At 38.3% G+C, this 71,661-nt stretch overlaps 2 protein-coding genes across 16 annotated transcripts in view; both read left to right on the top strand.

Annotated features, from left to right (window-relative positions):
* Positions 1-21,694, top strand: part of ZBTB38 (zinc finger and BTB domain containing 38) — a 22,045-nt gene extending 351 nt beyond the window's left edge. The window contains exons 1-5 of one of the 14 annotated variants that reach the window (XM_048954953.1): positions 1-146; positions 5,461-5,566; positions 10,913-12,523; positions 14,898-15,080; positions 16,091-21,694. The exon at positions 1-146 is cut by the window's left edge and continues 351 nt beyond it. In XM_048954953.1, coding sequence (XP_048810910.1) covers positions 16,091-19,672 — 3,582 coding nt within the window. In that variant the 5' untranslated portion in view covers positions 1-146; positions 5,461-5,566; positions 10,913-12,523; positions 14,898-15,080 and the 3' untranslated portion in view covers positions 19,673-21,694. Of the gene's footprint in view, positions 147-525; positions 1,063-5,460; positions 5,567-9,719; positions 12,524-13,490; positions 13,645-14,897; positions 15,081-16,090 lie in introns of those variants that run through there. The other 13 variants (XM_048954952.1, XM_048954960.1, XM_048954961.1 and 10 more) reach the window with 13 other exon arrangements.
* A 1,177-nt stretch (positions 21,695-22,871) lies between these two features.
* RASA2 (RAS p21 protein activator 2) lies at positions 22,872-68,861 on the top strand. Of its 2 annotated transcripts, none has more exons than XM_048954967.1 (24): positions 22,872-22,994; positions 28,887-28,992; positions 33,736-33,839; positions 34,784-34,878; positions 39,441-39,517; positions 46,833-46,916; positions 48,719-48,791; positions 50,020-50,096; positions 51,459-51,557; positions 53,069-53,225; positions 54,363-54,511; positions 55,354-55,468; positions 55,904-55,978; positions 56,584-56,707; positions 57,966-58,072; positions 59,287-59,373; positions 59,455-59,532; positions 59,967-60,040; positions 60,975-61,081; positions 61,844-61,926; positions 62,776-62,984; positions 64,243-64,346; positions 65,393-65,582; positions 66,539-68,861. In XM_048954967.1, the coding sequence occupies exons 2-24, from the start codon at positions 28,916-28,918 to the stop codon at positions 66,564-66,566; spliced, it is 2,373 nt and encodes a 790-aa protein (XP_048810924.1). In that variant the 5' UTR covers positions 22,872-22,994; positions 28,887-28,915; the 3' UTR covers positions 66,567-68,861. The 2 variants fall into 2 exon arrangements, with proteins under 2 accessions (XP_048810924.1, XP_048810923.1); XM_048954966.1 differs by lacking the exon at positions 22,872-22,994 and adding an exon at positions 24,351-24,462.
* The last annotated feature ends 2,800 nt before the right edge of the window (positions 68,862-71,661 follow it).

Here is a 71,661-nt window from a genome sequence, read left to right as displayed (position 1 = left end):
AGTTTGCTAACAGTGTTAGTGACTGGAGCTCATCTTGCATCACCAGTTGATGACAATTTTCTTTGTTCCCTCCCACCCAGTTGAACCAAGACTCTGTAGCTGATACGCAATGTCACTTACAACATTAATCAGATACTGCATTTAAGGTGAGCTGTCCCTTGCCTCCTCCCTTACCAGAGCTGTGCTGCAGTATGTATCTTACTCCTGCGAGCCTAAAATGGCAGGCAGGATTAACGTTGCTTGTGCTGTGTGCATGCTGTGTATTGAATTCATTATACCGTGCCTAGTATCTCAAATGTGAGTATGTTAAATGGTCTGTGTGCCATATCATGCAGTAGTGAAAACTGGCTTGTGCTTCATTACAGGCTTAGATATTTGAGCATCACCTTAAGAATTCTTTTTCTTTTGCAATGTGGTGAGCTGTTAGCTTGTCATCACATTCAAACTACGTTATTAGCCCTTGGAAAGGGGGAAAAAAAAAAGCAAGAAAAAAAAAAGCAAACCGTGCTTCCAGATGGTGTCACCCTTTTTCTTCTTGCGTTTACTGTAGTTTAAATAATGTATATTGTATTGTTAATTAATGTGAATATCGAATTAAAGCACTTGAAACTTACATATTTATTATGCAGGTAGGAGGCACGTCGAATCTATTTTTAACTCTTACGCAGTCCACGTTGTGCAATGGGCTTTGGTTGTCGAGTTTATATTTTCAGCTGTGATATCAATAGGCTGATTTTCAGTAAATGTGACAAGTGGCCTTTGCAGTGGTCAGCTTCAAGCTCTGAACACTCTGAGGAGGAGAAAAAAAAACAACAACCTTGCGTTGCAGTTTTGGAAAACCTTGGATGAGGACATTTTTTTTTTTCCCCACTCCTGCTTTCCCTATTGATAAACTCAGTTCTCCTGATCACGGTCTATTCAAGCTGCTTCCCATCTGGTTTTTGACAACTGCTTCTAAAAAAAATTATCAAGAAGACCAAGAATAGAATTTCTCTCCATCGCTTTTCATAAAAATGGCTGGGTGCACTGCCCTGCTGGCACTGCACTAAGTGATACACGCAGGTAGGTTGAGATTTGCATGTTTTACTGATTTCTTCGTCAGTGTTGCAAGAACATGAAATTGGCTTTGGAATGCAGCTTTCAGATTAAAAAAAAAAAATTGTTAATGAAAACAACTGTGTCAAACTGTTGGTTTCAAATACTGGCATGGCAATTGTTTTTATCTGCTTTGGAAAAATTCTATTGTGAAAGTGGAGCAATCATGCCTGTTAAAATAATCATATGTACTAAGGGCGTGGCAACGCTTCTGCAACAAAAGAATTTTTGAAAACCCTATTGATTCAATCCCATTGTAGAGCTGACTGTAACCATTACTGAGCAAAATGCAAAAGTAAAAATGGAGGGAGATAAGAAAAATGAAAAACATTCCAATTGCTGTGAGCGGTTTTCTGCGCTTTGTGCGAAATATTAAATAAAGATTAATATGCTGCATGCTCATTTTTTCAGTGTTGGCTACAAACATGAACCTTCAGTATTCCTTTTTATTTTAAGGTAGAAGGACTTCATATAGAGAGATTGATATAGATGGCCCTGTCAGCTCACACTGTGTATCAGTTCACTGAAGTGTGTTTTACTTCACAGAAAGAAAGGTTACGAAAGAAAAGCTGAACAACCTTAGGTGCAAAACCTGATGTTGAGCATTAAGGATAAAAAGAATTCTGAGTATTGTACTACTTACACCAACTTTTGTAATATGTTTGTTTCAGATTAATACTGGGCCAGAACCAGTTTCCTTGGCAACCAAATCCTTCTAAAAGATGTGATAGTGGAGATGTAAAATGAAGTTATAGTCTTTAATAACAATACCACAATGCAAATGGAAATTTCACAGTTAGGTTTGTTTGCAGTCCAAAGAGGGAATCTGATCTTGTTTTGTGTTTCCACGCGGCCATCATTTATTAAACGATGCCGTGTTTATGAAGCTGTGCACAAGAAAAAGCTATTTTATTCCTGTTTTGCACTGGTTGTTTCCAGAAACGTACCCTAGTTTCCTTTTTTAATGTCTTGCATGTAGGTCAAAGTTTGCACTGTGTGTAAATGAAGTGATAGTTTCATTATTACAAATATAAAAGTATCACCGAAACATTTATTAGCAGAGAAATGTAGGGAATCAGAAGTATGTTTAAACCTCCTTCCCCCTTTGCTGAATTCAGCCATGGGAATGCTAATAAATCTGACTTTAAATAGTGGACACATTCTGATGGTGCACTGAAGATCTGTTTATCCATACTGGAAAAGAACTTGTGTAGGATTGTAAGCAAGATTTTATAAAATAAGCTCACTTGTAGTCTATGGTGATTTGCAGACCTCACAGATTTTGCAAAAATTAAGTATTATAATTCCTTATTCTATTTTTAGCCGATATTTTAACAGTATCAGTGAAGTCAATTCTTACGTGTACCACAATAACAGATGCTACTAAGTGTCTCTACTGTACTTATAATGTAGTGCATCTCCTTGTGAATCCCCTTTGTATGTGACTTGAGAAATTCTCACTGCTGCAACGAGACTTTTGCAGCAGGGTAGCCATTTTCCTTTCATGTCCTTGACTTTAAAATGACTAAGAGTATTTTGCTTCAGATGAGGACCCAGCACTGCAAATTAATACAAAGGAGGTATTTAGAAGCACAGCCAGTTATATTAATAATAGCCTTGACAGTTTCAGTACTATCAAACAAATCCTCATTTATTTCCAAATATACCACTTCAGTACATTATAAAGATGCAGAGTAAAACTGTTCAGGAATATGATTGTTGCCATCTATCTTGGCAGTGCTTAATAATGATAATAAAACCCATTTGATTAATAATTATGAGACAAGTTTGATGCAGTGCAATATTTTCCAGTTCCACCCAAAAAAACGGAACTGAAAACGTAATAAACAGCATTTCCCCAGTGATGTATTAAAGTTGGCTTTAATTTCTTACTTATTTATTTATTTACCTCCAGTAGTTTGCTTCCATTGATTTTTTTTTAGTCTGAAACATGACACGGAGTGCGCCATTACACGTAGGTCCCAAAACTGCATTTCCTTGTTTATATTTTGTGTGGTTATTTTTAAAGGAAGTTGCTGAGCTAATGCTATGCAGAAGCAATCTATTTATTGCCATTGATATTTATCTTTAGGGAAGACAGGGTGCTTTGAGTTAAACTGTTTTTATTCTGTCTTTGTGTTCAAATATATCCAGTCCAAGCGTTTAAAGAACGCATAGCTCTGTACATGAGCACGCTTCACCACGCTTGTTCCAAATCTATTTGCAAATTTACTCTTTCGTTAGGGGGTGCAAGTCCTCTCGTAATTAATATGACTGGACTCAAGTGTTTTCATGATTCTGGAAAAACTCACTGGCAGCCTATGAGCAGTAATCTCTAGCTAAAGAAACTGAATTATTTATTAAGGAGGATTCTAGTAATTAGCAAGCTGTTTTCATTTTGACTCTTTTACATGGTTTGCTTGGTAGTTAAATCCATCTAATGCAGTGTCAGAACATTGCAGCCAGAGCCACAATACAAAACGTTGTGTAAATGCCATCCATTTTATTCGCTTTGGCTAAAGGGGCAACCAGGGCAGATAGAAACAGGTGCGGTTTTTCACACCTCTAGCACAGCTTCTCAGATGTTATTGTTGTGGGAGAGCATGGGGGTTTTGTACCGTTTTATCCCGGAAGCCTTTTAATAGTTATGCTTTATCCATGCAAAGTCCATTTCTGCCTAATGGAAAATCTACACAAAACTTGAGAGAAAATGAAATGAAAAATCATTCAATTAGACGTTATCTTGCTTGCTTTTTACTAGCCTTTCTGATTAAGGTTACTTCTGGCTCTAAACTTCATTTTGATTTGAAAATGCAGGTCTCACAGTGTGGAACTATGTGTTGAGATAATATTTGTCAGACTATTATGCAGGGCTGTGGTAGTAAAGAACAGGTAACAACCCTCTGGGGGCATCTAGTGCCTCTGTTGTATTCTATCAGGGGAATTGTTGCATTATGTTTTAAAAGGGCCTTTATTATGTAAACTATTTGTTATCAAATTTGGAAATACTTCAGCTTTGGTGAAGTCCCTTTACCGCTGGATTCCTCCAGTGCAGTGTTGAAGTTTCCCATTCAGCACAACATTTAACAGTCATCTGTGTATATAGATGTGCTGATGACTTTATTGGTGTTTCAGATAATAGGGACTTAACGTTAGTCTCCTTCATTCTGGCCTTTGTTACAGGCATCCATGAGCTTTAAAATATTTACTGAAATCAAAATACACTAAAAAACATACTAAAGTACGTAAATGCTAAAGTATAAAGCTCATATTTTTGCATTTTAAAGCCAAAGTAATGGATCTTGTAGTTCCTGTATGTTATTTACGAAAGCAGGATAACATGTTTGCAGATGAAGATGCATCTGTGTCTACTTCCTGCAATAAAAATGTCCGTCAGCTCAGTCATAGTGCCTTATCTGAAAGGTTTTTCAGTTGCTGTGTGGAACAATTTGATTTTGCTTAGTATATTTGGAACGCAGCCATGTTCTAAATAATTTTAAACTTCTACATGAAAACATTATTTGTGTTTGATGTACAGTAACATAAAATCTGGATGTTTCACAACGATTAGTCATTTAAGCAGGAAGTTATAGAAAGCATATTCCAGAGAGCAAGAGCTGTCCAGAAAAGTCTTGTGATAATAGCTGTGACAAGAGAGGAAAAAAAAAAAGTAAAAAAAAAGTGGCAGAAGGGAAAGAGGAGAAACAAAAGGCCTTCTGAAAGACTGCAAAAAATGCATGGAGGCTTTCAAGATAAAGAATAAATTGTAATTGGTTTTGGCAATTTCGGTGGAGTCAAGGGAGTTGACTGGTAATGACAGTTTTTTCTTCCCGCACCACAATTTGTTTTCTAAATTGGCAAGCTGTGATAGCTAATCCTAGAAACACTGCTTTTCCACTGACTTTACCTTGTGAAACTCGGGAATAGACTGACTTAGAAAGTTGTGTAGCCTTCATTATTTGATATGTTACCAGGTAGAACTGTTGGGAAAAATTTGTAAATAGTTGAGATGGGGGAAGGGCAGTAGAGCTAGGCTTGGCTTTAGTCTAATTTTTTCAGTGGTTCCAATAAAATAATTGGTTTTAAACTTGAAATGATTCTTAGATTTCTTTTTAGGGTATATTTTGAAATACAGTGTCCAGTTTACACTATGCAGGTTAAAGCATAATGAAATAATGCAGGCAGAAGCCTCATTCATAATCCTTTGGTTAACAGTACTGCTTTATTGCTGGTACGTTACAGTCCTCCCAGACGTAGGTTTATAGTCCCACAGCAAAGAAAAACGTAGATGAATTACACAATATATCTGGAAACCAGTACTTGTCTACTAATTTAGTCATTAAATTTGGATTTTCCACTTTGCAGGCTGACTGACAGCCACAGAGTTCACAAAATTACTGAGATGATCTTGCCGAACAAACCTGTCGATACCACTTCTAAAAGACTTTACTGAGGAACAGCCTGATTTTAGGTGGGTAAGTTTATGGGGTGAACATGGCAAGCTAAATCTCTTTAAAACACACAGAGAAATACAACTGAAATATGTAACTCTCTGAAACCACATAATTACATGACTTTGGTTATAGAGCTACCTTTCCAAGAATCACTTACAAGACTGCTCTCGCTATGGCACACTATGGTACATCACTCATGTAGCAGTTTTGTTGTATTTGTTCAGCTCCTGCTGGGCTTCTGTTGCTATAGAGGTTGGAGAATTAAATCAAACAGAATAAATGTTTGAAACAGGCTGTTACAGATTCTTAAAGCCTCCAAACGTACTGGCAGGCAAGCAAACCTCCTGAGCTTGCCATAACGTTAAATCTGGCAATGGATCCCAGTCACTACTGTTCATTATCGATCTGTGCCATATGGAAAAGGTAGAGGAACTCTCATTACACTGATACCAATTTCTAATACAGTTGTTGTGTATAATTCAACTAAAAACTGCTAATCTCTACCTTAATACATGACTGTAATCAGGGGTAGCAAAAAAGCTACTAATAGTGAGTTGTGAACAGCTCTTTACAAATTCAAGTGCAGTACTGTGATAAAAATATTTCAAAACAAGAGTTTTACATTTTACATGAGATCTACTGGAAATACTGGAAGTTTACTTTCTTTTTACTGTGAATGTACAATAATCATCACCTTGGTTAAGTTAAGTCTGGTAGTTACGCTTTAGATTTGAGGTATGTATGCATTAAGTGAAATAATCAGGGAAACTGATTAATTCATTAATTTTGAATGTGGTCTTTTGCATACAATCACAGAGTATCATTTACATTACGGCAATTTTTGTTGATTTCTGTGGCACTTTTCACTCAAAATTCACTGGGAAACAGTTTGTTGGATAACAGGTTGGCTTGGTTGGAAGGGACCTCAAAGACCACCCTGTGATATTTCAAAATAGACGTAGTAATTAAGGCTACCAGGCAACATGCAGAATAAGGAACCAAATTTAAAAACCAACAACAACAGCAAAAATCTCTGGAATTCCTGTAACGTATCAAAATGTCTTCTGTAGATTACTTTTAATAGACAGTGTTGTAAGACATAGAAAATGGTAACAGACTTTTAGAGACTATAAGATGGCAGTGGTAGTTTAAATGAATCAACCAAACATTTAAATTAGATGACCTGGACTTAAAGAAGCAATACGCTTCAAAATCGAAGTTGGACCTATTTTAAGTAAACTGCTACAGACTACTTGCTCAGTATATTTTAGGTACAATACTGGGCCGTAACCTGTTTCCTTGGCAACCACATACGAATGAAAGGTACGTTAGCAAAGCTGCAGATGTGTGCCACTGAATGCTTACTAAGCAGCCCGGTGCATTTACATATCATGCGCTAATAATAATGCATGCATTTTCAAAATCACCATATAAAAAGATTTCCGTGCAGGGCCCAATGTGTATTCCTAATACTCAAAGGTTTTAACCCCCAGACCTTGTGTTTTCTGCGGAAATTTCTTTGTGATTTTGAGATTAAATTGCACTTGCAGTTGACACACTGAGCTTGGTCTGCAAGTTGAAACCTTTCTCCAAGACTGTGAATGCTTACAGACCTTCTTCATGGCAACAAAATATGGAAATTAAGATTTCCGTTATCTTTCATAAATGTGCAGCCATTGTAAATTTGAATCCTGCACCAGCACACAGATGCAAGTGTGGTCATTCTGTTCAACGCCGTGACAAACTAAAGCCGCTCAAAAAAAAAAATAGAGAGCCTGGTGTTGCTTGCGGCTCTCTCATTCTAACATACCCACGCAAAAGGTATCACCAAGTGTCGTCTTCCAACAGTCAGTGACAGAAAGGAGGAGGAAAAAGGGAAAAATCTCTATCAGACAGAATGCCAGTTGTTCATGGACTTCCAGGATAAGACTAAGATGTAGCATTTAGGCAGTACTTTCTGTGCAATTGTTTACAATGTGCTATTTTGTTTTATGTTGCTTTATATATTTGCATTTTTAAGATTCATGTACTTAAGATCAGTTTACTCTCTTCAGCAAGTTTATACACATTATTTTTGGCCTTTATTCTCAAGGTATTAATTTGTATTTAAAATGAAAAGCGTGTACAGTCCTTTGGGTTAACTATGCTACCACAACATGATGCATCTTGCAGAAGTCAGTCTAAAATGCCAAGCATAGATAGTAAAAATGGGAGTCTGCAAGTTCTGAGCTTAAATTCAGTCACTCTGGTCAACGGAGAAGTTGTTTGTATGACCAGTAGTTTAATTAAAGCCCTCTTCAAATCCATTAAAAGATTTCCCTTTGACTTTTTTTTTTTTTTTTTTTTTTGAGTATGAAATAAGAAAGGTGGTTTCACACTTAACATAGCAATGTTCAGGAGTCATGAGACTGCTCGGGAGATGCAAGTTGACAGGTTTTTGTGGTTGTTTTTTTGTTGTTTTTCTTATTGTGCCCCATCTGATCTAAGCTTACTGTCAGGCAATGAGTGTTACTTGGGGTAACTGATGTGAGAGGCTGAGCATGCAACACAGACCAGACCTATAGACATCAAGGTTTTCTTCCTGCTGCCAGCTGCTGCCCGCTTACTGCTACAGTTCTCCATTGCCTGCACAGAAGCCCTGCAACAGCTTTTAGGTTGGAAACATACAGCAGAACAGAAGAAGAGGAGGAGGGCTTGGGTTAGTACAGAATGGAGTCTAGGAACATTTAAGAGCACACAGACAAAGTTATTGTATGTGCCATAGAAACTGCCAAAATTAATTGCCACATTTAAGTGGTGATTCAGAGTAATAGCTATCACTTATGCATTGCTTTTGCTATGCTAAATTTTAGCAGTATAAAAGTAAAATAAATACATAAATAAAACATTTTTAAGGAATATTGGTAGCAAGCGGTGGCCATTTAACAGCTTGAAGACCAGTTCTAACTTTTAAAATTGGCTGTCCAGCCATCCAGCAGGCCACTAAATCAGGAATTAGCAGGGAAAAGGATTTTGCTTTCAGTCTAGCAAGATTTGCTATGTCAGCTGTAGGAAAGAGCAAAAAGTGCTGTATCTGCCTGGTCCCCAGCACACCTGACTGAGAATAATAGTGGCTCCTGAGCATACAATTGGCCTGCTGCTCTTGTCAATTTAGGTACTTAGATTTAGATACTTAAAGGATGTTTCCTCTGAAAACTGGAAAAATGAAATAATAGTTGGATTACTTTCATCCTTCAGATAACCGAATGAGCAACAGAATACAACATAATAATTGTCCAAAATGAAATTACAGGTTTAATTTGATAATTTTGTTGACAACAGTAAACACAGAAAAATAGAAAATGCTATCTGTAAACAATAGTCTCAGGACTGCAGTCGATCTGTGCTAGCTGGGGACTCTGCTGTGTCCCAGGAGTGTGGGAGGGCAGAAAGTGGCTTGTCAGCAGCAGAGAAAAAAAATGAAGACTTAAATGGAAATAATGTTGAGAATGTTCAGAGACAGCAAGATGTAAGGTCAGCTGATTGTTAGTAGCCATATGACGTAAGCTTTTCTATTTTTTGCTAAAGAATAATTTGGATGTATTTGGTATTCCAGTTGCTTCATTTTCTTATTTATTCTGGTGGAGAGACAATCTTAAATTTATATGTTCAAAAATTGCTTGTATGTGTTTGTTTAGAGTTAATGAGACATAGAATAAGCCATGCCTAAGATGGATTGTCAAAAGCCAGTATACCTTAGAGATATATCTGAAACATGCACAGCTCACTATCTCGAGAATCAAATGATTTCTGCCCGGCTTTCCTGTTCCAGCCAGATTTGGAGAAGCTGGCAGCTGCCACTGGTCTCAGTAACTGTGCTCCTTCCCCTGCTTCTCCCTTCACTCACTGGTCTAGGAGAGAATGAACATTATGCAAAGCAATGCCTTTCCTTTCTTATCTGACAGAAAGGGGAGTGGAACCACTTTGGGCTGGTGAGCCCGAGGCGTGAAGAGCTTTGTTTTTGATCTCAGCAGCATGGCTGGTTGCTCTGACCTCAGCTGTGAGTGCAGAGAAGGCAGTCCATCCAAAGATCTTTCTCCTGGATAGTCTGGTCTGCTCAAGGCATTGAAAAGGACTTGTCACTTAAGAGTAATTCACTAGATCTGGTAATGCTACACATGTTGCTGTTGCTACCATTAATAAGGAAAGCTGAGCAATACTGACCAGAGAAGAATATTGGAACACTTCCTCTTTTCACTAGGCAGCCTAAGCTTTTTCCTTACTCCTAAGGAAAAAATACCATGTGCCATGATTTGCAGAAGTGAGATTGTCAGACTCGAGCAAAGCATACATAGATAACCACTTCAGAAACCTTGGGACTGTTTAATTCGTTTTAAAGAAGTTTGCTTACAATTTTCTTTACCCCTTGCAGTAATACCATGTAACAAGTAATCAATTTTCTTTGTGTACAAGTGGTTTTATAATGAAGCATTACAATGAGAAGGTAAAATCCGGGGTGTTGCCAAGTTGGCCTTGTAAAGAATTTCTTACTCTGAAAGAGCAGATCTGTAAGGAGCTGATGGGATTGCAAATTCAAGTAGCTCAAATCTACATAAGGAAATTAGCACCTTGGATTACAGTACTGGTCAGAGAAAAAGTGATTCTTTTTACAGTGGATTAGCTAGAGTTGCCCTAAGAAAACACACAAAGATAACAATTAAAAACCCAATTTTCTTCAACTGTTACATTATCCATAGATATTAAAATGCCAGGACATTGAACAGCCAAGTACAAATAAGTTAATGTCTTTAAATTGGGGGTATCTGCTGTATGAGTTACTTACGTCTTTGATTTTCAAAACAATAGAAAAAAAGCAATATTAATTAAGATGTAGTGGGAATTGAAAACCTAATCTTCCTTAAATTTGTTTCACATAATCTAAAGAGATAGTCGTGTTTATCACTGCTCAGTAATGCATAGTTCTTTATTTCTTTTATGGGTTTATAACAGGTTTAATTTAATCCACATTATTGTACTTGTACTGACTAAATATTCGTCACAAATACTTCTGTGGCGCTTCTTTCATACATCCTCATTAGTACATACTGACATTTACATACATGCCTAAAACAATACTGAGGAACACTGCATAAGCGATACATGAAGTCCAAGATCCCATTAAAAGTAACCTGGATGTGAGTATGACAGTCTGCTCCATCACGTTCCAGGCGTTCTGCTCCTGACTCAAGGCCCAGCTTTTCCCTCAGCTTTGTGATTCCAAGGACGTGGGGAAGGGGCAGAGACAGAACACCTGTGGGAAGGCTGTACCGAATCTATGGGAGTGCCTGGCTACATCAAGTCCAACTAATTCTCTCTTTATTTAGGCAAACATTGTTAGTGCTTCTGAAGCACTGACAGCACTGAGGTGATAAATAACGTAAGCAATACGCACAGAGGATCAGACAGCTGCTCGAAAGAAGTGTCTTCATGAAACCCTGTTTATTTCTGTTGTCAGGTAAGGAAGAGAAGGCAATTGCAAATTCACTTAAGGATCCAAAGAGAACTTATTGCAGGCATGATCATTTCAAGGAAGTATCTCCATTCTTCCTTCTTGCAGTTGCAGAAGTTCAGCGCTGAGCCGCTTCTCTCCTCACACCTTTCTTCACGCGAGAAAGGCTTTGAAGGAGAGTAAAGCAATCCTTCGTGAGGTATAAAGGAACAGGAAGCGATGTGGACAAAACCGCACTGATGGCAACGGAGCAAAGGGCCGGACATTAGGGAATCATCCTCAATTCACAGTAGTTGTACATAAATAGCCTGACACGTTAAATGTCACAGATAGAAGCGTTAACGAAACGCGGAGCATTTGCAGCAGAACAAACACGAGACGCAACGCGGCAGCCAGCAGCGCAGGGCAGCCGCCGCGCCGAAGCCATCCCGTATTTCACAAGCCGCGGGCAAATCCGATTACCGGGATTAGCGCAGCAAAATGGCGGCGGCGCCCTCCCGCCTCGCGCCGGCGGGTCCCGCGCTGCAGGCCGCGCGCCGCTAGAGCCGGCACCTGTCAGTCCGCAGCGGCGGGTCGCGCCGCCACCGCTCCGCGCCGCCGCCGCCCGCCCCCCGCCCTGGAAGACCCCGCAGGCGTGGTTCTAATCGCCATGTAGCTCAAAACAGTGAGTTGTTCTGCATTCCGCCGTGACGTTAGCGCTTAATCGTTTCTGTCGGTGCTATGAGAAACCATGCTCTGAGTTAACGCGCGTCGCTGCTTTAGCTCGAGATGCGATCTAGTCCGAGTGCGGCTATTGCCCGTAAACAGGAAGCGTCTTCGAGCTGTCTGCAGCTGACGGGCTGCCGAGCGTTTGATGTTTCAGGAGGCTGTTTCAAGACAGACAAGTGTACTGACGTGAAGCTGCCCCGTCGCGAGCTGGTATCGCGTGTACCTGGTAGGGACCGGCGGGCCGAGCCCTGAGCTGCAGCCGCCGCAGCCTTTTGCTCGCGGCCGCTTTAACCAGAAGAGGGCCCGGGGCTTCTCCTGCGCGCGGCCAGCTCCACCGTGTGGGCAGCGCGGAGCCCCGCGGGCAGAGCGGCGCCGGCTGCTCGTTCCGGGCCGGGCGCGGGCGGCCGTCCTGCCGCGGGGACGGGGTTCCCCCTCGGCTCTTACGGTGACGGCCATAACTGCAGGAGAAGCGCAAGGCTTCTCTGGGCGCTCGTGAAGCTTTAAGGCTGTTTTCGCTCCGAGGAGAAGCTGTCACAACACGTCTGGACTGGGAGTTGAGGGAATGCGTTAGGGATGTAATAACGACGAAGAGTTAGAAGGCCTTCGGAGCGGTTCCGGTGGCTGTGGAAACCTGCTCGTGCTCACGGTGCTGTACCCGAAGGTGCTCCCCTCCTGCTGTCCGAATAACGAGGCTGAGGGAAGAAGCAGGCAGAAAAACTCATCTGCAGTCTGGAGCACTTGCGAGGCTGCAACGTATAGAAGGAGGAAGTATGACAGGGTAGGCCAGGGTGCAAGAATCAGGAGACTGAAATAGGAGCGTTTTCGACGTGCTTATAGAAATCATGGGTCACCATTCAGATGCAGCACTAAGCTGCAAACCATTGCAAGCTATTAAGGATAATTAAGATAATCATTAAGATTTCAGTGCATGCTTGAGGCTGTTGGGAGAGCAAGGGGAGCCCGGAGTGGGTGGCTGTGTGCTGTCTGCCCAGAGGGCCCAGGGAAACAAAAACAGCCGTGAAAGCAATGGTTCGACATCAAGTACTGAATTAATATTGCTGTATAAGCGGGGATCAGGATCGTAGAACTGCAGGGCCACTTGTTTTTGTTTGCTTTTTGTTCTGTTTGCTCGGTCTTGATGCCTAACCCTGTTTCCGCTGTAGAGCAAAACTGTCTCTGTAATACAGTTGGATGCTGATGAATGGTCATCATTGCTTGGGAGAACAGGCTGGAAACAAAACCAAGGTTGCCCTCAAAGTATGTTAGTAGCATAGAATGGAGCTGAATGTAACACTAGTATGGTGTGTTTCCATAGGATGAATACCAGAAGGCAGTAACATCTTCAGAATCCCATGTTTGGGATTAAAAACCAGATAAATTCAAAAACTGATGATATAATGGATTGTAGGGCAGCTTTCTGTTTTTTATTTTCCCTAGGTACAGGCAACTGGCTCTGTTGTTCTGTTAATGCGGCCAGCTGGTCTGTCAAGTTTGGGGTCTGAAGGGGAGTAACAGAGTCTGTCTCCACGTGTCACAGAGTGCACTTTCCTGACAATAGATTTCAAAAGTTTATCAAGAATAGAAAAAAAATATTCCTGGATTGCAACTTTGGTACTAAAAATTTTCTAATTGTTATAGTTGGTGTTTATAGGCCTGAAAGATTTCTTGTGATCTCTTTGTTCACTTCAAAATAATATTGATATAAAAATCATCAGTAGCTTCTTCTCTCTGCAGTGCCCGTAAGGAGCTGGCTGATGTGGTCCTTGCAGTTTGCTGTATCGTCTATGAGGCATAGCTAGCCACATTTTTATTTGGGTGCACCCATCTCTGAACTGTCTGTTAACTTTTAGTCTCTTCATACAACTGTCCTGTGACAGTATTCTCTTGATGTCAGAAAAGGTAATGATATCTTTCAGTAAACCCAGTGACCAAGAGACACAGAGATCAGTCTTTCCCAATGAATTCTGTATTTCTTGATCACAGTAGCACTTCCTCAGAAATTGAAATGCTTTTCCTGTTTCTGCCATAGTAACTTCAAATGGAATGTAAAGTATTCCTAAAATATTCCATTTGTGTGTGTGCTGGGTAGGGCATTCTGATTTTACAGCGATTTTGACAAATGGAAGAAGCAAGACAGGTAAAAGGAAGTAGAGAATCATTACATGCATGAATAAATGGACTGTTTGGGAATTGCTTATTTGGAGATAGAATCAAAACCCACAGGCTCTAAAACTGTAATTGCTCCAGAGTTTCCTGTATAACTTTACAGTGACATAGGTACCAGATAGTTTAGCTCACAGCAAAAAAAATTACCTGTCCACAAAGCAAGTGATGGTTTCTGCTGTCTTTACAAAAGGAATCTGGTGTTTCACTGAGCATGCCTTTATATCCATGATTCAGAGACAACAAAAGCTGTCAATCTGTGAACATGCAAGTAGAAAATGAAAATACTTCTCTTTTTAGGAGGATACATTTTGGAATATCTAGTTGTATAGTAAAACTTGTACAATGTGTTACCCTAGTGTTTTTAGTAGGCCATGCAGAAACATGCCTTGTAGTAAAAAAAAAAAAAAAAAAAAAAAAAGTCTGATATATTTAGCAAACTGTATGAGATGATGTGTCTTTGAGCTAAAACCAGCTGCTTCCTATACACAAACGGCAAGATCCTACAGGATAATTCACCAGGAGGTAGAGCTGCATCGTTTATTTCGTACGCTCAGGAAATAACTCTATCAGTAGCTCCTGTTGTGAAATGTTTTTGATGTCTGACAGTTGGTTTCTAGTACTGTATCACATGAGCAAGTTAGATGTAATCTCTAACGTTGTCAATGAGAAAAAAGAATCAATTATGCAATAGTGGCTGCTGGCTTGAAAAGAAGTATTATTGTAGTATTCTTTCTGTCATAGACTTCATATGCTAGAAACTATCTACAATTACTTAGGGGGTTTCAGAAAGGAAATAGCTATACTCAGTTCCCACGAGCTTTCTGTGATCACGCCAGCTGAATAAATATTTCCTAGGTCAAATAAGTGTAAAGAACAAACATGATAAACCATGATTTAGTAATTAAAAGGAACAAAACAGTGCATTTGCATTTACAGCTAGGGTGAGTGGCCAGATAATCAAAATAATACCAGTCTACCTTTCTCAGTTACAGCGATGGAGTGATTTCTTGCTCTCTGTGGCATATATATAAGTGGTGTTTTTGAGAATTTGGAATTTGATTTTTCTGAAGTCTGTGCATTGAAAATTCTCAACTGTTGAACTGTCGTAGGAGTTTTGGCTGTTCACATGGGCAGTACCTCCCTGCTGGAAACACCGGCTATGTTGTAAGGTACAAATGTTACTTCAGAGCTCCATCTTAGATGTACAAAATTGTATCTTGTAGAACTACATTGTGTTGTACATGGTTTTTGTTTTTTTACACAATTTGATTTGCAGTGAAATACACGATGGATTTCTGATGAACTATCCAAAATGCAACTAGACCAGCTAGAGCGAGAATATATCACCCTCACATGAACCTTGTTTTCAACAAAGGATTACTTCTGAATATCTTGAGTGAGAGAGCCAGAGTATTCTCAGTCATTGTTAGTTGTTTATGAAAACTTACCCTGCAACTGGAACTTTATTTCATAGGATCTCAAATCCCTGTTTTAAATACCATCTTAATAAGATGATCAAATGCAGTTGTGTTTTAAAGTCATTCTATGACTAACAGCCTCAGAAAACAAAGCAGTTGTATCCACAGGATCACGGCAAGTCAACCTTCCCCATAAGCACTGCCAAATAGCTCAACCACGTGCTGGGGGAGTTTCCTCAAGGGTTCAGTGAGTCATTTAGAGCGAATCTGGGCAGATAGAGCCACTGGCACAAATGAAAGGTGGCAGAAAGCTGGCAGCTGTGGTTGCCAGTGAAAGGCACTGGGTGGGAGCTAGGCCATGCAGTGCAGGGAAGATCACCTGCCTCTTGCTGAGGAGCTACAGGTGTCCCTGCATCCTTGATCTGTGCATAGGTATCTGTTGAAGCAGTAGCACAGCTGGAATAAAATGGGGAATGTGCAGCTGGTGGATGTGATGATGCATCTAAGACTGTAGAGTCAGTCAGCTGGGAGAAAATGATTTCTACCTGGAGATCACCCTATGTAAATAATCATCCTGATGTTCTGAGAAGCCAGTTTACCTTCGATATCGCTGGCACTTGTGAATCTAAGTAACTTCAACATGAAATGCTATGACAAAAGTTGGTATGTTTAAAAGAAAAAAAAAAAACAACTGTAAGAGAAATACAGAACTATAAATTTGATATGTTATTTAAACAAATCCTTTTTCTTTTTCCTTGTAGATGACAGTCATGTCCCATTCAAAGGATCTCAAGGACGACTTCCATAGTGACACTGTACTTTCCATTTTAAATGAACAGCGCATTAGGGGTATTTTATGTGATGTCACCATAATTGTGGAAGACACCAAATTTAAAGCCCACAGTAATGTGCTAGCAGCTTCAAGTCTTTACTTTAAAAACATATTTTGGAGTCGTACTATCTGTATTTCAGGTCATGTACTGGAATTAGATGATCTCAAAGCTGAAGTCTTTACAGAAATACTGAACTACATCTACAGTTCCACAGTGGTTGTTAAGAGACAGGAGACTGTAACAGACCTTGCAGCTGCAGGGAAAAAACTGGGAATATCATTTCTTGAAGATCTTACAGATGTTAACTTTTCAAGCTCCCCCTGCCCTTATGCATACTGTGTAAGTGAGAAAGGGACTGTCAAAGAGGAAAAACATGAAAAGAGACACGAAGACTCCGCTGTGACAAATGGACCACGAATTACAAATGCATTCTCAATTTTTGAAACTGAAAATAGTTTGTTTTCTCCACTTGATTTGAGGGCAAACTTTAAAAAAGTATCTGAGACAATACAAACCCCCAACGTCAGCCTTGACAGAAGCAACACTTGCAAAGATGCAGAGCCAGCCAGTACGTTGGCAGAGCACTCCTACGCTGTTTCTTCAGGGGGGGATACTTTTCAAGGAACGCCTCACTTTGAACAGGAAAGCAGCTCTTCGTACAGTGCAGCTGAAGACCACTATGAAAATGTCCGAGCTACGCCACTCATTCAGCCAGTAAAACAAGCATGTAGTACTACTCCAAAAGCGGCCTTCAAGCCCCAGGGTACCAGTTTGGCTATAGCAAAAGCACCAGCTTCTACGGTAGCCAATGCAGAAGCCCAGCCTGAAACCGTTAATGATCAGAGGATTATTTCCATTCCAAAACCTCAGAATAAAGCAGGAGATCTCCATTTGTCCAGAGAAGAAGAAAACGCATCTGCTAATATCTCTGGGTCTGTGACAACTGTTGTTCCACCTGCTTACAGCTGTAACTGCTGTGCAAAATCGTTCAGTGACAGGGCGTTACTCAGTACTCATCTTCAACTCCATTCAGAGCATCAGGAAACTTTCATATGCAAATACTGCAGCAAACAATTTGCAAATCTAAATATACTGGAAAGTCATGAACAAGTCTGCATGAGATCAAGTAGCTTATCTGTTCACAGTGGGAATGAACAAAATTTTTCAGATAATTATACTGCTACGGATGGAAGGAATGAGAGTTCATATGCAAACACAGAGCCTCTATTGTCTGAAAACAGCATAACTGATTATTCTAATGCAAACTGTGCTTTACCAGAAACGGATCACTTGGTTAAAGTTGTTGATGGGCAGATATTATATACTTGCATAGTTTGCAAACGTAGTTATGTAACGTTGTCGAGCCTTCGAAGACATGCAAACGTTCATTCATGGAGAAGAACATACCCGTGCCACTACTGCAACAAAGTATTTGCATTAGCTGAGTATCGCACAAGACATGAGATCTGGCACACTGGAGAAAGGCGGTATCAGTGCATTTTCTGCCTAGAGACTTTCATGACTTATTATATACTAAAAAATCATCAGAAGTCTTTCCATGCAATTGACCATCGTCTCTCAGTAAGTAAGAAGACAGCCAATGGAGGCTTAAAACCAAGTGTGTACCCATACAAACTTTACCGCCTTCTGCCCATGAAGTGCAGGCGACTACCTTATAAGTCCTACCGAAATTCTACGTATGAAAATGTTCAAACAAGTAGCCAAGTTAATGAAACTGCTTCTAGTAACTGCTTCCTTCAGAGCTCTCTTAGTTCTGAGCTACCACCGCTGAATTTTCAAAGTAATATATTATCAAACAACAGAACTCTTGTCTTGGACACTTCTTCATGTAATGATACGGCATCTTCCACAAATCCTCAGAACTCTTCCTCTTGGGGAGTAGGTATCTTAAATTCTGACCTGCAAAGAGACTTCTTCACAGCTGACAAAAGAGTTCCCACTGCTACAAAAGACTCTGGTTCTCATGAGTATGATTCCTCAGTTGTGTCTTTAACTAATGTGAACGAAAATTCAACCTCTGTAATCAGTTACAGCAGTTCTGCACCCTCTGTTATAATGCACAGTAGCAGAGTTTCATCAGTAATAATGCACAGTAAAACAATCACTTCTGTAGAAAACAGTAAAACAGATTCTTCTAATACTGTACCTAGTCAGCCTGTAAGTGATGATTGTAAGTATGGGTCGGATAATTATGGAAAATGTATTACAAAATCAAAACCTATTAAGGAGAAAAAGAAAGCACTGCTGTGCAACAGAGCAGAAGCAGCTGAGGATACGCAGCACGTCCAAGGAACTGGAGGTTCATCTAGCAAAACCACTAATACTGCTGAAGAGTCGAGTAAAACTGAGACTTATATTGCAAAGCCTGCCTTACCTGGAACATCTACTGACAGTAACGTTGCTCCTCTTTGTCAGATAACAGTAAAAATCGGTAATGAGGCTATTGTAAAAAGGCATATATTAGGATCTAAGCTGTTTTGTAAAAGGGGAAGAAAATCTAAACACGAGTCCAAACAGGACAATCTAAATGAGGAATCAGAAACAGAGGTAAAAGAGAAAAGCCCATCTAGGCTCTATAGCTCAGAATGCCTGGAGCTGACAGAAATGTGTGATGATGTAAGTGATCAGGATTCCAGTGATAAACCCTGGAGACCATACTACAATTACAAACCGAAAAAGAAATCTAAACAGCTAAGAAAAATGAAGAAGACCAAATGGAGGAAAAAGCACGGAAACAGGAACACCATTATGGAAAGTCACAGTCCGTGCAGTCGAGAGTATGCACTCAGGAGTGCTCCTGAAGACAAGGCAATTAGTCAAGAAGAGAACACAGAAATGCCCAGTCTTCATTGTGAGCTCTGTGAAGGAGATCAGAACTCCACTACAGAAACTCAAGAACATGTACATTGGCATGTATCTACTCCAAAGCCTTACATTTGTGAATTATGCCAAAAACAATTTCAAAGTCCATCCACCTTAAAAATGCACATGAGGTGTCACACAGGGGAAAAGCCCTTCACCTGCAAAACCTGTGGTAAATGTTTTTCAGTTCCTGGAAATTTACAGAAACATGAACGTATTCACCTGGGTGTCAAAGACTTTGTCTGCCAGTACTGTAATAAGGCATTCACTTTAAATGAAACACTCAAAATACATGAAAGAATTCATACTGGAGAAAAACGCTACCACTGTCAGTTCTGCTTACAGAGTTTCCTGTATCTTTCCACCAAAAGGAACCATGAGCAAAGGCACATACGTGAGCATAATGGAAAAGGATACGCGTGCTTTCAGTGCCCCAAAATTTGCAAGACGGCAGCTGCTCTGGGAATGCACCAGAAGAAACATCTATTCAAAAGTACGGGTCCACCAGATAGAAAAGAACAGTTCTGCAACGAAAGTGCTCAGCTGTTGGAAAATCAACATTTCCTTGGCTCAGAAAGAAGCGAAGGGAAAACCATACAAAATGTAACTCCAGAAGTTACACTCTGAGTGACAGTTGTGCAAAAGAGAAGAAAAATACAAAACTATATATTGGAGAAAATGTAGGTTCATTGAATGGGGAAAATTCTCCGCAGAGGTAATTTACGAAGATTAAATGTCTTCATTTAAACACATGTCAATATATGCAAAGGAAAGAAAAATAACGCTGAAAAGAAAAACTAGTATTTGCAATAATACAAACTTAGTTTGAAAGACCCCAAATAGTTTTGCCAGAATAGACTTCTAGCATATGTGTAGAGAGGAAGAAGAAGAAGAAGAAGAAAAAAAAAGACCAACAAAACTGCTTCTACTTAAAGCTAGAAGAAACTAGCCACTGAACTGTTCTACAGTGCTGTTTTTCAGTCAGAATCATTCTGGACAAAATGAATATATAAGTTCAAATTATATACTATAGAAGGAATTTTTGCTGCAGAAATCATGTCGCTTTTTTTTTTTTTTTTAAACAAAAATTAATGTGTTTATAAACAAATCGTGGTTTAGTGTATTCTACAGTGAAGATGGGCAATGTTTCATCAGTTTGGGTATGCTGAAGTACAGTTGAGTTTTGGAGTGCTTTTCTGTAACTCAACATTTACAAAACATACACAGAAGTATAAACCTTTTTTCCTTTCTGTTTTCAGTTTTGTAGTTACCATAATATGCATTAAGTCTCTGAATGCTTGTGCAGAAAGTATGCCAGATTAGAGGCATCTCTGAAACATTTAATAAAGATTCAGTGCAAATCATAGTAGCCAGTCTTCCAAACGGCAGAAGTTCCAAATGATTGAACTGTAAAGTTATTCAGGTCATCTGTTGAAAGAAAGTTGTTCTCATGAAGTAGTATAGTTTGAAGAACTCTATAAAGCATCCACCTCCTTGTGAGTCTGAAACTCCTGTCTTTTAGAAATATCATTCTTCTCAGCAGAAGGAGAGGAGATAAGAGTCTTTTTCCACATCCTGGTGTAATGCCTGGACAACAAATGACAGTGCAGCTCACAGAAAATGCTTTGATTTTTGGGAGGAAGAGGTAAATCAGATTCTTGCTTCCAGGTATATCCCTGGGGCAGTTTCCATATATAACAGGGATAGGGCCAATCTGTGGGGTTCCTTGTCATCCCTGTGCCTTAAATGCAATATCAGTACTTTGTGTGTCTCAGCATCTCACCCCAGGCAAGCTTCATCTCAGTGTCCCTTGTCCAAGCACAGTAGGCCCAGAGCAGAGAAGTGCCAGCATCAGGTTACTGGGAGAAGCCACGTTGGCCTTTCTGCTTCCCTTCTGCCACACCAAAATGTCACGGTGAGCCTTCTGGCTGCACAGTTTGCATTCACCAGGAATCAGGAGGGTAAGCTTCTGAAAGAAGACATCACTGAAATTAACAGTACAGTTAATCACATTTTCACAAAATAGTGTTAATTTTAACCAAAATGAAGAGGTTTAAAAAGTTGAAGAGGTTAAATGTCTACCAGTTGCATATTATATCACAGGGCTCTGTTGTACTCTATCTGCACTTCCAATTTGTTATGTATGTTCATTGTTACAAAGTGTTAAAAATGTTTTAGGTCTGGACAATGGTCAGTGAACCTCAATTCTATGTGCAAATATGGTACACAATTTGTTTACTTGGTTTTCCAAAATATTCTAAAGGAAATTATAGCTTGGGTATGATAAAACTACAATTGAAATTATAGTACAGTATAGATTGAAGTAATAATGTAGTCCACTTATTTATCCTGTCATCGACGAACGCTGTGAACCCTTTGAGAAATGTTTGGTTTCACAGCAGTTTTGGTTCCATTTTCAATTAGGATAATAGTAGGATAAACACAGGAAAGTATGATGATGTTTCAAAGAAAGTACACGAAGATATTTTCTAAGTGGACTTGTATGATGATAATTATAGACCAAAGCAAATAAGGTAGAATATTTATACATATAAAGATAATTTTACAGATATTTTATATAACTGTATAGTTCATAAGAAAAATATTGATAGCTTGTGTTAGGTTTGGGGGGGGGGGTTTGTATATTTTGATAAAAACACAATGACTTTGTAACTCTGTATATTATCTACAGTTTATAGCAAAGGAGTTTTAAGATGGCAATGTCATGTTTATAGTTCAATTGTGGCACTTTTACTACAAGTAACACATTGAAGTAATGAGTTAAGTATTAATGACCAAATTAGAATTAAAATAAGTGTAAGAGAAAGTAAATACTGTACGTTGTCAAAGACTGTAATTTGCTGCATCTGTATTTTTGTTTAGAAGAAAATATTAAATGCAGATGTTAAGGATTGATAAAGAGTCTAATTTTATTTTTAGAGAGAGTTATTATAACTGTTTTTGCTTGATTAAAATAACCTCTTCCTATTTTTCTGTAAGTCTCCATTTTTTAAATTAATACTTAATCTCTACAGACAAGAGATATGTATCTTCTACCCAATGTTTCATTATAAGATTAAGCAACAGAGTTACCAAACACTCCCTCTGTTAAAGTCAGAACAGTGAATTGAAACACGCCAGAGCTCAAGGGAAGTGACAGCATCTGCTGGCATCGTGCAGTGATGGGGAACACTGTGCTGAGGTGAACAGAATCTCCTGTTCGGTACCTTAAAGGAGTCGAAGACAGGTAAACTGTTTAATGCTTTGCAACATCTTAAACCTGTTTTCATGATGACCCAAAACTTTAAAGATCTTACTTAAAATTAAATTCCGATGGTATCCTTGTGGTATAGATCGTGTATTTTACGCAATGCACTTCCAAGCACTTGGGAATGCTGCCAATGTGCATGGTTTCTTAATTGCATCAGAGAATATGAAGATATGAACAAAACAGAAAACTCTGTACTCAAAGTACTTCCCCCTTCAGCTAGAAAAACTTAAGTTCAGCATTTAAAGTTAAACTTAAGCTAAATTATTCAGAGCACATTGGGATAGTCCTCAGTAGAGATGTATACTTATACAAAGAAAATCAGAAGTTGGCTACATATATATATTTTTCTGTCCTATTTAAAAATCTAATTAAAAGTTACTTCAAAGAAAGGTGATATTAAGTTAAACAGTGAACTCCAGCTGTCATGCAGCTTTCGAGGGTGTTATGGAAGAACTAAAGTCACATCTCTAAAATATGCAAAATATCTACAAAATTGTTGCAACACAGCTAACCATACCTCTTCCTTCTCTGATCAGGAGTTTTCCATCCCAAAGCTCTCAACTCTGAGCCTGGGTTCACCACTCACAGGTCAGACAGAGCAGACAACCTACTGGAAGCCAACTGTAGATAATCAAATCCCTCAATTTGAGCTATTGAGGAAGCTGTCACTTCTAGCAGGTAAAAATCAGCTTATGTAAACTCATGTCTTTGTGCAAGTTTGTGTTTTGCATGCATACAAATTCCCACATTATGGGATGATGAAGCAGCTCATTGTCCCCTGAGCCGCTCCTGCCACCTTTATCTCTTTTCCTTTAACCTGATATGGAGTGTGGGAATGAAGAGGGAATTTCACAGCTGCTGGAAAACCACCAAGCAGTGGGGCTGATGTTTGCCTGACAGCCAAATTACAGGTCTCCACAGCATATAATAACAGTGAGATTCATGTGGGAGAAATGAACGGTCACGGAATCACAGCAGATGACTCCACCTAGAGACAAATAATAAATGCTTCCTTGAAACCTTCTAAGTTTTCCTTTAGCAGACTGAAGCCTAAGGTGAAAAACGGTAGTCCCCTACTAACTAACTTTCTAAAGGAGCCTTTTCCTTGATGACCAGCTGAATGACCTCTTTGCTGTAGGACTACAGCCACTGCAGGGTTTTGTCGGAACGTGTGTCTGCAGAGCCTAGAGCTGCTTCACCTACACCTTCAGTGCTGCAGTTCCACTGGACCATTCTGCACACAGGGCTGCAGCTGGGCAGAGTGTGGAGCCCAGGCACACCTGTCATAGGTGCTGGGACCAGGGCTCATTCCAGATGGCAGTGAGATCACAGGGTTTCAGATTAGGATCCATAGCTTCAGGAAACACTTATGTAAACTGTAATGAAAATTAATTCTTGAGGAGGGTAGGCTGAAGCACTTGTAGTCTACCACAGAATCATGAAGGTTGGAAAAGACCCCTGAGATCATCTGGTCTCGCCATCCGCCTACTGCTAATACTGCTCACTAAATCACGTCCTCAGCGCCATCTACCTGAACACCTCCAGGGACGGTGACTCCACCGTCTCTCAGGGCAGCCTGTCCAAGTGCCCGAGGTGAACGCAGAGGTGAACGAGCAGAGGCCCAGCAGAGCCCATCAGGCACCCGCGCTGGAGCTGGGTGCTGCAGCGCACCGAGACCGAAGCAGCTGCAGCTCCGTGACGGCTGCAGAACGCGCTATTGGCGTGACGAGTACGGGAGTCCAACACGCTTCGGCTACGACTTTTGTCTCCTGCGAAAGTAACACACGGGACAAAGATGAGCAGAGCCCCGGCGGGCAGTCGGAGTGGCCCCGTCAAGCGAGCGCCCAGCGCGAGCTGCGCACACGGCAAAGGGCCGGGCGGAACGCGGGCAGAGCGGGGCGGCATCACCCGCCCAGGGCTGCCGGGACGCGGACCGAATGCGCATGCGCGCTGCTGCCGCGCGCCGCTCTGTGGCGGCCCCCGAGGGCGGGGGAAGGCGGGGCGGGTGCAGGGCGGGTGTTGGGGTCGCTCCTTCCTCCTCGCTCCTCCCCTGGTGCTCAGTGCGCAGGCGGCGGCGCTGGCGCGATGGCGGCCCAGGACGGCGGCGACGAGGTGCGGGTGCTGCAGAGCCTCCGGGGCAAGATTTGTAAGTGCGGGCGGTGCGGGCCGGGCCGCGGCGCGGCCGCGTAAAGATTTGGCGGGCGGGCGTCGTGCCGGGCCGAGGTGCTGCCGCCGCGCCTTCTCCTTCCTCGCGGCTGGGCGGGCGGCATCGCCTCGCGGCGGCGCGGGGAGCCCCGGGGCGGGGGCGGCGCGATGGCGGCGGGAGCGCGTTGTGTGTGGCGGGCGGGGCGCCGCGCGCTGCGGGCCGGCACGTGCCGGGGGCGGCGGGAGCGCCGTGGGTCTCGGGGGCGTCCGCCGCCGCGAGGGCGGCCCGGCGGGGCGGGAGCGGCACGTCCTGCGCTGCGAGCCCCGCGCCGCGCTGTTTGTCAAGCGGCGGTTGCGAAACTATCGATGTTCAGGAAGTCGGTGGTGGAAGGGTGTTCTGGAGCGGCCGTCGGTGCTTCTGCGTCTTTGTGTTGTGTGTGTGTAAGAGAGCCCGGTGACTTTATTTTGGTGGTTAGGAAGCGCTGACTAAAAATACCCCCGCGTTCCGTACCGTGGGAAGCCGGGCGGTGAGCACGCGGCGGGAGGGGACGGCGCTGCGGCTGCTCGGGGCGCGGAGGAACAGGATGTGAGCGCTTCCTGCGGCTCGCCCCGCGCCCATTCAGCTCCTTTCTCACGAGGCCCCTCGGCCTTTTTGAGAATGAGACGACGTCGGTCGCTACGGCGTGCGCCGGGGACCGAGGGACGGCGGTGCGCAACCGCCGAACGGTGCGCGTGGCTGCGGCACCAGGCGTGCTTTTAAACGCCGTGCCGTGCGGAGGAGAGGATTTGCCGTCAGTGAGTGAGGCGGCCGTCGAGACGGCGGGCTGAGATCGTCAAGCCGGAGGGGCTCGAGCCGCAGCGGTGGTGCGGGCGGCGCCCGTGGGGCAGACGGGGCCGGGCGAGGCTTCCCCAGACCTTGCTGGTAGCGTGGAGCTAACGCGGGCTGGTTTTGAGACGGGTCGAAGCTGATGTATTGACTGATGCTGCTTTGCTTCTTGATTTCTGTCCTAGAGTCACAGAATGGATTGGGTTGAGTTCCTACTCCCCTGCCATGTGCGGGGATGCCGGTTGCTAGATCCAGGCACCAGTTCGGCTGCCCAGGCCCGTCCAGCCCGGCCTTGAGCACCTCCAGTGATGGGGAATCCGAAACCTCTCTGGGCAGCGGTGCCGGTGCCTCACCGCTGTCTTTGGGGTTGGGTCAGCAGCTGACAGTGCAGCGATTCAGGGAGTTTGTGTTCTGTGAACTGAACACAAGTATTGTGTTAGGCATTAGAAGGTGAATCCCCGGATTTCTCAAAACACTCGAAACTGCTTTTATTGACCTATTTAAGTGTGCTGGATGGTGCCTGCAGCTACAAAGTAACTTTGAATGTTGCCACAGTCAACGACCTGGTGAAAGCGATGGCAAGCTGAAGGCGGTGCACCTTTATGTGTGGGGAGCACTGCGCTCACGGATGTCCCACCTCCTCCTTAGGGTCTGGTGCTTGACGCTGTTAGCTCTGCATTACCGTCATGCTGTGTATCTATTGAGCAAATGATGTGCAGGACAAGAAGGTTTGTCTCAGCTGTGGGATTTAGTGAGTTGCTGTTACAACTAATGTGCAACATGAAAGTAACATGCAAAGCTCAAACTTGTTAAATATTGTGTATCAAAATTCCTGTTGTTTTAACACTGAGCTGTTATTAGAATCACAGCTTTTCCCTCTTGCTTAGGCTTGAGCTGATCTTACTTCGAAGTCAAGCTTTACAGCATAGTGGCACAGAGAACCCTAACAGTGCTTTATATGTACTTTAAAATCCAAACCAAACTATGTAGTCGATTAAAGTTACTTTATTACTGTCATTTTTTGCTTTTTTTCCCCAAAGGAGGTTGCTGAGCTAGTTGGCAGTAGTTATGAACTTGCCTTTTCAGAATAAAAGGGTCAGTGTTGTTATTAGTGATGCATTTTGTACTTGTGCTACTAGATTGGCTATGAAGTATGGTGTGAAAATAGCTGTTGTCCTAAATGAGGCTGGTGTCCGAAACTGCTGGGTTGATGCAGTTGCTAAGAAGTGAGTTGGCCTTATTGCTGCTTTTAGTCACTTGTGTGTTTCGCTGCTGGAACCACAGGTTTAAATATCTTGCTGTACAGTTTTAAATGACAGACACTGGAAAGCTGGAAGTTTTCTCCCAATTGTAAATGTTAAGAGGTTTTGGGGAAGATGTGACAGCTGTGTGCTTTACCTGATAGGTGAGCTGCAGATCCTCACTCCTTTCCACCCCAAGCTCCGCTCAAGAAATCCGTCCTTCCTTCAACTGAACAAACCAAGATGTGCAGATCTTTTCTCTTTTGTAGGAAGGCTTTTAATACAGAAGGACTGCAGTGTAGTAGAGTGAAAAAAGAAGATGTGGATTACGTAGAAATATTTGTTTTTTCTTTTTTAAGAAAACGTGGATTTGTAATATTTGTGTCTCTGCTGTACAGTGGTTTACAGTGCCAGTCAAGTAATGTTATATCTTAAATGTTTTAAAATAGGGTGGAGAACCTTCAGGGTATTAACCAAAATTATAAGATGCTGACCAGAAGTAACTCAGTGTAAGGTTCATGGTTGCTAATTACAAACATCAGCGTCAGACCCCATCTGGAGATGAGTAGCCTCTTGTCCATTTCCCTTTGTTATCTCTTGCATAAGTTTTAACAAGTTTTCTGTTTGAAGGTGATGTTCCATCTCACGCTTCTCTGATTTTTTTCTGCAGTGTCTCACTAACGGGTCACTTTCAGTTTAACTTCATTTTGAAATCTAATGGCATTTAAAACCGGTTCTGTACATATCCCTCAGTCTGTCAACATTGAGGGTGACGTTTATAAATAATACCTACACTTCCTTGTCTCCCACACCCAAGCTGCTGACAAGCTCCCTGGTGCTTCAGAGAGCAGAGCTTTACCTGGGGGAGTTACCAGAGTGTACATGGAGCGTCTGTGCCTTCCCAGTGCACGTACCCCTGGCTTCCAAAGGGCAGCAGGGCAGCTCAGCCTGCTCTGTTGAACCATCCTGCTCTTCTCAGTGCTGTTGTGGCTTTTTAAATACCAGACTGACTTGCTTAAACTTAAAGGCCACCACTGATCTATTAGGCAAAAAGAGAAAACAAAGCCCTTATGATTTAACATCTTAGCAGCGTAAACAGTGAAGCTTATTTTTCAACATGCTGCTTATCTGCAGTTTTTTCAAAAGGAACAGACGTGTGACAAACCTATCTTCAGGCAGCAGACTTTGGAGGTGGAGGTGGTGTGGTATTTAGACATGGTACGTAATGAAAATCAGTCATTCATGTAGCTATGGTCATGTTACACTTCAGTACTTTATCTGAAGTTCAGATAATTTTGATTCCATATTTTCTGGGGAGGGATATCTCCAGTAGGAGTGTAAGAGTGAGTGTGACTGGCAGAGCTACTGGCTAAGTCTGAGTCCAGAATTCAGTTCTGGTTGCCTGTGTTAAAGATCAGAATTAAAATGGCATAAGACAGAGAAGAACTGCTCAGCCATTAAGAGTTTCTTTCCTTTGGAGTGAGGATCAAAAAAACTTGTGTCTATCAGCAGGATATGAGGTGACAGGGGACCGATTCCTGTCTTTAAAGAAGGACGCACCAGAGGGGACATACTGCTTAAGCTAATGGACAGCATTGCCATAAAGTTGTGGAGGTGTCTACAGCACTGAGCTTCTGGGCAAGCAGTTGGAATATGGGGATGTATTCTTAGCTGTAACCACTTAGAACTAACTATTTCACAAAAAGGCTGCCTGGTTAGTGGCAGAGGTTAGTGCAGTGGCCTACACTCAGCATCCATCTGTTCCTCACATCTCATTGTTCCTCCCATTGGAAACTTTCTTGTTCTTAAACGTGTTGCTTTTAGTTGATCTGTTTTTTTTCCCCCTTTCCCTAGCAAGCCAGACATTAGGGGGGGAAAAAAAACACCAATGCATGTAGCTGACTCTTTGGAAATGCATCAATCAACAATAGCTGCTCATTGTTAAAAATGAAGTAGACAGCTTCCTGCAACCAAGATGTTTAAGGAGAAAATAAAGAGCAAACAGTAGCTCAGACAGTTGGCTGTCTGTTTTGGGAGCTAATGCTGGGTTGCCCCAGGCTGGAACTTCTCAGCTTCAGTGCTGCCGGCTCAGGCCAGAGGGGAGGTGCAGATGCTGCAGGCAGCAGTGCTGGTGAGGCAGTGCAGTGTCATCTTCCTGGCAGCATCTTTCCATGTCACACAGGATATAAACATTTCTGGGCACATAAGGGAGCTTACAAATAGAAAGTGAATATGGAAATGCATGTTGAGTGGAAGGACAGACTTTGAATGCCCATTAAAACTCCAGAACTTCTGTGTGTGTAACATCCTGTTGTTTTTTCCCCTCGGTACTTACAGTTGTTTCTTTTTTGTTTACAGATGATGCCAAACATTTGATACCCAACAAGATGAGAGACTTTTTCTGTACCATAAATTTGGACCAAGAAGAAGTTTTTCGTACACAAGTAGTTGAAAAATCTTTAAGGTAAGCCTTCTTTTTTACATGGAAGTGGTAATCAAGACAGTCTCAGTCCAGAATAAAAGCAAGATTTGTATCGATGTGTATGTGGCTTTGCTTTTTCATCTTTAAAATGAGAACTGACTTGTGGTGACTACCCAGAAGTGTTACAGCAGTGTGCAAATCATAAGAATAGTGGAAAAAAGATAAAATGGAGGCTTATGGGTACCACAGTGCTTTTAAAAAGAAACATGCTAAAACATTCTGCTGTTACTCTGTTCTGTTCCATTGGGCAGCATAATGTTCTTTTCCTTGCCAAGTTATATTCAAGGGAAAGAAATTTGCTCCATCTGAGCTTTCCATGTCATTTTCTACTTCTGACATGTAGTCACTGTGCAGTGGTGGAATTCTGCTCTTAGTGTCTGTCTTGTAAAACCTGTTTCCAGAATGGAGGAACTTGAACTTTTCCATGTATAAGAGTTTTGTTTGCTGTAGGATGTTCCCCTGAGTAGGCCTCGTTCCCTCCTGCAAGCCTTGTTGCAAGAACTGCAACCTGTACTCTCAAGAATAGCTTGCTGCGCCTCCCCAAGCAGTGCTTAGCTGTAGGTTCTCCAATGGTTTATGAGCTTTAAAAACAGTCCAAAAAGTCACAATAAAATATCTGAAATAGTCTTGAAATATAGTTCTCTGATGACCCATACTGAAGCATCCTTGCAGCTGCATTGCTCTGAAGACCAGAGTGACAGTTTAATGTATTTGAGGAAGGAATCAAACCTTCCTCTTAAAACTCAGAAAGCCTGCTTGAAACGTTTTTGGTTTTTTTTCCCATGCTCCTGCTGTTTGCTGTGGTTTTGTTATCAGTGCTCCTTTTTGTTGTTTGTTTTTTTTTGCTGGTTGTTTCCAGATCAGGAAAGCCTTGGTGCTCAAATAGTGCATTCAAAAAGGGAGTTGTTCTTTTTCAAAACAGCTTTTTAAAGTTGCCTTATACTTCTGCACGGGAAGTAAGCACCACAAACATGCAACCAGTTAAATTACAAACAAATTACTTTTATATCCAACTACATTAAATACAGACAAGGGGAATGAGCAAAATATTTGTTCCTGATTGCACTTGACTAATTAAACTGGAAATACAGTTTGATTTCCAAAATAAAATCAGTTTTTTTAGCTTTGCCATCAGATTTCTGTTACATTAATAATTGAACTCATAGAAGATAATATACTAAGAAACAAGACTTGCTACACTTAATTTTTATGCACTTTGTAAAATTATATTCCATTTAAAGGGAGGGAAATATGTTCACTTTAAAGAATTGTTAAGTTGATGCTCTTGAATCACATGAAGTAGAACTAGCAACTGCATAGTCAAACATCAGTAAAAGAAATCACCTTGGATTAAGCTACATTTTTTTAATAGTATTGAAATGTACCTGAAACTTGAGAATGGTGCCAGTAGTATTTCAGAGGGAAGAAGAAAAATCTCTCTATAATGAAGTAACATTTTTGGCGGTGTATTAATCAGTGCTCCAAATGGAGAGATTTTCAGGTGATATTAAATTTATATTCCTAATTCTAGAATATTTTGTTAGTTGAAAGTCAGTGTTCTGAAGCACTCTTTGCCTACGGGTGCTTTTTAGTCTCTCCTGGCTATGTAGGCAACTGTCCTTGCTCTTCTGTATGACGTCTGTATGAAGCTAAATACACAACACAAATAGGGTTCTGTACAAACTGATGAAGTACAGCAAGGTAAGGCATCTGCTGGTAGCAGCAGCAAGAGCTGGATGCTTACTGTTGTATTACTAGGATGTGTATAGTTCTGAAGGCTACTGCTTGTTCTGGAAGCTTAATTATACCGTCTTGTTGCTTATTACTCTGTTGGTCCAGAGTACTGTAGTAACCCAGGGCTACTGGAAGGAAAATGACAGTTCTGCACTCTGTTAACTTCAAAAGTGTATACATTACTTTCCAGTAAGCTTTAATATGGTATTTGTTTCTTTTTTATATTACTGGCTTTTTTTCAGAAGTAATTCATAGTCTGTTTTTGTCGCTGTATTCTAGCTTGCAAACAAGAACTGAGTATAATCCAAATCGTATTCTACAAGTATCTGCTAGTTACACACCTGTGGAAGTAGTTATCATTGGAAGCAAATGAGTTTTCAGAGATAGAAGAAATATGAATTAATAGGAAGAAGTTTATGGCTAATGACTCAGTCGTGTTTCCTGACACTGCAAGGGATTTCTGTGGATTTTGAAGAAGTTGCATTTTTTTTCCCTGGAAATGTCAAATAAGTTTGAACTTCCTCAAATTTCCATGGTGAGATATGAGGAATTTGGGGGTGGGGGGGTGGGAGGCTGTGGTATGTATTGCTTTTTGGTTATTGTTGTTTTAAAATAAATGGTTTTGTTTTGTTTTCCAAGTTGACCTTTGTGCAAAGGTGAGGCTATAGAATTGAACTGTCTGATGTAACTGTTGAATTTATAAAATAACAGGTCTTGGTGTCTCATGCTTTGCTAAAGAATATCCAACAATTGATTCATAATACATTAGTGATAATCTGGGTAAGGAGAAATGTGTTAACAGAATACATTATTAAAACAACACATTATTTTCTGTTAATGTTTGACAGTGACTGATGTTTTATTATTGTTTTTTTTTTTTTTGCTGTGTTGGTGAATTTCATTATCCTTAGCCTTGGGATATGGCTGCTACATAGACTGCTGGAAAGCTGTACTGATAGTCTCCATCCCACAACAGAGGATCACTTTCTGGCTGTAGTTATGCACATTAGAGTTGTGCAGATCTGGTAAAATCAGGAGTTACCACTTAGTGATGTGCAGTTGTTGCATGTCATCATCTGCTCCTGTCTGAAGCTCAGTCAGTGGCAGAGATTCCCTCAGTACCAGCTCGTTCATCCGCTGTTTGCACTTTCTGTTGTGATAACTTTGTTTTAACTGCAGCTATTACATGTGTAGCTGGTCAAGGAGCCACATCATGAAACCGACCTAAATTAGAAGTAAGCCCTCGTTTCACCTACTGCTGTGTTATTGTGTCAATGCAATTTGAGTAAGCAGTCAAAGAGCAGTAAGGAAATGGAGGCTGCTCTAGCCTGCACTGCTGCTACAGGTAATGCTCAGGGATCTGTAGCTGCAGCGGTGCTGCTGACAAGAAGAATGTGGCTCCCTAAGAGAGCTGAATTTGTTGGGTATGAAATGAGGAGGAGAAGAAAAGAAGTGAGGAGCTGAATAACTAGGAGTGGGTTTTTCAACTGGGAATTTCTATGTTACATATCAGTATAATGTGAGGTGTAATAGTGATTCATACACTTTGGAGTCTGTTGTGAAAGTTCTGTGTTTGAACAAAATGGACATTTTAACTTCTGATCTGTGTTATTATGAATTCCTGGGATTAAAACCATTGATTCTGAGAATAGACTTGAATAATTTGGAATGCTGGATTTTGCACTTGTTTTTTAACACTGGTTAGCTGTTTTTAACTTATTTAATGATGTATTTGGTGGCTTTTCTCTAATTATTTTGAGGGGAGATTAGGTATGATATCCTATTTGGACTATCAACCAATGGTTCCCAGTGTAAGCATGGTTGTGCTGCTTGAATAAACTGGTATTTTAACTGTACAACGTCAGCCAGGTACTTTACTAGGAAGCAACAACAAAAAAAATTTGGTTGTGATTCAGTTGTCATTGTGCAGCTTTTTTTCTGCAGAAAACTACCTTGTACATTGTGCATAGTAAAATGTAGTTTTCTGTACAGAGGAAGCAGAGGCTAAAATCCATTTCACAAAGCTGCACATCTGTGCTGATAATACAGCACTGCAAATGACAGTGTATGAAGTCTGTAAGAATCCAGTCATTCCGAAATAGGAGATTTCTTGTGATTGTGTTTTATTTCCAGAGTTCACAAATTGCACTGGCACCAATAGCATTGTAGTTCTGTTCAGTCTTCTGAGATGCAAGCTTCTGAGTGCTGGCTGTGGCTGGGTACATAATTTTTCCTTCAGTTTAACGGGCATATGCATCCCTTGATGGAAGGATACCAAATACATTATGTGAAATGGCTCTGGAATATGGAGGAACTCAGATATTTTCTTTTTTTCTTACATAGAATTCTTTGCAAATACTTGTTGCTGTTGTTTGGTACAGTATGAATGGTTGTAAATATTCTACTAGATTTCTATTTTATTCTAATATTCTATTAGATTTCAGTAGGTGGAGAAGTACAGTGGTTGTTTCATCACATACAAGTATTATGGGTTTGAGATGAATGTTTCCCTCTATCAGTTTCACTGTTCTCTTCTGCTTATGGCTTCTTTTAACAGGTCTCAATCTTTGAGCATTAAGCCTGACAGAGGTTAGAGCACAACATGTTAGCAGTTAGTGAATTACTTCCTGAGTTGTGTTTTACTGTGATTTAACTGGGCACAGAAGAGAAAAATGTACTTTTTCTATCTCCAGAAATTGTTTAAGGATGGTGGGTTGGGAGCCAGCTAAAATGATTTCAAGACAGGAAAATGTAATTGAAATTGCAGCAAAGGTGGCACTTTCTCTGTGTGCTCTAACTTCTGTGTGTTTCTTGAACACATGCAAAGGGTTTTTGTGCTGTGTGATTGGATGAAATGGCTGCAGGTGGCTTGGGTGACAGATTAATATTGTGGTGGTAAAAAATAAAAAAATAAAAAATATGGCATTTCAATGTCTGCTCTATAAATTACACCAAATGCTTCCTACTTTAATGTTTTGTTTTTCTTATCAGCCCTTATTTTGGAGAAGAGTTTTACTTTGAGATTCCAAGAACATTCCAGTGGTTGTCCTTCTACATTTATGATAAAAGTGTTCTACAAAAAGACCTGCGGATAGGTAAGCTCTGCGATGCTCTGCGTCTTGCATAACGTTCAGTTTTCAGTATCTGGTTTTATGGGCATAATTGTTAAACAGATGAATTTTCAAAAACGTAGTAGATAGTGCTCCTAAATATTTCTTTGGAATTTGAAAAATGGGATTTGTTTCCTTGCTTTATTATACTGCAGTTTAAATCATATTATTAAAATTGTGTATTTATTTTTCTAGGTTAATGGGATATTTTTTATTCCTACTCAGTATGTTCTGAAATTCTTTTTTCTCCAATTCTGTTCCAGTGCAATATTTGAGTAACTGTCACTAGTTTTATAGCTCTAAAGAATTAACTGACTTTGTAGTTGTGGAATAACTCTTAAACCTATAAATGGACTTTTCTGCCAGTGCAACCTGTAAACCTAGTGCTTAGAAGTTGCACAAAACATGTATAACTGAAAAGTTACAGGAGGTGGATTAATTTCATTGTCAAATGGCTTTATCACAGCTGTTAGTTGCATATAAAGTTGATGTGAAAGCTCTAAGAGTCTGCTGTGGATGTGCACTGCATGTTACTTGAATTAAGGAAGGAAATAATTTGTACCAGGATGCCAGATAATTGGGTATAATAACAGCCTTCCAAATAGCAGTCAGGAGAGCAGAAGGCATCTATCTTCAAATTGCTATTTAAATGTTCTTCAGCACCGTTACTGTTCTCTCAAATCTTCGTTGTGTTATACCCAGCCACAAGTGTGTGCTTTCACTTGACCTTGTTATTAGTGATATCCAAGATAATTCATCAGAAGTAGTTTAATTAGCTTTGCATGAACTCTTTTGCTGCTTTATTTCTGCTTCATGTTGTTTGTTTCTATGAGCTTTTCATATAGCATCATCATTTAAAAAAAATATATACTTAAACAAAAATCAGTCCTGTTGAGGTACATGTGCTTTTCTTTCCCTCTTTCCTGCAGGAAAGGTGGCAATCAAAAAAGAAGATCTATGCAACTACACAGGGAAAGAGAACTGGTTTACACTTCAACCTGTTGATTCCAACTCAGAGGTTCAGGTAACCATTAAATTGCACTCTTATCTTTTTAAAATTACCATTACATGTATTTATCTGTATTTAGACTATTTTTTTGAACTGTGACAGTTTAACATCTTTGTAATTCTTGTGAGTCATTCGTCTTTCAGCTTGATTAAAGAGTAATGCTGTCAGTTTTTCTAAACAGTATTGTTTCTTGTGATGCTTCTCAAAGTGTGTAGGAGATCTGAAGCGGCTGTTTGGGAAATGTCTAACAGTATTTTGATGCCAAAAAAGCTTTGATGCAAGGAATGCTATGTAATTTAGACAGCTGAATGATTCAGGATACTACTGAGTAGTTTTTTCCATCTGAAATGTTGATTGTGGAATGTGGAATGGCAATGTCTCCATGTTGGGAGTTACTTGTGCTGTGCTCATACATTTATTTTATTCTCAAATACTTTCCACATGCAGCCTTAAATAAGCTGTGCCTCAGAGTTCTACTCTGTCTGTGCTTCACATCCTTCGGATGGGATTGTTGTAAGAACATTTAAGTGTGATGTCCCTACAGCTGTAGCTGTTGCTGTCTGTTCTTCAGCTATTCTTAAGTAAATACAGCCATGTTCTTTGGAATCCAATCCTGTTGCTGGGATATCCAATTTAGTATATCTTAAGTTTTCTTTGGATATTCCCAAGTCTTGGCTTCCTTTCTGGAATTAACAAGAATTGAACTTGCTGATTCCTACAAAATAATAATAAGGTGGTGGTGGAAGAGATGTGGAAGTTTAGATATTGGTCACTTCTTAAAGTCACCATACTTTGCAGTAAATTTAAGACTTCTAGGATCACAATCCACTCCTAATGCAGAAGGTATACACCTTCTGTGTCTTATTCCATTCTGGTTCCAGAACTCCATACTAACATGGGTAATCAGAAGTGGAGGTGATTAAAAATGGAGCAGAGTAAAAATACTGTATCCTTGAGTTCATACAAGACTTTGGTTTTGCTGTGTATAAAATATTTCCAAGATCATTTTTATCTTACATGCTTGCACAAGCTTTTTCAATTCCTTTGCTCTTTCTTTTCCTTCTCAAAATAGAGATTACACAAATAACACTGGTAAGTGAGTTGACGTTCCTATCAGCTGCCTTACTTTTTTTTAATCACTCTTACCTGTGCTGCTTTTGCTGATGCATGGAAGTATGCCACTTAAAATGCCTTGCTGAATAACCTGAACTAAGTAGTGTGGTCCAGATGCTTTAAACTGATCGTTTCGTAATCTTCGTATTGTCTGAAGTGATGATTTGGTAGCTATAATTGCATCTGGTTTATTACACTGATGTAAAATCTTGATAGACTAGATCTTGCATACCTCTTTAAAACAAAGTTAATTTCAGGCTAAAAATTGTTCTTCTACCCATTTGTGCTTTAAGAAAAAAAAAAAAAAAAAAAAAAAAGATGAGGGGGGTGGTCTGTTCCAGTGTGTATAGGAGGAAAGTAGCCTTCTCATGGGCATTAAAAAATGTATTAAATGACTCGACTTGGACTTTTAGCCAGCATCTGTTCTGTGTTATGTTCTTAGCTGTTTTTTTTGTTTGTTTTGCTGCTGGTAACAATAGTAGGAATGGATATCTTTTTTTCTTCAAAATTTCTGCTGCCCATTAGCTCTCAAAAAGTATAAGTAAATGAAAGAAAACTAAGCAAATAAAGTAGTATTTGAAAAGCTGTGTAGAACAGTACACATTTAACTGCAACTGGTACAAACTTCTCAGCAAAAAAATCCTTCAAATTTTCTAAAATTCATGTAGCCTCAGGTTGCTGGAAAGATGATTCTTGGGATTATTTGCCTTGCCTTTTTTTGATCTCTGTATAGCTGGTTTGAAATGAGGTCATAGTATTAAACAAGCCCTTGTTCTGTTCTATTACTTGTAACGTGAGAGAAGAATCTTGTAAAGATTTGATCCAGGCTTGCAAAATGTATAGGGGCAAGATGTTCTACACACTTCTAAGGTTCTGAAGGTAACGCGAATGTTTACTGACCTTGTACCATTGATGGGCTTTGTAGGTTTTACAATGATTGCAGCAATGTACTTCCATTGTATCCCCCTGGCCTTTTGAAGAATGCATAGGTTTGTTTGAAAAAGTGGAGTCTGATGTTCAGATCAGCTTGTGCATTCATAGATTGACATCTGCAAACCTAAGAAAGAGGAAAGGTCTGGGTAGAATGAACCATGCAGGGTTAGACTGTGTTAGTTCTGTGGGCCTGGGCGTAGTGCTAGGATCTCGGTGGTGAGGTGATGTGTTTTAGAAACATGGTGCAAGTTGCTCTAATTTAATATGAGAAAGATAGAGATATCCAGTAAAAGCTGATAAACCTGTATCTGGTATGTAAAATTTATGCACTAATCTTACAGAATTAACTACTATGCGCTGTGCCTACTGTGGGAAGGTTATACAGTTTGTGGAGTCCCAGTTTTCCTTCACTTACTCCTACAAGTCCAGTAGTTTGTGATATTTTTTTCCCATCACGCTGATGGAAGTGGAAAGTGTAGAGCAGAGTTCAAGAGAAATACTGCTGAGTTTCTGATACTGGGAGAGGAACTGGAGCATAACTGTTAGCTTTTCTAACCCTGTTTAACCCACATAATCAGAGTAGCTCCCAGTTGTTGACTACCTCTCAGACAAACAAGTGTGCACATCCTTGTCTTAAATTGAAAGGAGAGAAGATGTTAGGAAGGAAACATATACTGTCAAAAATTGTCTGGTGGTAAACATGCAACAAAACGTGAAATGTGGGCATAGTATAAAAGTGCCTATTGGCATATATAAAGTACACTTAGCAGCCCAGTTTTGGCAGAAGAGCTTTAGAAAACTCGAATTTAGTGTAGATACTTGTTATCTTTTGTAATGTGGAATTAATTGAAGTATTGAAATTGCGGGGAGGAAAAGCCTCTCAAAATACTGTGCTAAAATGCAATAGTAATTCTAAAAGCAAACCATGCTACTGAATTGCTTCAGAGGTTCTGAATTTCAGGTTAGAGATTTGGGCACACTGTTTTTGGCTTCTCTGTTCTTATGCAAGTCTGACTGCCTGACACCTCCATCTTCCTCTAGTCAGTATCAGGAAAGATAATTGTTAATCCATTGGTAAAATTATAATAGTGCCTACCTGCTTTTGAACATTCCTGAGATCTGCAGGTGGAAAGTGCTTTCACATAAAACGTGCTTATTTATTGGATGGGATGGCTGATTTCACCATGTGTGTTATGACAGAGGCTGATACAGATCTGCAGATCAGCAGCTGTCGTGCTGCTCTCAATGGGTAACAAAGATGTTCTTGAGATGCTCCATACATGTCAGGGGAGTGATCACTTAGCTTTGGTAAAATGGCTGTACTTGTCGCAGTGCTAAGCTGTTTAATCAAGCTCTAAATACTGTTCTTAGGAGCAGTAGACTGTTGTACTGCTCCATGCAGAGCTCCTGATTTGCGTGGGGCTTTTTTGTTGAGTTTTGGTTTTTTTCTAAGAGGAAAAAAGATGGTTAAGCCATTCATAAGGTCTGCTTATTAAATTGTACTTAGGCCAGCTATTTCCATAAATACTAGTTGTGTTTTTGTCCTTTTGCTTCTCATTCAGAAACTTTGCCTTGTAAGGCTGTTGGCATGCTTCTCCGTATCCTGTTTTTATTAGGTAAATCTATTTTTGCAATTGAAATTCTCTGCTTGATAAATATTTTCTTAACGTACCTGTGTTCCAATGCATGTAGTAACAGTTTGCAAAACACTTGGCAGGCATCCCAAGATAGTTATGTTTCCTTAAAAAAGAAACCTCACTTCTCCTCCCATGTGATGTACAGAGAGAGAAATACAGCCTTTGCTGCAGGGGATTGACAATAATGACACTTCAGTTTCATGACAAGACATGCATATTTCAGAAGTGCACGCACTGTCAGCTAGGGCTTTTCTTTCCATTTTGGTACTGTTGGAGCAGAACTGTAGCTGAAACTATAGCTTCAACCCTTTGAAAAATTACAGAATTATCTTCTGGGTCCCTACTCTGACTCTTGCCAAATTCATTGTACTGCTGGACAAGAGTCATAACCATGGACAGATGGTTTTCTGATGTTCCATTTAGCAAATGGATGAATCCCAAATATGCTGAGGAGAGCATGGTATTGATTAAAGGCTGTGTTGCTGTCTTGTTACAATAGTTGTGAAAGCCAGCACAAACAGCCAAACGAGTAGCATTGTTGTTCAGGCAGTAGATGTTGGGAGCAAGGTTGTACTGCTAAAGATCGTCCAAAGGAAGGTGCATATTATGATTTGGAGTTCTTGAGGCATTTTATTGAGAGCATATTCTTCCTGCTGCTGGAAGAATTGCTTTGTTTGAGATCTGTGGAGATTTGACTCGTTTCTACAGTTGAGGATGGTGATGCTTCTATTAATCAGCATATCCAAGATACCTGCACGGTGCTTCAGATGTTACTCCAACGTATCTACTTCAAACAAACCTTAAATGGCTTCTAACTATAAAGTATATAATTTTTCTAGTTAGTACTTCTAAAATAAAAGTTTTTAAAACTATTTGTGTTTCTGTCTTTTTCAGGGAAAAGTTCACCTTGAATTAAAACTGAATGAACTGATAACAGATAATGGATCTGTGTGCCAGCAACTGGTAGTACAGTAAGAAAATACATTAATCCTTAAATACACAGTTGTCTGTTACAGTATGATGTGATCTGTCCCTTTAAATACTGAATGTCTGCACATTCTGATACCAGTAATGTTTGTTTTTCTCCGTATGGCTTTTCTTGGAGCTTACTGTACTGGAGGCGATGGGTTCGTTCTCTTGCAAAAGTGTTTCACGCCTGCTTGTCTCTGTAGCTCCCAGTGTACTCACTTCTATTGGGACTCAAACTTCTCACTGGCAAACTTAACATCCAATATGTAAAGGCATTACAGCATATCAAAGAGCTTCATATGAATAATATGCTTTTGGTGTATGTGCTCTCAGAATGGTAGAGGTTACCAGACAAATATTACCAGTGCTAAATAAAAAGTGGGGAATTATACCCTTCAGGAAACACTGATGACTATGTAGTTTTGCTGTTAGTCTTACAGCTGTGTTTTATAATTTATTTGTTTAAATTTATAATTCAAACTTTTGGAGTCTGAATACACAGTTTACACACTTAGTACAGAGAAGGCTGAAATCACACATAGTGGTCATTCAATTCTTTTGTTATTAAGCAATATATTTAACAATAGGTACAGATAAACTAATACAAATGCAGCTCTGCAAAATGCATTGTATTGATATTCATATTAAATGTGTGGTATAGATATGTGGAAGAAATTAGTCTTCTCATTTTGGAAGAAGAAGCCTTCAGTGTCGCTTGCTTCTGGGAAGCTGTTTAGTTGAGAAGTCCAGTGGAAACCAGTGGATTGCTCTGAGACTGCCAGTGTTTTTTTGGGATTCTTTACGTCCTCATGTTCATGAGTAGGGTTCAGGAGGACAAGCTGGAATTGAAATTTAAAAATGTTTTGTATTCTGCTAGTACTTCAGAGAGAAATGAGACTTTTCTGCACTTCTATTAACAGCTTTTGGGATAGGCCATATGAGAAATAGGTACAGGCAGAAGGTTATAGATGTAAAGGGATACTTCAAATAAAAACTCAAAAGGCAGTCTGGTTCTTTCTAGTCTTGCTTTCCAGCGTGATCTGTTAACTGATCTGGTAACTCAGAGTAAGGTTTGTTTTGTTGGTGTGTGGTTGTTTTTTAAGTTTCCCTGTCTGAGAATTCAGTGTTAAATAATGTTTGTGTTGCGAAACTGCGATAAGGGAGGAAATTGCGTGGGGTATTCTGTTTGTCTCAGAGCTTCATACTCAGATCAGTTCCAGGGGGCAGGGGAAACCATTGCACTGTCTATTTTGCAATGAAGTTCTCATTATGAAGTTTAATTCAGTTGGAGCAAGGCTTAGCAAAATTAGCCTCTTGCTCTTCTGTTGCTTAGTTGATATTGAAGAGGAAAACTAGTTTTGAAACAGAACTAAGGCAGAGAAATTGGTAATGTTTAGTAGAATATTGTAAGCTGATAATGCAGATAAGATCTGGAAACTTGTGGTACATCAATGTGTATTTATAACTGCAAGATAATTTTGAACATGTTTCTACTTGTGTGGTGGGTGGCAGCTCATATCACTGGAGATCTTGCTGCTCCTATTTTTGTATCCTTCTTCCAGCATGAATTAGAACAGCTTTTTACTTGTGTGCCACTAAAATCGAAGGCTAGCTGGATTGTTATAACTGATTTATTCCCAACCTTTCCTTTAGATGTCCAAGGTGTTAGTTAATTTGTACATATCCGTGCATTCTAAGGTGAATTACTTTTTAATTTTAAATATTTTGACTTTTCATAATGAAGAAACTTTGCTTAAGAATGTTACTGTTGCAGATTGCTGGTTTCATTAGGAAGTAGGTTACTTGCATACCCTCTCCTAGGATCTCTTTATGATGGAGATAAATGACGAAAAGGAAGCCAGGTTGCTGTCATGGTTGCTGTGCTCACCCACTTGTTGACACGTGGGAGAAAACTGCGTAAAACACTACAGAATTACATCAGCATTTTTGTTTCCATTCAAGGTTATGAGAAAATCAAGAGTTCCTTAAACCAAAAAAGCTCACTAATTTTCAGACATCCTGATAGGCTTGAAATGATTGTACACAAGTATATTCTGTACATGCGAGAGTATGAGAATTAAATCTCTTATGAGATGTAAGTCTATAGAGATGGATTTGAGGATGTTTTTGAAATGGTTTTGGTTTTAAGTGTGAAGAACTTACAGAAAATGCATGTGAAATTCTTTAATAGAACATTTCAACTTTTAAGAAGCGTTTTTTATAAATTTCAGAGGATAATTAGTGGTGCACTTATGTTTTGTCAGTCACCTGGCCCTGAGAAGTTGGTGTATTGTAGTCCTCTAACAAAGCTGAAAAATAGCAAATAACAGAGCTTTCATTAGGTTAAAAAAAAGTCACATGAATATTTCTGTCCCTACCTTTTTTGGTCTGTCCAAATCTTGAACAAGCATTGGCCAAAGAGAAAAAAATAATGAGAAGGGTAATTCTTAAGGGGTGAGCTGTACTGTGTGCCTTTTAAAACCATGTTTTGCTTACTAAGAAGCCTTCAATTTGGTTGTTTAGTAACATAAAGAGGCTTTTGAACTTTTACGTTTTCTTCTAAAATAAGGGAACTCCAAGTGCCTGTGCTGTCTTCTGTGCATAGGCCGGTTCTTGTGCATTTCCACTGTGTATTATTTCCTGAGAGTCCAGTTCTGTTAAGACAGAAAATGATTAAGGCATGTTAAGCTTTCTCTAAGATCATGTTAAGCACACACAAGAAGAAGTAATAAAGGGCTGTGGTTCTGATTATTATCTGGGGTTCTAGTAGTCACCCTACTGTGGCTGAACCCAAGTGATTGGATCAGAACTGACTAGGAGGTGAATTGTCTCCCTTCTGTAGACATGTTTGTGGAAGTGCTTTTGCTGGTTTTGTGAATCGTTTACATAATGTTTGTTTTAGACACATAATGTTTGTGAATGTGTCTCCAGTAGGAAGCAGTTTTTACATGTTAAGTATAATGACAAGAGCTGCTGAAGTTGTTAACCTCCTACAGCAAATACAGGAAGGAGAAAAACTTGATTGTGTATAGTGTGTATAATAAAGCCCCCTGTCTCCCCCCCCCAAAAACAAAAACAAAAAACAACCCAACAAAACAAAAAACAGTCCTTAAAAACAGTGAGTTTGCTCAAGTAGACATAAAGTAGTCTTCTGCAAGTTACACAAGTGTCTGTCTAACTTAGTATTATTTGACCTTAGGGGAAGAAGATACTTAAATACTGTGGCCAGTTTTCTGAGAGTAGGAGCTTTGGAAGCCAGCTGGGGCTTCCAGGTTGTGGAATTATTCTAGAAACAAGATATTTCAATACATGTTTCTCTGGATAGAGTGAAATCACAGATTGAAATTGTATCAGTTAAGTTCTTACAAGTTAACCTGATGAAAGGCTGCATTAGGACTAATTATAGTGGGCTAAACTCTAAACTTCTGTATTTTTGTATTAATTGGAAACTTACTGTTAAAGTTCACGCAGACACCCACATCACATTTCTGAATTAGAAGTTTGTTTTGTCTCTGTCTCTGGTTGTTTCCCTGTTGGTTGTGTGAATGAGGGGAGCACGATGACGCAGTAGATTCGCTGCTGACTCAATGCACGCTCATTTTTTCAAAACCGCAGTGGTGCGTTCAGTGGCACGTGTCAAAAATACGTGTGTGCACCTCCCCTTTCTGGAGCCTGTGGAAAAAAAACAACAACCAAACAGCCAAGTTTGTGTGACCATTGTTTGCTTATTTGCTCCTGCTGAAACAAATGATACTTGGATGTAGTTTTTTTTTGCCAGATTTTGAGCGGTGGTGTTTGCCTTTTGTATGTTAGCCTGACTTTTAACTCTGAAAAAAACAGTTTCATCTTTACAGTGCTAATATAACTGAAAGGCAGAAGTAGCTTATCGTGGCTATATTGCCTTTTCTGGCATTTACATTTGTAAATCAGTTATACAGTATAGTATCTCCAATTGAAATGTCACTTTATTACTATTCTGTTAATGTAATATCTGCTCTTCGTAGGGACCATAACAACATTTAGGAAATGTACAAATCCTAATGGATGTAGCTATTCAGTTTTTGCACTTGGAAGGCTTCAGTTGGCTTGAATGGCAGAGGTACAGATTTCCTCTGTCGTTATTGAAGGGGTTTGTTGTGGGCTGGTTCTTTTCAAGGACTTATTTCACTCTTAAGAGCTGAGTCTATACACATTTGTATCTAAAAGGCTCGTATTTCCTGTATTAAAACTGCCCTTACATACCAAACTACCTATGTGTAGTGTGACTGATCAGTCACTTGTACCTGTTCCTTAGTCTTTATGTAATAATGCAGTAGCATAAAAGACAAAATGAAAGGCCTTTTATATTCTTGTCCATTTCATTAAGCTCAAAGTTTTTCTGCCTTTTAAATGACAATAGCTGTTGTTAGCATAGATAGACAAAAGCATTTGTTAAAGGTAAATATTTACCCCATGCTGGAAATAGTTTTATGAGGATTGTCAGAATAGGAATATGCATTTGCTGTTATTTTCTTACTTGATTGGTCAGAGGCTTCTTTTTTTTTTTTGTCCTATAGGACTGTAGCTCTAGCATGTTGGTATCTGGTGGTTGAGAGCATGTTGCTAGCACGAGATTTGCTCACTGCTAAACTTGAGGTGGGGGGGGGATTGCACGTTTCTGTAAGCCTGCTCTAACTGAATTGCTCCAAATATCTTAAAAAAAAAAAAAAAAAAAAAAAAAAAAAGTTTGCTAGGCATTGTTTAGGACCTTAGAAGTATCTGCAATATTCAGCCCTGAGGGAGTAAAAAACCACTGTGGTACTGCTGAGTTGATGTAATGGCTTCCTACCCGTAACAGCTACTTGCCTTTCACTGCCTTTGGAGCTTGAGAGATCGTTTGTGTGACTAGGCTAATTCAAGCTGCTAATCTGACTGAAAACTGGCTCAAAAGCTGAATAGTTTTCTGTAAGATTAGTAAACAAACTTAGTGATTGGAGCAAGGCAGAAGCCAGAGCAGAAGAGGGATCCTCCATCTATGTGTAGCTGGGATGACTTAGCTGTACTGTGAGTTGAAGTGCCTGTAGCAGGCTCTGGGCACCCCAGGAGAAGGGATGGTCATGATGGACTAGCTTACTTAGACTGAGAGTTGGAAGCAGAAGAGGTTACATAAAATTTGGAACAAATTCCGAGCTTGCTGGGTTGGAGGAGGAGAGGTTTGGGAGTGCTGAGTGTTGTTAGTGGAACTGGGCTGGTAGTAGGTTTGTTTTTTTTTTTAAGGTATGAGAACAAGGCAGGCTGTCTGAGCTGTAGCTTGCAGTTCAGCTGGGGCTTGGGCAGCAGGAGGAAAGAGAAGGCTGCAACTGCCTGCCTACACAGGGAGACTGATTGCAATATGAAATTAGCTTGAAGGGACAGTTCTGGATGATGAATCTGGACATTCTAGTTCTATTGTGCAGTTGTGTAGTTGCCAGGAGAATGTTTTCCTGCTTGCTGGAAATCCAGGTGCGGGTCATACATTGATCAGGAAAGGAGTTAGGAACTTCTTACATTGAGAAATCTGCTCTCTGTAGCTGCTCGTGTCTGTTTGTTTGCTACTGAGTTTGAACACCAGGCTGCATGAAGAGAAATTTCAGTGAAATAGTTGAATTCTATCCACTCTGAGTTGATCCACCATCAGTTTCCTCTGAGGGTCAGATGAGGCTGACTTACCATTCTGCACTTGCTCTAAACAAACACAGTGTTGTAACATTTAGTTTAATACACTTTAAAAATACATTTAGTGTTACAAAATGCCTCATAGTTGGAAAGATCAAGTCATCACCACCTCCATCAGCTACTTCAAAATAGCGAAGTTTAGACTGTTTAATTTTGTCAGCACTCTTCTATGTTATGTGTTGGAGGAGGAATCAATTAATGCTTATGAAACAACTGGATGTTTCAAGAACCCCTTTAAATGGTGGGCTTGTAATCACTGTAGGGTTCATTGTGATTCAAAAATTATTGAAATGCTGAGGGCTGCGTGCTTATGAAGTGGAGGAAAAATAACAAATGATTGTGTGGTGGCTCAGCACTAGATGTTCCCTGAAGTGGCCAAGACAAAGGGACTTTTTGGAGGAGAATAGCGAGTGGTTTATGATAGTGCATGCTGCAAGAGGGTGGAGTTCTGAGGCAGCACAGGCGTGTTAGTATCCATTTCTTCTCAGCTTGTGTTTGAGCTTAGAACTCTTGTTGGTCTTCTGACATTGTTTTTCTACACAGAGGAGACATTTAACAGCGTTTAACCACTGCAGCTTCCTTAAACTTTGTGCTTTCGGTTGTGTTACAAACTACTGTGTAACCCCAAACTCCACGTTGTAGTACTTAGAATATGTATTCCATTACTTACATGAATTTAGAGCAGTTTATTCTCTTTGTAAACGATGTAGATCTTTTTTCTCAAACTGGCTAATTAAACGACCAAAATTTATTTTTATTATTGTTTTGCTGGAAAGTTTTTGCTCCAAGTTTGCAAACTGTTTTGGTTTACTTCTGTTGTTTCAGCTGTTTATAGCTAATACTCATATTTGGGCAGCATCTGAAGGTATACCACACTGGCTTGCAGGCACAGCTCTTCTGCTAACCATGTTGCTTCTGTGGTGATTCAAAAAGGTTGCAAAGCTGATCCAGAAAACAATTTGATAATCATCCTGTCCTTTCGTATCAGGAGTGATGGACAGTGCTCCTTTTTACCTCTTAATCATCAATGTGTTATAAGCATTAATGGAAGAAAACAGCCTTTTTGAAAGGGCAGTTTACCCTTGATCATATGCTGTTGTGAAAAGTGTTTGGAAATTCTTCAAGTATAATTTCAAGGGTAAACTCTTTTTCCTCCTGCGGCTGGATAGTATGGATGAAACCAAGATATGCTCCAACTATCACTATTGGTTTTGGATGCTAATGCTTACAAATGTAGTTGCTACTATTGTGGATGAGGCCAATAGATTTTGTGGGCCTTCATAAATCAAATTTAAAAACTAATGAAGTCTGCAGTTTCCCTTAACATGGGTGTATTGTTTTAGTTGGAGTTTTGCCATGAATGTGTGATGCTGGACTGCTGGTTTTTTTGTTTTGCTTTTTTGAGGAAATTCCAAGAATCTTGTCCACACAGAGCTTCTGAAATCTGACTGTGTGCTTGTTTTGTTATCACCCACAAATCTGTACCTGCAATCTACGTTGAATTATATGCTGTAAAATAGGACAGGACTGGAAAAATGTTTTTTAAAAAGGACTTCTTGCATTACATGTATTTTATAACCCAAATAAATTGATCTGCTCTTTCTGATTGCCTTTTTCTTTTAGTATAAAGGAGTGCCATGGGTTGCCTCTTATAAACGGACAGAATTGTGACCCTTATGCAACTGTCTCTCTTGTGGGTCCTTCCAGGTAATGTTTCATATAATAAGAAATTAATCTAAAATGGTGTGATCTTAAACTGAAAATAAAGCAATAGGTTTTAAACAAAAAGTGTTGAATAAGTAGGTTTTGAAATGAGATGACTTGTTTCAGAAAAACCTTAATGCTTTCTGTGTACATCCTATGTTCACTGTTACTGTATTCCTTCCTTCCCAGCTGTGCTTCCAAGATCATAAAGATATTTGATCTCTGTGAGTGACCAATGCAAGCCAAGAACCTCTTGTCCCCCATTTTCTTCAGGCCTCTCCATTTCTAGACCATCTGGATCAGCTTCTTTATATCTTTACTGTACTTTCTATTAGTTTTAATCAAGCTCTTGAATATAGCTATTTGCCCACTTACCTTATGTTTCTTATTTTTCTTTATTTGTGAATTTCTTCACAGCAAATGCTTGGGAATTGGGAGAGAGCAAGAAAATAGAGGTTCTGGTGAAACCTATGTAGTGCCAGTGCTTTCTGGATGACACTTTCCAAGTATTCAGCTTACTCCCACTTCTTAAAAGAGTAATCCTGAATAGATGTTGGGGTTTTTCATTTATGAAAATCTCATATCGTGCATTCACTATCCACAAGTTCCAATAACATTTAACATAAGCTAGCTCTCAGTTGTTTCTTTTCTGCTGCCTCAGGCCTAAATTCACCCATTCTTCATAGTGCAGGGGAGTTGTCACTTTGAGCACAGCATCAAACCTCTAATGTTAAGCTTGTGGGTGTTAAGTACTTTTGAGGAAGTGACCCTGAGTAAGATCTAAGTGAATGAATAGGATGATGGGATGTTTTTTCCTTCTTGGTAAAGGATGTAAAAAAATTTTTTTAGGTGGTGTTATTTTTTTAATGTCAAATTTGTGAAGAGAACTAGTGAGATTCAGTCATTATACTTAAGAAGAATGCTGTTGACAGTCAAAGAAAGTAAATTGACTATTGTCTTCTGCATGAGTCCTGTGATACAGACTGAACTCACACAATATTTATCCCGTTGGTATGGGAATATATGTGCAAATCTGACAGAACTTGGGAAGTTAAGATTTTCCAGTCTCATGCATGTGACTCACATACCATGAGCAGAATATTTATATGGGTAGTGCCCATATGTGAAAACAGTTGGCTGACTGGCTAGGAGACAGTTTCTTTTCTTTGTTTGCTGTTTTTCTTCACCCACATTTTTTATTTGTTCCTTTTATATACCAATTTTGTACCATCATAGTCTGTTGCTAGCTAAATAAGACTTCATTCTTTTATAAGCACTTAAAATTAAAAATCTGTTTTACTTATATAAACCAGGAGGAAGTGGGGAGTATTTGTTTTATTTGTCCTGACACTGCTTAGCATCCAGCATTAACAGAGGTTTCTTGCAAGGCAAACATTCAGTGGCTTGGTATAAGCCTCTGTCTGTAAAGAACCTGGCAGAACTCCGCAGTTGAACAAGACCAGGAAAACTATGCTCACAACTTGCAGGCAGTGGTGAAGAAGTTTGAAATGCATCAAGAATTGTTGGCACATTGTACTCAATTCATGCAAGGTGTAGTTGTGAAATGGGACATTTACTTGGGCTGAAGAGATACATGGCTAAATGTAGGGGCCTGAATTTAACATCTCAGATTGTACGTGAAGATATAATTAAATAAAGGATTTCTTCATTAATCAGTGAACTCTAAAATGACACACAAAAAAACTTTAAACTTAAATGCAGAGGCTCTTTGTGACAAGAATATGTTTATAATTGTATGCTTAAGTTGTTTCTGGTTTTTTAAAAAAAATACCTCATTGGAACAGGAATGACCAAAAGAAGACGAAAGTGAAGAAGAAAACAAGCAATCCGCAGTTTAACGAAACGTTTTATTTTGAGGTAACTTTTTGTGTGGCATTCTGTTTGTCTGTTTTGTGCAATATTTCAAACAATTTGAAGGGACAATGTGTAGCAGTATAGAAGCAGAAAGCTCTGTTCGAGCACATGAAGGAGCCTTTACTAGCCCCTCAGGTTGAATGACAGGCTTATGTTGCTTGGGACTGCCAGCCAGTAACATTCTCCTTGTAAGCACCAGTGAAGGTAACTTACTATCCTTAGTAACTTTATATAGCATTTGCTGCCATCAGAGTTCTGTCTGAACTTAAACCTGTCCTGTGGAATTCAACTTAGGCTCCATGCTCTTGAAAATGTTTAAAGACCAAAAACAAACAATTAAGATCTTATTTCCTTAATGAAATAATGTAGTGATTATTAAAAGAAAAAAGCATGTTTCATGATTTGATTAAAAGAACAAGTTAGTTTTTTCAGAATTAGATTTTACCTCCTCTTGAGTTTGCCCCACAGAAGCCAAATTTGATTTTTTTATCTGTAATGAAATACTACATTTGCATGTAAGGATACAGTACTATTCATTTGACTGTTGAAAGTAGTAGAACTTGTGCCTCAAGTTTAGTATAATTTCCTGTGTTTATATAGATCCTAATCCTGCTGTATGCCTTCACTAAAAAAATCCTTGCTTGTGTGTAGAGTAACACGTATTGCATGTGTTTTACTTGACCTACCTAAGATACTGAGCATCTTTTCTTTAGAAGTAAGATATTTGGATAAAACTGTGATCAAGATGCACCACTGTAGTATTTTCTTGATTTCTTGGGGTTAAACTGGGAGTGCCATCCATCAGTCCAGAAATGAGAAGAGAACAAAAATAAGAGGCTGGTGTAACTAGGGCAAGAAAATTGGGTTTATTTGTTGTTTTCTTAAACATTTCAGCTCACTTCAGTGCTTTCTTCTGGCTCATGATGAAGCCATTGAGCTTCTTTGCAGTTTAATGCTATACTTCCTCCTTGATTTTTTTTTTTTTTTTTTTTTTTAGATCAATACTGTAGTTCCCCTAGATCTCAGCCAGCCCTCATCAGACCCCAGTGTGAATTTTTTGTTCCATTATTTTCCTTTCTGTTCAAAACCAACTTGTTTGGTGAACTGAACTTTTTTTTAAAGGAATTAGTTATTATATACCACTGTTAGACTCAAGGTTTCCTTGCTTATTTCTTTCTACTAATATAATACAATAGGAGATAGTATGTTAATAGGGGGATTTTACTTGCAGGTAACGAGGTCCAGCAGTTATACCAAAAAGTCCCAGTTTCAAGTGGAAGAAGAAGATATTGAGAAACTGGAAGTCAGGTAAGTTCAGTAGGTTATTACTACAATTAAATATTGTAATTTGAGATAATAAAAGCTATCATACTGTCGAGTAGCTCTAGAGAATTGCTGCTTAGATTTGTACTAACAAATTATCTAAGTTTTGTAGCGTGTTGATTACTGAAGATGAAGGAGTTTGGATTATCAATCAGGACTTTGAGTTTTTGGTTAGTTGTTTGCTTTTTTTTAATGTAATGATAGTTCATCTAGTGGCCTCAACTTCTTTCCTGTATCTGTGGGTAAAGAGGCTTAAAGAGGACCTCCTGTTGATACTGGTTTGGGCAGAATACCGATTACAGAACTTGGACGATAAAAGCATACCTGATGTTTGCTTTTGGTTTCAAGTGCAGTTAGCTGTATGTTTAGAAAAAGAGAGAAAAGCCTCTTAAGAACTTCTCAGGGTATCGTGTTCCTTGTTAAATAAATGCTTGTTTCACTTTTTCCTTGCAAGTGCAAAGAACAGTTCAAAGTATACTTTTTTTGTGCGTCTTTACCCTTACAGCAAGTCAGTCTGTATCTTCTCGGTGTAGTTAGAGCAGTCAAATGCTCCAGTGCTCAACCTCTTTTCTTTATCGTACTCATGCATGTTCATGCACTAGATTTGCTGAATGATAAAATCTTCAAGGCTCACTTAAGTTTCCTAAAAGGCACCAGGAGAATTTAGTGGTTAGTTCTAATAGCCACTATAGAACTAAGTTTGTGCATTTTTAACTATTAGCTTCGAGAGTATCTTAATTAGTGTTGTGTATATCAATATATATGCAAATATACTTAGAAAAGTAGTCATGCCCCAACAAATCTAGTATTAATTTTTTTGTTCTTCTTAACATCTTTCAGAAATGTCAGCGAGGTAAGAAGTAATAGAAAAAAACCAACCGCAAACAATAAAACAACCCAGTGTGCATGTCTGGAGTCTGATTCCTTTTTAAGATTGCAAATATACATGCTGCTCTTTGGGAAAACATGCGCATGTGTCGGTGTGGCGTTGCAGTGTGCCCAGTTGTAGCAATTAGATAGGGATGTGTAAATCTATCAGGTAAAATATTCACTTGAATTATTTGAGAAGACTCAATTTTGGGGGTGGAGGTTGCTCAGAATACATATTGCCTATAGCACTGTTTTATTTTATTTTTTTTTACTGATGGGAGGTTTGCAAGCCTAACTTTCACCATTTGTTTATTGTTTATGGATTAATAAGCCACTTGTTTGATTTCTCTTGCTTTAATTAGAATGGAGTGAGGTTTCTAACATTTCCTGCCTGTGTGCATGTGGATTAGTGCTGTTAATTGAAGTTTTTTATTTCTCTGGGGAGGAAAAACAAATAAGTCCTGTTATTATTTTCAGGGTGGACCTATGGAACAATGGAAATTTGGTACAAGATATCTTCCTAGGAGAAATTAAAGTTCCTGTGAAGGTGTTAAGAAATGATTCCTTTCAAGCATGGTGAGAAATAATGGCTCAGAAGTTAATTTAATTCTATGCTGCCTATCTTCCCTTGCAAAGATGTTTTATTCTTATTTTTCATTGGAGTACATTATCCTGCTTGAATTGCAGTAGTCTGGTTCATCTGAATAAGATTACAATTTTGTACACGAAAGGGAGCATTTTCTTGCTGAATGTATTAACCTTACCAGAGGGTTCATGTACCTCTTCTGTTTTGCCAGTCTGTCTACTCCTGCTAAATATGTAATGTATTTGAGTGGAAAGTGCAGAGAGTAAAGAAAAGGAAAGCTGAACATAGCTGTCTGTCAGCTTGCTGAATTTTAGTGATCTGTATATGATTTTCAGATTAACCAGAAAACCTGGAACTTCTCTTGTAATTAAATTTGTTAGCTTTCCAGAATGACTGAAAAGTCAGACAGTATCCAAATCTTAGAGTTCAACTTTGATATATCTAAGGTTTTAATCTTAGCATTTGAGTACGATTCTAAATGTGATAAATGCCCTGTCAGTATTTTGCAGTACACTAAGTGAAAATAACAAGATTTGGACTTGATTGTCCAGCACTCTGAGCTGATCAAAAGCCACCTGACCATACTAACATAATGACATACCTCACTTGAAAGCATGCCAAGAGAAAAGTTGCCTTAGCATGGACTTACTGCCACATAGTGTGTTTGTATAGCTTTTTGAATTGGACATGGCTCATGCACACTAGACTTGAAGTGTAGAGGGCCTTCTGTTTGCTAATATACTTTGTATTTGTACTTTGCACGTGAAGATGCCCCTAATCCAATTATAACGTGCTTATAAACATCAGTCTGTGATCTAGAAGCACTTTTTCTGTTTTTATTACTAATTTATGTGAAATGCTTTGAAATGCAAAGGGACTACAGAATATAAAGCAGCATCACTAGTACTAAGTATTGGAAAAATAAGCCTGATCCATGCTGTCGAGGCATTCCTTGTAAATTAGTTGTGCGCTGTGTTAGCGTGCCTTCAAGGCAATGCATCTGATTATTAGGAAGAAAAAAGTCCAGTCTCCTGATTGTCTAAGTAAAGTATACGTGATCATGAAATATTTGAAGTTGGACAGCCAAATGGTGAAATTATTCTATGGTGCCACAAGCTGTTAAAATTTTTTTTGTGGGACTGCACCTCCTGTTGGAATGAAATTGTACTACAGCAGAAGTCAAAGAAAAATTGATTTAAATGTATCTGAAGCAGGAAAAGAGCACATATCCTAATTGAGGTACGGGAAATCTATTCTGTTTGGGAAGGCACAAGAGTAGTAGTATATGTTCTATTATGTGCTGAAGATGCATGAAATACTGCTCCTTTTTTTCTTTTGTCTCAGGTTTTCTTACTGTGAATTTTATTGCTAATTGTCAGACTGGGTTCTTGTGTTACTGAAATAGTTCTATGTGGTATTTTGCATTATTCTAGAATATTGAGATTTAAATTTCATCAATTTTACTAACATTATAATTACCTCTTTTTTTTTTTTTTTTCAGGTACTTACTTCAACCAAGAGAAAATGGTAACAAGTCTTCTAAAACTGATGATTTGGGATCACTTAGATTAAATATTTGTTATACTGAAGACTGCGTGCTTCCGTCTGAATACTATGCTTCTCTAAGAAACTTGCTGCTAAAATCATCAGATGTTCAGGTACTTCTGTTGAAAATTACTTCTCAAATGAAGACTTGAAATGGATTATGCAGTCCTGTATGAGACCACGTGTGGAAGTATGCAAAGCTAGAGTTTATTTCTTTGCAGTACTTTTGTCAGAACTCACTGAGCAACTTGCAGAACACTGTGTTCCAAATTACCAAAATTGTCTATTTTAAAAGAACCAGCAGAGACAGTGAAGTAAGTGGTGCTGTGTGACTAGAAGTAATTCTTGTGTATTGATTGCTCTTTTCAACATTGTCTTCTCCCATTGGCTGTTGTCAGGCCCTGCATTTAGAGGTTTTCCATGGACATAGACTCATTATTGGCACAGAAGGTGTCTATAATCACCTTTGCTAAAAATGGTCTGCTTTAGAACTTTTTTCTAATTCCACCTCTTCTGGATTGCTTTAATCTAGTCCAATGTATTAATAAGCATAACTGGATTTTTCACTTGGATACGGTGACAAAGCAACAAGTGCAGTAGATAGCAAAGCATCATGAGCCAGGAATTAAATGACAGTTAGAAGGCTTTATATTCCTTGGTCTTATGTCATTTGTTCATTTCAGTATTGATGAAGTACTAGCAGAGGAAAAGGAAGGTAAAATGGAAGCAAACCTACAAAAATTTTTGCTAGCCAACATTCAAATACTAATTCACTGGAATTCAGGAAGAGCTGGACACAGCTCACTGGCAGATGGTGGCTTTTTGGCTTGAGTACTTTATTAGTTTTGCATTAAAATTCACAGCTTTATAATGGAAACAACGCTTAATGAGTTTGGAAACTGTAACTTACAACTACAGTATAGAAAGTCCTGCAAAGGTATATGGCTTATAGTTGTACAGCTGCTGACTGCCTCTTTCTGTCTTTGGGACAAAGCTGTGTTCTTATCCTCTTAGGAGAGTAGAGAAGGTGAATTTCATTCTTAACGTTAAATATAGAGTTGATAATAATCAATTTTGAATTAAATATCTCAAGAGAATGGAAACTTATAATTTCCATAGCAAACATTGAAGCTTTCTGTTGAGAGGCTCATCTGTAATCTAGCTAGATTTGACTCAATCTGTACTTTACCACATGTTAGAAGAGCACTTAAGTGCTTCACTCACGATTTTTTTGTTCTGCTTTTCCATAGCCGATTTCTGCATCTGCTGCCTATATACTATGTGAAGTTTGTCGAGACAAGTATGATGCTGTTCTGCCTCTTGTACGCTTGCTACTACACCACCATAAGCTAGTTCCATTTGTTGCTGCAGTGGCAGAACTAGATCTGAAGGACACTCAGTATGTATTCCACATCAAGTTATTTCATGTCTTGTAAAATTGTTTGTATTTCGCAGGACTTAACGATACAACACTGATAAATGACCATGTCGGATCTAATTATCTCATGTAAAACCTGTGGTGTGCTCTCTGTGGTTAGGAGATAAATGAAGTAGACCTGAGTAGTGGCTTCTGAGGCACAGAGTTATGTCCGCAGAGGGGATTTTATCACCACGGCATGGTTCATTTCCAAGCTGACTTAAGCAAGGTTTAATTTAAGATAAAACAGTTCAGCTGTGTTGAAAGAAGTGACTTGTGGAAAATAAATTTTTTATACTGCGTTTTGGTACACGCATTCCTTTGTCATATTTTTAACTATAACTGGAGATTAACTAATCTAATTAATTGGACTAGAAAGGCTTATTTTGCACAACTGTAATGAACAGCTATAACACAATCCTAAATGAAGTATATTTTGATTGAGTTTGTCAGTGTAGCTTTAAATTTCTGAACCAGGAGCACTGGAGAAGTAGTAGTATATCAATCAGGTACAAGTCTTCATTATTTGGGGAATTTTCTCTATTTGTTTTCTCTCACATTCAACACTGAATTATATCTTCCTTTGTCTAGAATTTCTCAGGCTTTTCCCTGCACTTTTTATTTGTTCCTTGTTTTGCTAGTAGCTATTGTTATTTATTCTTTCTGTTCACTGGGTGCCATCATGATGGGCCTGGGTTCCTAGGTTCCGAAATTCCTGGCTGAAATATATAATGAGATCTTTTTAAAAAAGTAATAGCAGGAAAAAATATTACACGCTGTTGTACCTGAGTTTGTTTTTCCCCACATCAATTATTTTCTTACAGAGAAGCAAACACAGTCTTCAGAGGGAACTCATTAGCAACTCGCTGTGTAGATGAAATGATGAAAATAGTGGGAAAACACTACCTAAAGGTTACTTTGAAACCAGTTATCGATGAGGTAGGTTACTGTACTGAACCCATTTGCATGACTCTGGTGGAGTATCTGGTCTCTTTGATAGGCATTCATCTAGTTTGCAGTGTGACAGTAATGATTCAGGTGTAGGAATTCTAGAGGAAAATTTAATTGAGTAATAATTGGTTACGAAGTTGCTTGTGAATTATTGGTTAGGAGTTGATTTTTTAGTTGTGTTGTAAGTGCTTGGCAATAGTCAGTGGCAGTTGTTCCAACAGTGCAGAATTGCCCGTATGATGCTTTATACAATTGATCCATGTAAAAATGCAGATACATAAAATTAGGATGATTGTTGCATAATATTATGTTCAGAACCATTTAGAATTCTACCCCTAGTTCTAGGCCAGTCTAGTTTTAAAAGGTGTATTTCCATGCATTCTTTCTGAAAAATGGAATTCTTAACAGTGTTGTTTATTTCAGATATGCGAGTCCCCTAAACCCTGTGAAATAGATCCCATCAAATTAAGAGAAGGTGATAATGTAGAAACTAATATGGTGAGTTTCTTGATCTGTTTTTTCTAATTTAAGGTATCTCAAATCTAATTTAAAAAAAAAATAAAATTGAAAAGCACCTCTGTATATCTGAAAATGAGTAACTTAAAGCAATTTCCAAATGGACCAGGAAAAGCTAGAGGATTACCAGATCATCAATTTATTGGGTGTTTTGATTACTGATATTCCATACATTCAGTTGCTGACATAGCTAACTAGTGCTGTTCCAAGACATTTCACTGAGCTTTTGCTTGATGCTTGCCTGTTACTGGAGGATTATGTAAAAAGCAGCAGTAGCTGCCACAAACTAACATTCGCTAGGGATGCATGGGGCATGCACTGTTTTATGTTGTCAGATCATGAAAATGTCTTGATCTATAGTTTTATACTGCTAGACACTGCTTATGTGTTGTAATGTATCGTTAAAAAATCTGTTAATGTTATTAATCCCATATTAATACAACAAAGCTTCTTAAATGGTGCGCAGTACTAAAATGGAATAACTGAATAGTTGAGCAGTGTTTGGAAAAAGAGTTGTAGAGTTGTGTGTGTTCAGGGAAAAGCCATAGTTGATGGTCTGAAAAATAACATTTTCTCCATAATTACAGGAAAATCTACGCTATTATGTAGACAAAGTATTCCGTGAAATTGTGCGGTCAAGTATAAGTTGCCCTACCCTAATGTGTGATGTTTTTTATTCTTTGAGGCATCTGGCTGCTAAGAGATTTCCAAGTAAGTGTTCTTTTTTAGAAAGTAATAATACATTTGGAAATGATGTTGCCAATGAAATGCTTTTTTTCTGCAGTTATCTTACGGGCACTGTTAAAATTTTTGCTTTTTCCCAAAAGGCTTCTGAATTTCTTACCTTACCAATCAGGTATTTAGTTTTTGGGTCAGACTGTATGCTATGGTAAAACTGTGGTCAGTCAGCAAGAACTGTGTTCTCTGATACTGTGCATATTCTTTGATGCGCTGCAGAATGGTAGTGAAAAAGAAGCCACCAACATAAGCATAGATACTTTTGCTTTTTTTTTTTCCCAATAATGCAGGAAGTGATTTAATTGAAAGATACTTACAATTCAGAAGTGCTGACCTGTTTATGGGTCCAGTTAAAGCTTTATTACCTTACAGGTCAAGGCTTTGCAGAAGATAGAATAGATGAAATATGCATTTATAATGCTGTGATAAATGTTAGAAAACTTCCATTCTTTCGCTGTGATTTTAATATTCGTATAACATGCTGAGTGTGAAATAGTCAGATATGTAAGCCTAAAATGTCATATATTAGGCCATCAGTTAAGAATATATTTTTATTATCTGGGTACTGCCTCTGATTAATATTTATCACTGTAATTGGGTCACAAATTCCTCTGGCTAGAACAGTCCTTTCAAAACAAATGACTTGCCAGAGAGATCAGACTGAAGTTGTCATTTAGATTAAGAATGCATCCCCACTATATTACCCAGTAAGCTAAGCCAAAATATTGAAGTATTTGGAGCTTCAAAATTACATACAGCATTGTGCGACTCAGGATTGGAATTGAAGATGTTTGTATGTGTTGACTGCATTTGTTTTGCAGTGTTAATGCATATGAAATTATTAGTCTTAATTGTAAATAATGTGATAGGCCTTGTTGTTAAGGCTAGCTGCTACAGTATCTTCTCTTTAGGTTAAACATGTACCCAACCTTATCTAGTCAACACAGCGTGTATGTGAATGCTTGAGACGATCTCATTGTTCCTAATTGTGGAGCTGATGAGCCAGTTCTGTGAGAACAGAGCTTCTAAGGGAAATAAATCCTCCATTATAAGTAGAATGCTTTTTCCCATGACCACATTTCTCATTTCATGTGCTTCATTGATTTTTCTATTCTACTTTAAGATGTAAATGTCTTTTCTGACGTTATCTTCTTAACGAGTTTTATGTTGACTGTCTCATTATTTCTTATTGAGCTTAGTGCATGTTACATTTCATGGTTTTTCTCTGCAGATGACCCTCATGTACAGTATTCTGCAGTGAGCAGCTTTGTGTTCCTTCGTTTCTTTGCTGTAGCCGTAGTCTCACCTCATACTTTTCATTTACGACCTCACCATCCAGTAAGTTTTGTGAAGCTTCGTTCTGTTTTATTCATATCCGTCAGATCTGTTTATCTGGCAAGGCAGAAGTTACTTTCACTGTGCTTGTTCCTGGGGCAGTAAGATCGCTACTAGGTTGATGTTTTCAGTTCTATGCCTCACCAAAAGAACTAAAGTGTTCACAGTTCAAATGAGCATCAAATTTCTCAATCTTCATGAGGCATTCTCAGGTGATGTAGAAGTGCTGCTTCATTAGAACAGCAAGATGACTGAGGGATTTTTAAGGCTTATAGCCAAATTGCACTAGTTCTTCCCATCATGGAAGTTAACAGGTTACATTTTTACTTGCAAAGAGTATTTTCATTTGTTGCCTTAAATAGAAGTATTGAAGTGTCTGTAATCAATCTGTACATTTATCTAGGAGTCCAGTAGTTGCACAGAGTTGTCAAACTTTAAATTTTCAAATTGTCAATTAGATGAACATAACAAAAAACAAGAAGCAAACATAAAATCAAAGATGGTGATGTGGAAATAAATGAAATACCATTTTATTTTCACATACAAAATATCTATGAAGCCTTTTATTTCAGAGGTTATCCTTATTGGGTTATTGCATTAATTTATGTCAATCTACTTAATGTCAAATTAGTTAGACATTATTCCATTCATTAGAGTAAAAAGAGCTGATGGGAATTTATTACTTGTGTTATACAATTTAAAGGCAGCAACGAGGCCCCTTGCTATGGCTGCTTTTCCTGAAAATCCTGAAAATTCAAGTAGAGAGGTTCTAAGTGAGGTGAAGGCCTTACAGTGTTTTAAGTTCACTTTGTATTATGAAAATTTATACTGTCTGTTCAGCAGTAATTTATTGTCTTCTGTTTTGAATAGTTTAGAAACGTGTTTGGTAACAGCTGGGGGATTTGAGGGGTCTGAGATGTTCCATACGGAAAAATATTTTTGTGTGCACTAATATTAAATTCTTGTGGTAGTGAATAACATTAAATTGTGCAGTGGGTTGAAAAATGCATATATTTAATAAAAAATATCACATTTCAAAACAATCGCACATTATTAGAAGACAGCATAGCAAATGCATTCCTTTTCTTTGGGAGAAGACATGTAATGAAGGTGTCAGATAATAGTTGGTGTTGCATTTTCATTTTTAAATCAATTTTATCTGATGTTGTTTGAAAGAAAATGTAACTTATTAACTTATTTTTGTTTCTTTATTTTAGGATGCACAGACTTCTAGAACATTAACTCTCATATCAAAAGCCATCCAGACTTTGGGGAGTTGGGGAAGTTTGACCAAAAGTAAACTTGTAAGGCTACTACATTTCCTTCTTGTTGAACAGACTGCATTCTGTGAAAGCTTATTCAAGTCCTAATATCTTTTCTTTCAGTCAAGTTTCAAGGAGACGTTCATGTGCGAGTTTTTTAAAACATTTCAGGAAGAGAAATTCACTGAATCTGTCAAAAAGGTACCTTTTAACTAGATATATTTTCTCATAGTTAATGTGTTTCAGCACTCTTATTAAAAGGTTTGTTGATGTTCAAGTTTCTTTTTTTTTTTAAAAAAAAGCCCAATTTATATTAAAAAAAAAAAACACATTACAAGTAGAATACACGTAACAGTTGTACACTGTGAGCTAATTTAATTTGGGATTGGTAGTGGGAATAAAAAATAAATTCAAACAAGTTCTATTAGACCTGCTGTTCAGTAACTTATAGAAATTTGGTGTATTTTATGGGCGTTTCTTCCTATATTGCTCTAAGACCCTGAAATGGGTCTTCAGCTAATCTGTTAAAGTAATTGCTTTCTACTGGAAGAAGCTGCGTTTATATATTTTTTAAGTAACTTTTGGTTGTTCTGTGTTTCTGCATAGCATCAATTTTCTGTGTATTTTTCCTTAAGTTCCTAGATGATGTTTCCTCTACTGAAAGTAAAGAACCGAGTGGTCTGAGTGAGCCCATACATCTAAAAGAAGGGTAAAGAAAAATGTGTGGGAAAAGAACTGGCTTGACAGTTTTCCTTTATGCCAACATGAGATTAATACTCACTGAAATGTTTGAACTACTGTAGTAATTACATTTATTTGACTTAATTCTTTGATAGTTTAGAGCTGTTGGTGGAAACCAATTCTGCAGACTTTTCAGTCAACGTGTAACACTTGTGGGGGGAAAATTAGAAGCAACTTTTAAAATCTTTTTAAGTCTGCATTTTTGTTAGTTTGGTTTGTGCTTTGATGATGATTAATTCAGAATTATGAAAAAATGGTTTAAAATAATGTAACACGTGATTATTTTGTGTGATGCTTAAGTTCAGTCAGCTAGATCTTCCTTTATAGCAGGGGACAAAATAACCTTGTAATTGTATAGTTAACTGTATATTATAAAATGTTTTTATAAATTTTATGGTGAAAATCATTAATGATTTGAAATGAGCAAGCTGTTTTCTGATGTTGATTAAAAAAAGAAAAAAACAATTGAGAAATTCATCAATTTATGAAGAAAAAGAACTTTGTGTTCACCTGAGAAGCAGATGCAAACTAGGCAAAGATTTTTCTTCGGGAAAAAAAAATCTGAATTTTAAATAAAAATATAATAATTAAAATAGTGAATAAAAATGATCATGTAGTTGATTACATTTTACTCCCTTCTTGAAAATTTCAAGTTTGGGATCTGAGTAAGTGAGTGTCATTCCCCATACTCACTGCTGTTTTTCACACTCTTAACCGTAAATGGAACCCTCTACACAATCAGCATACTGGGAGGTAATCTTGAGGACTCATTTCCAGCAAATAGATCTTTAATTGCAATGAAATCGACTGTGTTGCATGATGAGTAATGATGTGCTCTCGCATGGTTCTGAAAGCTCTCTGGAAGATGAAAGTTGCATTTTCGCTTGATTCTGTTGTTACAGAGAAATGTACAAAAGAGCTCAGGGAAGGACTCGGATTGGTAAAAAGAACTTCAAGAAGCGGTGGTTCTGTCTGACAAGTAGAGAATTCACCTACCACAAACAGCAAGGTTAACTGTGTTTTACAGTTACTTCTATTTTCTCAATATTTTCTGTTTGTATCTGAACTTGACTACTTAAAATTCATCCTTTTTCATAAAGGACTTGATGATATATTTGTTACCTTTTGTTCTGTTTACCACATGCTCTTGAACTGTGGTGTAGAATCATATTTGTCTTGTAGAAAGCCTTTAAAGCACAGGCAAATGAACTCAACTGTGCACAATTGAGATTTGAAGACCAAAATAACTGGCAGTTTGAGAGGTCTAAGGTCTGCACTAGGGTAGTGAGATTCTTAGCTCCTTAGGAGAGCTTGAGACCATTTAGGCTGGAAGTAATCTCAGCTCTCAAACCTTAGTTACAGCCACCCATGTTCCTGGGAATTTCTAGTTTAGTGCAGCAGTATTTATTCCTGTTCTTGCAGTAAGGAATTTATTAAACATGAATGCTGGTAACTGATAAAATGTAAGTTAGGTATGATTTTTATTTATTTTTTGTTTAGTCAGTTCTCTGCTTTAGGGTTACATAATAACTTAAGCAGATGCATCCGTGATAAATGGCAGGTACATTTTCTAAGCCTTTTTGTGTCTTGCTGGGACTTAGTGAGGTTTTTAAGCTCTTGCATCTTTATAGAGGATAGTCGGTAATTTTTGTATTTTTTCTCAATCTCAAAAAAAAAAAAAGGAGATTTTGAGAACTTAATAGAGTCAGTGTGCTGAGTTACAAAATATTTTTTTGTTTCACACTTGTTATTTGTTTACAAAATTTTACAGATAAGGAACCGATTTTCACTATTCCAATCAAAAACATTCTTGCAGTGGAGAAGCTTGATGAGAGCTCCTTCAACAAGAAAAATGTAAGTCAGAAGATGATTTCTCTCTAATCCTTGATTTGTTCTTAAAATAACAGGTTCAAATTAGCTTAATAAACTCCTAAATATTACAACAAAGTAGATTTGTTGTATTAACCGGGGTGGGGGGGCAAGGTATTCAGTCTTTTGACTCTTCTGAATACAGAACTTAGCCCGGGGATTCAGACTTGTGAATGGTTTATGACTTGCCCCCCTTTCCAAGTACCTAGAATGCAGATTAAAACTACTGTGACCTTATAACAGAGCACTTTTCTGTAAGGTAGTAGTAGTATGTATTGCATTATGTTCTGATGTAATGAAATGTAATATTACCTAACTTGTGTTTATTTGTTTTGATGAGAAATTCTATAATAATAATCTGAGACAGTTGTTCCTACAGCCTCATTCTGGACCTGTAGCACATTCTGTCCTTACATCAATCCAAAATTGAGGCAGTGATGAAGTACAGCTGTTACTTAGGTTGAGCATGGCTAAAGGAGAGAGACCTCTGGGAATCTTCTGTTATTCTTAGGATATAAAGTACAAAATCTGAGGTGACATCTAAAGAGACCTGAATGAGGAGGACATTTTTGTGTTACTATTTAAGCCTGTTTTGGATGAAAAACTTGAACTCAGCTGTTGAGTTTTTTTTTTTTTTTTTTTTTTTTTTAGGATTCTGTAATAAAATGAGAGAGGTAAAAAGTCCTTTTCTCTCTTTCTTATCTCACTTCTAGTTTTAATTCGGCTTTGATAAATAGCATGAGATTTGAAACTTACTTTGAATGCATTCAAAATAGATCAATAATTGGATTTTATTTACTGAACAGAGTTGTGTTTATTGCATTCTTTCTGCAGATGTTTCAAGTACTACATGGAGAAAAGCCACTCTATATCCAAGCAAATAATTGTGTAGAAGCTAGTGAGTGGATAGAAGCTCTCTGTCGAGTAACAAGATGCAACCAGAAGAGACTTAGTTTTTACCACCCTTCGGCTTTTTTGAATGGCAACTGGCTTTGCTGCAAGGCTACAGTAGAGAACACAGTGGGCTGCGCTCGTTGCACTGCGTAAGTTGCTTCTCAAATGAAAATGTGTATGTTTGGTAAGACCCATCACAAATGACTCGCTGTACAACTTGAGAATCTGTAGGCAAGGCTTTCCATCTGCTGCAGTCAGTTACTAAGAACATGCACCTGAAGTACTAGATTTACTAAGATCTGTTCACCACCCTGGATAACATTACGGGTACCAATTGAGTGTGTAGATCGGAAATACTGAATGGTTTATTTTCCTATGCAGGATAATGTATTTTATAGCTAATGGAACTTGTGCTGACAGTTGGGTTGCCTCGTGTGTTTGTACCACATTGGTCGTCTGTAGAAATTTTGCATAGTAATAGTTTTGAAAGTGTGTAGCATAGGGATGTGGGAGTTTTATGCCATGCATGGTGTTTCCTGACTGAGAAAGAGCTTGATGCATGAACTGGTCTACTTGCTCGTTTATCAGCGGTTCCTTTTTCTCTCTTGCTGGCTGTGTTCTGAACTACTAGAGTGAACTGAATGGTATCACGTGGGTCTGTACTGTAACACTGGCTGTTCAAAGCACCTCTGAAACTGGCATTTTTACCTGTTTGTCCTCTATGCTTGTAGTGTGCACAGTTAATGCAGAGCTTGTTGGAGAAAAAACATCAGTGGTAGTTACCTACTTTGTGTTAGAACCTTGGCTGGTGATAATTCTTCCTTTGAGAGCTGTTACATCTAGTGCAAATAAAGACAGAGATGGGATTTCTCAAGTTTGAATGCAGAAATAGCTCATTATATAGATAGTATTTTTTGTGTAATTTGATTCATTCATCTATTACGTTTCTTAACTGCTTAAAAGATTCCCATTATTAAAAATCTTCTTGTTTCTGTCTTTCTGTTGTGGAAATTACCTTGTTCTCTTGTTCTATCCATACTTGAAAGGTAAACAGGTCTTAAAAGCTGTGTTGAATTGTCAGTTAATAACAGTTAATCTTGGATATTTAAAAAGTATTTTAGTCTTGATCTATTGCATAATTAATTCTATTGAGAAACAGGATTTTTAGTACAGCTGTATTCATTGTCCTCAAAACTACTCCTGTTTCTATAAGACTTACAACGAGTGCTGAATTTTCTGTAGGAATTGTGAAGCTGTCAGAGTAATAGGCATATTAAAAAGCCTAAATGTAATCAGTTAAATGTAATGTAATTTAAATGTACTTTTAAAATGTAATCAGTTCAGATTTGCTTTCAAACCTTTAGAGAATGACTTGGATTACTCATTTTCTGTTTTTTCACTTTTTAGAGATGTTCCTGCTGATACTCAAATTGAGATTGATGGAGACAGAGAGACAGAAAGAATTTACTCACTTTTCACCATCAACATGTCTAAACTTCAGAAGCTGGAAGGTACTCAAGTAGTAATTCAGAAGAATTATACTGTATTTTTCAACTCTCATTCTTTAGGTCTCTAACATCTACTTGGTCTTAACTATTTACTTGAAAATAGCAAACAGAATATACATAGGTAATGCCTCCTGTTTATTTCCATGAAAACTACATCATATATAAAGAGTGTGATGACAATATTTGAGCAAATTCTCCGCTACAAAACACTATTTTTCATTGTAGCCACTGCTGAAATTTACCACCCGCCACCTTGCTGTATTGACATCCACTGTTTGATCTCCATACATGTTTGGTATGCGCCACTGAATGTTCAATTTTTTCTCCTGGAGGGGAATTCAGTGGCACACCTTTCCTTCGTACACAGTTCCATGTCAGATGCCATTTTGCCAGACTTCCCTTCTGCTGCCATCTGTCACATGGCAACAGAAAGTAATGGGATATTGATGGAAAGGTTCGACTTCTATTGCCAGACCACCAACATCTGCCTCTGATGTCATGGGTCAGTATAATAACATAGGAGGCATTATTTTCAGAGCAGTTCTTGTATTTTTTGAGTGTTCAGTACACTAGTAACAGACACTGTTCAGACGTTTCTTAGCAATGGACATCAGGTGTGCACATTGGTGTGCATATTAATATTATAACATTATTCTAACTGAATTTGTGTATAAAAATTCTGAAATAGTCTAAACAAAGATAGCAATTATAGTTGTTTGCTTTTCTGTCCCTGACCTCATTTTCCTGGCTATGACATGAATTATATGCCATGTAGCTGAGTTACAAGAAAACATTGATTTTTTTTTTTTTTTTTAATTTTTTTTTTCAGTTAGGAAGGAGCTGAATAATCAGGATGCAGGACCAGTGGAGAGCAAGCAATAGAACAACAAATACATCTAGTTGATACTGTTTTCTATCTCAGTCTGTTATATGCATAAGCTAGAGTGATATCGCTTTTCAGAACTTCAGAATCCTCGTTTACATGGTGAGAGTTAAGTATGTTTATTCACAGCCAAAATCTAATTGGGATTTTGTGATTATTTTTGTAGAGGCTTGTGGAAGCATAGCTGTCTATCAGGGGCCTCGGAAAGAACCAGATGACTACTCTAACTTCACAATTGAAGATTCTGTGGCAACTTTTCATACGCTTAAACAGATAATAGATACAGTAGAAAAGCTGAATGAATCGCATGAAAAATACCAGAAGAAGAGATCGTCCAGTGCTGAATATGGTAGTGAGTAAGTATTTTAAAGGACTTTGACATACAAATATTTACTAACAGAAATATAAGAAGAAAATACAAAAGTTCAGGTAGCAATAACTAAACCAAAATTAGTTTTAGACTACTGGAAGACATGGAGGAAAATAAGGGATGTCATTTCCTTCATTTGTAATAGAGCAGCTCTTCACCAGTTGATAGATGATAGCTGGTGCCAGAAGAATATCGTTTCATCTGTGTCTGTGTTGAGATTCCCATAAACAATGAGTCTGTTGTTTTCTTGCAATCTAAAGTTTGTGTGTGCTTCATGTGTTAACCTGAACTGTCTCCTAACATTCCTTAAAACATTCCTTAAAATATTATGTTTCTTAAAATATAAAGTTGTCTTGTCAAATTTCAGTTAAGGAGTTCAATTGTCTGACTACCTTCTAGTGCTTTTTTTTAACTTGAATTCTTTTTATCAAGCATCAGTTAAGAAAGCTAAATTATCAGATTCTATGTAACTGAAAATTATACTGAAAACAAACATTTTTTACGTGCTTTAAGTTCTCTTGTCATGCTCAGTGATAAATGCAATCTTTTAAAATTGAATTAAAAAAAATTTTTTTTAAGTTCACTATTGCTCCAGAGCTGATTCTTTTGATTCTCCTTGATCCAAGCTTTTGTCCACAGAGCAACACCAGTCAAATTTTGTTTTCTTTGTTGCACCAGTAATATAAATATTATTTTCAGAAGAAAGAATGCTACAGTAATCTCATTCCCCTACTTCGATATTGGGCTCAGGTTGTTCCAAACAACTGACAATTGATTTACAAGTTTCATATGCAAGTACATAAAGCTTTATGCAAATCACAAATATCCATAAGTTATGCAAAAAAGCAGTTTTTCTTAATGAGTAAAAAAATGAGTGAAAGAATTAAAAAGCAAATGTTAACTATTAAAAATATTTACATGTAATGTTTTCTTTTTTTCCAGAAAAAATCCAATTGGAAAGGTTTCCTAACCAAAACCAACTATGGCACACTTGGAAAAAAAGAAACTGGAAACATTCTCAAGTGTTCTGTTCTTTTGTTTCATTTTGTAGTTCATCATGTGCATTTTCACAAAGTATTTAAAAATGAAATAGATGCTAGTTGTGTTGACAATCTATTTAATATTTAATAGAAAGCTAGCTACTTGGAAATCTGGTCTTTTAAAGTTTATTCTCATTTTGCTGAAGAACTTAAAGTTCCAGGTTCTGAAAGTAACAAATGTGAATAAATCTGAGAGTTGTTTGCTGTTTCAGGACAGAATTTTCTAAACAAATAAGCTTTTTAATGGAAGAAAATCAATGTGACGTTTGGTTGTATTGCATCTCTTAATGCATGTACTGCAAACTTGTATGAGTTTACCATGAGTGCCTGCCCTGCTGATAACAATCTTGAAATAGAAATCCCAACATACTCTGTCATAGGGATCTGAAGTTTCACACTCAAATCATTTGACTTTTTTTTTTTCTTATATTAGGTGTTGTCAGAACTTGGTCTAACTAAAGCAGTATGTTGCAGACAGCAGACACCAGAGTTTAGGTTTTGTTGTTTTTTAAGTACTAAAGAAGAAGAAATCAGGGAACTTTTATTATGCCTCCTGTTTACATTTGGAGTGAGTAGTATATGGAGTGACATGAGACCACTGTCAATTTCCTCTGAGGTACTTTTTTAAGGTACATTTTTTTTCTTAATCTGAAAACAAATGCAGGGTAGCAGTGTTCTTCATAAATAAGTTTGCCTATGGATAAAACAAACAAACTCAAATGTGAACTGATTATGGTTAAGTACCAATCAATCTACATCATCCCGCTTATGGTTTTTTGATTAAAAAGTATAATAGCTAGGTTCAGTTCATCATTTGACTACAAATCTAATAAATAATCTCTATTATAATCACTCAAAGCACTTTAGATATCTGGACTATCCCAGATTATTTTTAGATACTTTGTAGTATCTGCTTGTTATGATCAGTTCAATGATCAACATTGTTTTTCTTTAAACAATGCTTCAGTGAATATTTTTATATCTTTAGTTATATGAATTCTTATTTGCCAATTAACACAATTTTTAAACTGTCATTCTTGACTCTACTAAGATTAATTTTTGCTCATTTCATCTGAGAAGTTAGGTTTCTGCTGAAAGAACTTATGTATATAACCAGGAAGAAGCAAAGATGGCAACTTTGCTTCATCAGTATTAAATATAATGGTACTCCTTGGAATACTATTTTTAACAATAACTGTATGTGGTACTTTTTATTTTTGGAGCATTTGCTGTGGGATCTTCTGTTGTTTATTTGTTGGTGTGTTTTGTTTTACAATCATGATTTTGGCAAAATTAATTAGAAATGTGACATACAAATAGAGTAGAAGTCCACAATGCTTGAAAACTGTAAGCTGTTTCAATTACTATACATTTGTAACACTGTTGTAGGGAGGTTTTCTGTAATAGAAGCACACTGGCAAGACAAGATTGAATTATTTTTTTTAATGAATGTAACTTGTTAAAATAACTATTCGTTTTAACCATACAAACCACGATAGAATGTCTGGGAATCAGTACTTGTGTCTGCAAAGCCACAATCATTCAGTCACCTCCACTGTTTTTGCCTTTACTTAAACAATTTTGATGTATTTTCGTTTGCCAACGGTTGAAATTGGAGTGGTGGGAATCATACTAATGCCAAGAAATGTGTTTTGCCAAGGTAAATTGGGTCTATGTAATTGCCATTAAAGTTGCCATTAAACAAAAATTAAGTGCTTTTATCTGTCAAAGTTAGTTTGTGCTGTACATTGATTAACACTGTGGCAAAGCATGTCTTCCTTGGGGCCATTTTTTAAAGTTTTCATAATCCAAATTATGGAAAAACACTTTGAACTTTTAAAAAAAAAAAAGTTAATAATGAAGACAATGCACTTTTTTCTTTGATGGTACTGGAAAAAGAGCAAAGGCCGCTGAGTTGTGACCAGTAGGATTTAATTTGTCATTTTTATAATGTTTCAAAACACAGTAGATGTTCTAGAATTTAATTAGGTACAAGTAGGATGATTAATAATGAAAGTTGCCTTCATTTTGATTAGTCTAGAAACATGATGTTATTCAGTAATTAGTTCTGTTGGGATTGTAAATTATCATTAGTTTCAATTTGTATTATGCTGATGTATTGTTGAATGTATTTTTATTTAAATTTTATTTTCTTATCAAGACATTAAAATGTTTTGTAACATTGCTTGAGAATAACTCATAAATAAATTTCAACAAACTCGAGATATGCTGTGCACTTACTGTGAGGCCTGGCTTTTGAAAATGTTGACTTGAAGACTGACTAAATAGGAGTTTCCATACAGGAGGTGGTTATAACAAAATAAGTATCTGGTACGCAGAAGGAAAAAAAAAAACCAACAACTTTAATTTGAGGGATTTTTTGTGGTCATCTACAGCATTGCTGCAGTCTAACTTAGGGTTATGGCTGAGAGAGAAGTGCTACTTCATAGCATAGCAGTGTACATAAGAAGCTTCAGTGAGGTGACAGTTCTGAAGTGTTTACAACACCTAGTCTGATGTATTAAAGGATATCTAATTCTGGTGGTAGATAATACATTTTCTTCCTTTATTTGTTATCTATCTAGGATACCAGTGTTATATACACATCAGAGCTATTTTAAATAGATTGCATATGGAGAAAAAATAATTATTTTTGTCACCTGCTGTTCTCCCTTTGTTTTTAGGTGTTTTTAGAAGATAACAGTGTAGTTATATTCTAAGTTAGTTATCTTCTTGTCGTTATCTTCTACAGTTACTGTGTAGTTACTGCCTTGATGTTTTATTTCCTGGTATGGAGAGCTGACCTGTTGTCACTTATTGCCGATATGGAAGTTCTTATTAGGAGTTAGAGTCCAGACTGTCAACATTTTGGAATAAATTTATATTAATTCTAAAGTAAGCTGTATTAAAGCCCAATCTTAACATCACTGCAACCATTTGCAGAGATTCAGAAAGTAGAGGAAGTTTAAGATGAAAGAAATGTAGAAAGAATTTTTTCCTTGAGCACTCCGAACAAATTTGTAAAGATTCTCTGGCAATTTTAGCAGTGCTCTGTTCTATTCACAGCTAACGTGAGCATGATGTGACATTAACTCATGCTTACTTGTACATAATTTAAAGTACTAAGTTCTTTAGCATTTACTTACGATGATAGACTCATTCAACTTTTCTTTTATTCCATATGCATGCTCTTTTTTTGAAGATCAGACCAGCAAGCAAAAGCTCCCAGAAACAAACAAGCAGAACTTCTAGCAGAATGGGAGAATGCATGCAACTTAACTGGGGAACTCATGGGCAGATGCAAAAAGATATGTAAGGTTTGTATGATTTATGCAGACTAGCTTGTTCAGCCTTGATTCTACTGCCAGAATGCTTTGTCAGTTACTGAAATTCTGCAATAAAAGTTACTGTGAGAAAAGATTTTGATGTACCTGCATCAACGTCTGGAACTTGATAATCTACAGTTCTACAATATCAGAATACAGTTTAATGTGGGGTTTCCTTTTTCTTTTGTATTGAGGAAATACACGAAGTGTTTCTCTTCTGACATTGAAATTTTTACACAACCATGTTAAACTGCTTTTTAATCATCCTTTACATCGATTTATGTAGACATTTCTAATCTTGCTGCATATGATGCTCCATTCAGTGGCAATAACCGAGCTTTTAATGATTTGAGGTCATAATTATTTTAGCTTATTTAGTATTGCAAATGCTGTGCAGTTGTGTGTTTATAGTGTAGTTAAGTTTCACCAAAAGTAAGCTAGGAATCTTTATAAAAACATTTTAGAAACATTATATGCCTTTCAGAGCAAAGTAGCTTGCTCTAAAGGTCTGTGCCTTTTCTCTCTCATCCTCTATTTCTGGTTATTCTTCTTAAGCAGAATAAAAAGACAATCATAGAACAGCTCAATTTACTGTGACTTGAATTCAGTATTTAAAGATAAAAATTTCTTACCCAGTCCTGCTGAGATAGCACTGTAGAAGCATTTGGTTTCTCAAAAAGTGCAAGATATCCCCTCTTTTAGTCCAGACTGGTGTTTGGAAAAAAATGCACTGTGTCAGGGAGCAAAGAGTGATGAAAAGCAAAAGGCAGCCGGATTGTTGATGGAATGTTTTCCTCCTAGATGAGCGTGAGGACACTGTACCTACAGAAGGGTTACCTCAGGAGCCAGCTAGCAGCATGGGGGTGGAAGCTGCACATGTCAAACACAGTCTGCAGCTAAGTCTCTTGCAGACCCTTTGATGTTGCTGCTGGGTGACAGAGAAACAAGCCTTCATCGGATGACAAGTGGTCTGCAGGCTGTAGAATTAGGAAAAGGGAAACTCCCCTGCAAAAATCAAGGTACAATCGTACAATCATACTCAGATCTGACGTTCATGATACAGTTTTACCCTTAAACCTATGAAGTACTTTACAAGGGGAAGGGTAAGTAGGTACAGTTCAGCCTCTTCTTTCCATGTAGGTGGCAGTACAGTTCTATATGTTGTTTAGAAATGCAATTTAAAGAGTGTCTCTTCATAACTTGACAAGAAGATAACCTGCTTTTCAGTTCAGAATGTAGTTCCATTCTCAAACAGCTAACCTCAGTTAAAATAAGTATAATCTTGTCTTAACAGTTAATTTGTTAAAAAAAGTTAATAAATGGAATATGAGATGAGCTTTGAGTTTGAAAATTCACACTATATGGAGGGAATAGCAATAACCGAGCTTCACTACAGAATAAAATAATTAGCAAACAAGATTTTACTGTAGTATTTCTTGGAATTTGAGCCATCTGTGACCTTTGTGTTGTTGGCCTTGAGATTCAGATTCAGCAGTTGTGGATGAGCTTGAGTGTTGTATGAACAGAGATGTCTCAAGGATGTAGACCTAATGGAGCAGTTCACTGAAGCCAGGAGCTGTTCAGTCTGGATTTCCAGAGAGGTTCCCACACAAAGCCATTAACTTCTTTTGTAAAAACTTCATAAGGATCTCCCTTCTGAATACTAGGTATTGATCCATTTCACTGGGTTTTTATAATG

The sequence above is a fragment of the Lagopus muta genome, chromosome 9 (genome assembly GCF_023343835.1).
Source record: "Lagopus muta isolate bLagMut1 chromosome 9, bLagMut1 primary, whole genome shotgun sequence".
Classification (NCBI taxonomy): domain Eukaryota; kingdom Metazoa; phylum Chordata; class Aves; order Galliformes; family Phasianidae; genus Lagopus; species Lagopus muta.
This window is presented reverse-complemented; position numbering and strand designations above follow the sequence as displayed.

Coding starts and splice junctions, on each gene's coding strand:
- RASA2 (XM_048954966.1), top strand. CDS start 24,402: ATGGCGGCCCAGGACGGCGGCGACGAGGTGCGGGTGCTGCAGAGCCTC. Junction 50,097..51,458: donor ATTGAGAAACTGGAAGTCAG/GTAAGTTCAGTA, acceptor TATTATTTTCAG/GGTGGACCTATGGAACAATG. Junction 56,708..57,965: donor GGCTGCTAAGAGATTTCCAA/GTAAGTGTTCTT, acceptor TTTTCTCTGCAG/ATGACCCTCATGTACAGTAT.